The sequence below is a fragment of the Crinia signifera genome, chromosome 4 (assembly GCF_055691185.1).
Source record: "Crinia signifera chromosome 4, ASM5569118v1, whole genome shotgun sequence".
NCBI classification, from domain to species: Eukaryota; Metazoa; Chordata; class Amphibia; order Anura; family Myobatrachidae; genus Crinia; species Crinia signifera.
Window position 1 is genome coordinate 338207028 of NC_139220.1, and position 65087 is coordinate 338272114.

A 65087-nucleotide genomic window follows, 5' to 3' on the forward strand; every position below is an offset into this window, starting at 1 on the left:
TACAGGAATAGCAGAGTGACACAGGACAGAGTGCAGGGGTTGTGTGGTGTACAGGAATATGAGAGTGACACAGGACAGAGTGCAGGGGTTGTGTGGTGTACAGGAATAGCAGAGTGACACAGGACAGAGTGCAGGGGTTGTGTGGTGTACAGGAATAGGAGAGTGACACAGGACAGAGTGCAGGGGTTGTGTGGTGTACAGGAATAGCAGCGTGACACAGGACAGAGTGCAGGGGTTGTGTGGTGTACAGGAATAGCAGAGTGACACAGGACACAGTGCAAGGGTTGTGTGGTGTACAGGAATAGCAGAGTGACACAGGACAGAGTGCAGGGGTTGTGTGGTGTACAGGAATAGCAGGGTGACACAGGACACAGTGCAGGGGTTGTGTGGTGTACAGGAATAGCAGCGTGACACAGGACAGAGTGCAGGGGTTGTGTGGTGTACAGGAGTGACACAGGACAGAGTGCAGGGGTTGTGTGGTGTCTGTACAGGAATAGCAGAGTGACACAGGACAGAGTGCAGGGGTTGTGTGGTGTACAGGAATAGCAGAGTGACACAGGACAGAGTGCAGGGGTTGTGTAGTGTACAGGAATAGCAGAGTGACACAGGACAGAGTGCAGGGGTTGTGTGGTGTCCATAAAGGAATAGAAGTGTGACACAGGACACAGTGCAGGGGTTGTGTGGTGTACAGGAATAGCAGAGTGACACAGGACAGAGTGCAGGGGTTGTGTGGTGTACAGGAATAGCAAAGTGACACAGGACACAGTGCAGGGGTTGTGTGGTGTACAGGAATAGCAGAGTGACACATGACAGAGTGCAGGGGTTGTGTGGTGTACAGGAATAGCAGAGTGACACATGACAGAGTACAGGGGTTGTGTGGTGTCCGTACAGGAATAGCAGAGTAACACAGGACACCGTGCAGGGGTTGTGTGGTGTACAGGAATAGCAGAGTGACACATGACAGATTGCAGGGGTTGTGTGGTGTCCATACAGGAATAGCAGAGTAACACAGGACACCGTGCAGGGGTTGTGTGGTGTACAGGAATAGCAGAGTGACACAGGACACAGTGCAGGGGTTGTGTGGTGTACAGGAATAGCAGCGTGACACAGGACACAGTGCAGGGGTTGTGTGGTGTACAGGAATAGCAGCGTGACACAGGACAGAGTGCAGGGGTTGTGTGGTGTAAGGAATAGCAGAGTGACACAGGACAGAGTGCAGGGGTGGTGTGGTGTACAGGAATAGCAGAGTAACACAGGACAGAGTGCAGGGGTTGTGTGGTGTCCGTACAGGAATAGCAGAGTGACACAGGACACAGTGCAGTTGTTGTGTGGTGTACAGGAGTGACACAGGACAGAGTGCAGGGGTTGTGTGGTGTCTGTACAGGAATAGCAGAGTGACACAGGACACAGTGCAGGGGTTGTGTGGTGTACAGGAATAGCATAGTGACACAGGACAGAGTGCAGGGGTTGTGTGGTGTACAGGAATAGCAGGGTGACACAGGACACAGTGCAGGGGTTGTGTGGTGTACAGGAATAGCAGCGTGACACAGGACAGAGTGCAGGGGTTGTGTGGTGTACAGGAGTGACACAGGACAGAGTGCAGGGGTTGTGTGGTGTCCGTACAGGAATAGCAGTGTGACACAGGACACAGTGCAGGGGTTGTGTGGTGTACAGGAATAGCATAGTGACACAGGACAGAGTGCAGGGGTTGTGTGGTGTCTGTACAGGAATAGCAGAGTGACACAGGACAGAGTGCAGGGGTTGTGTGGTGTACAGGAATAGCAGAGTGACACAGGACAGAGTGCAGGGGTTGTGTGGTGTACAGGAATAGCAGAGTGACACAGGACAGAGTGCAGGGGTTGTGTGGTGTACAGGAATATGAGAGTGACACAGGACAGAGTGCAGGGGTTGTGTGGTGTACAGGAATAGCAGAGTGACACAGGACAGAGTGCAGGGGTTGTGTGGTGTACAGGAATAGGAGAGTGACACAGGACAGAGTGCAGGGGTTGTGTGGTGTACAGGAATAGCAGCGTGACACAGGACAGAGTGCAGGGGTTGTGTGGTGTACAGGAATAGCAGAGTGACACAGGACACAGTGCAAGGGTTGTGTGGTGTACAGGAATAGCAGAGTGACACAGGACAGAGTGCAGGGGTTGTGTGGTGTACAGGAATAGCAGGGTGACACAGGACACAGTGCAGGGGTTGTGTGGTGTACAGGAGTGACACAGGACAGAGTGCAGGGGTTGTGTGGTGTCTGTACAGGAATAGCAGAGTGACACAGGACAGAGTGCAGGGGTTGTGTGGTGTACAGGAATAGCAGAGTGACACAGGACAGAGTGCAGGGGTTGTGTAGTGTACAGGAATAGCAGAGTGACACAGGACAGAGTGCAGGGGTTGTGTGGTGTCCATAAAGGAATAGAAGTGTGACACAGGACACAGTGCAGGGGTTGTGTGGTGTACAGGAATAGCAGAGTGACACAGGACAGAGTGCAGGGGTTGTGTGGTGTACAGGAATAGCAAAGTGACACAGGACACAGTGCAGGGGTTGTGTGGTGTACAGGAATAGCAGAGTGACACATGACAGAGTGCAGGGGTTGTGTGGTGTACAGGAATAGCAGAGTGACACATGACAGAGTACAGGGGTTGTGTGGTGTCCGTACAGGAATAGCAGAGTAACACAGGACACCGTGCAGGGGTTGTGTGGTGTACAGGAATAGCAGAGTGACACATGACAGATTGCAGGGGTTGTGTGGTGTCCATACAGGAATAGCAGAGTAACACAGGACACCGTGCAGGGGTTGTGTGGTGTACAGGAATAGCAGAGTGACACAGGACACAGTGCAGGGGTTGTGTGGTGTACAGGAATAGCAGCGTGACACAGGACACAGTGCAGGGGTTGTGTGGTGTACAGGAATAGCAGCGTGACACAGGACAGAGTGCAGGGGTTGTGTGGTGTAAGGAATAGCAGAGTGACACAAGACAGAGTGCAGGGGTGGTGTGGTGTACAGGAATAGCAGAGTAACACAGGACAGAGTGCAGGGGTTGTGTGGTGTCCGTACAGGAATAGCAGAGTGACACAGGACACAGTGCAGTTGTTGTGTGGTGTACAGGAGTGACACAGGACAGAATGCAGGGGTTGTATGGTGTACAGGAATAGCAGAGTGACACAGGACAGAGTGAAGGGGTTGTGTGGTGTACAGGAATAGCAGAGTAACACAGGACAGAGTGCAGGGGTTGTGTGGTGTACAGAAATAGCAGAGTGACACAGGACAGAATGCAGGGGTTGTGTGGTGTACAGGAATTGCAGAGTGACACAGGACAGAGTGCAGGGGTTGTGAGGTGTACAGGAATAGCAGAGTGACACAGGACAGAGTGCAGGGGTTGTGAGGTGTACAGGAATAGCAGAGTGACACAGGACAGAGTGCAGGGGTTGTGTGGTGTACAGAAATAGCAGAGAAACACAGGACAGAACGCAGGGGTTGTGTGGTGTCCGTACAGGAATAGTAGTGTAACACAGGACAGAGAGCAGGGGTTGTGTGGTGTACAGAAATAGCAGAGTGACACAGGACAGAATGCAGGGGTTGTGTGGTGTACAGGAATAGCAGAGTGACACAGGACAGAATGCAGGGGTTGTGTGGTGTCCGTACAGGAATAGCAGAGTGACACAGGACAGAACACATGGGTTGTGTGGTGTACAGAAATAGCAGAGTGACACAGGACAGAATGCAGGGGTTGTGTGGTGTCCGTACAGGAATAGCAGGACAGTGCTCAGGAGCCGGGTGTCGAGTATCTGGGTGTATGGGCACACGTGTGACTGGCGCAGAGCTGGGTGTCGGTGTATCTGGGTGTAAGGACGACTGATATAACCCTGGCACATGTGTGACCGGTGCAGAGCTGGGTGTCGGTGTATCTGGATGTAAGGATGCCTGATGTAACCCTGGGACAGGTGTGACTGGCGCAGAGCCGGGTGTCGGTGTATCTGGGTGTAAGGACGACTGATATAACCCTGGCACAGGTGTGACTGGCACAGAGCTGGGTGTCGGTGTATCTGGGTGTAAGGACGACTGATATAACCCTGGCACACGTGTGACTGGCGCAGAGCTGTGTGTCGGTGTATCTGGGTGTAAGGACACCTGATGTAACCCTGGCACACGTGTGACTGGCGCAGAGCCGGGTGTCGGTGTATCTGGGTGTAAGGACGACTGATATAACCCTGGCACAGGTGTGACTGGCACAGAGCTGGGTGTCGGTGTATCTGGGTGTAAGGACGACTGATATAACCCTGGCACACGTGTGACTGGCGCAGAGCCGGGTGTCTGTGTATCTTGGTGTAAGGACGACTGATATAACCCTGGCACACGTGTGACTGGCGCAGAGCTGTGTGTCGGTGTATCTGGGTGTAAGGACGACTGATGTAACCCTGGCACACGTGTGACTGGCACAGAGCCGGGTGTCGGTGTATCTGGGTGTAAGGATGACTGATGTAACCCTGGGACACGTGTGACTGGCGCAGAGCTGGGTGCCGGTGTATCTGGGTGTAAAGACGACTGGTGTAACCCTGGGACAGGTGTGACTGGCACAGAGCCGGGTGTCGGTGTATCTGGGTGTAAGGATGACTGATGTAACCCTGGGACACGTGTGACTGGCGCAGAGCTGGGTGCCGGTGTATCTGGGTGTAAGGACGCCTGATGTAACCCTGGCACACGTGTGACTGGCGCAGAGCTGGGTGCCGGTGTATCTGGGTGTAAGGACGCCTGATGTTACCCTGGCACACGTGTGACTGGCACAGAGCTGGGTGTCGGTGTATCTGGGTGTAAGGACACCTGATGTAACCCTGGGACAGGTGTGACTGGCGCAGAGCCGGGTGTCGGTGTATCTGGGTGTAAGGACGCCTGATGTAACCCTGGCACACGTGTGACTGGCGCAGAGCCGGGTGTCTGTGTATCTGGGTGTAAGGACACCTGATGTAACCCTGGCACATGTGTGACCGGTGCAGAGCTGGGTGTCGGTGTATCTGGATGTAAGGACGACTGATATAACCCTGGCACAGGTGTGAATGGCGCAGAGCTGGGTGTCGGTGTATCTGGGTGTAAGGACGACTGATATAACCCTGGCACATGTGTGACTGGCGCAGAGCCGGGTGTCTGTGTATCTTGGTGTAAGGACGACTGATATAACCCTGGCACACGTGTGACTGGCGCAGAGCTGGGTGTCGGTGTATCTGGGTGTAAGGATGCCTGATGTAACCCTGGCACACGTGTGACTGGCGCAGAGCCGGGTGTCGGTGTATCTGGGTGTAAGGACGACTGATATAACCCTGGCACAGGTGTGAATGGCACAGAGCCGGGTGTCGGTGTATCTGGGTGTAAGGACGCCTGATGTAACCCTGGCACACGTGTGACTGGCGCAGAGCCGGGTGTCTGTGTATCTGGGTGTAAGGACACCTGATGTAACCCTGGCACATGTGTGACCGGTGCAGAGCTGGGTGTCGGTGTATCTGGATGTAAGGACGACTGATATAACCCTGGCACAGGTGTGAATGGCGCAGAGCTGGGTGTCGGTGTATCTGGGTGTAAGGACGACTGATATAACCCTGGCACATGTGTGACTGGCGCAGAGCCGGGTGTCTGTGTATCTTGGTGTAAGGACGACTGATATAACCCTGGCACACGTGTGACTGGCGCAGAGCCGGGTGTCGGTGTATCTGGGTGTAAGGACGACTGATGTAACCCTGGCACACGTGTGACTGGCGCAGAGCCGGGTGTCGGTGTATCTGGGTGTAAGGACACCTGATGTAACCCTGGGACAGGTGTGACTGGCGCAGAGCCGGGTGTCGGTGTATCTGGGTGTAAGGACGACTGATATAACCCTGGCACAGGTGTGACTGGCGCAGAGCTGGGTGTCGGTGTATCTGGGTGTAAGGACGACTGATATAACCCTGGCACACGTGTGACTGGCGCAGAGCTGGGTGTCGGTGTATCTGGGTGTAAGGATGCCTGATGTAACCCTGGCACACGTGTGACTGGCGCAGAGCTGGGTGTCGGTGTATCTGGGGGTAAGGACGACTGATATAACCCTGGCACACGTGTGACTGGCGCAGAGCTGGGTGTCGGTGTATCTGGGTGTAAGGACGACTGATGTAACCCTGGCACACGTGTGACTGGCGCAGAGCTGGGTGCCGGTGTATCTGGGTGTAAGGACGCCTGATGTAACCCTGGCACACATGTGACTGGCGCAGAGCTGGGTGTCGGTGTATCTGGGTGTAAGGACGACTGATGTAACCCTGGGACAGGTGTGACTGGCGCAGAGCCGGGTGTCGGTGTATCTGGGTGTAAAGACGACTGGTGTAACCCTGGGACAGGTGTGACTGGCGCAGAGCTGGGTGTCGGTGTATCTGGGTGTAAGGACGCCTGATGTAACCCTGGCACACGTGTGACTGGCGCAGAGTCGGGTGTCTGTGTATCTGGGGGTAAGGACATCTGATGTAACCCTGGCACACGTGTGTGACTGGCGCAGAGCCGGGTGTCGGTGTATCTGGGGGTAAGGACGACTGATGTCACCCTGGCACAGATGTGACTGGCGCAGAGCCAGGTGTCGGTGTATCTGGGTGTAAGGACACCTGATGTAACCCTGGGACAGGTGTGACTGGCGCAGAGCTGGGTGTCGGTGTATCTGGGTGTAAGGACACCTGATGTAACCCTGGCACACGTGTGACTGGCGCAGAGCCGGGTGTTGGTGTATCTGGGTGTAAGGACACCTGATGTAACCCTGGCACACGTGTGACTGGCGCAGAGCTGGGTGTCGGTGTATCTGGGTGTAAGGACGACTGATATAACCCTGGCACACGTGTGACTGGCACAGAGCCGGGTGTCGGTGTATCTGGGTGTAAGGACGACTGATGTAACCCTGGCACACGTGTGACTGGCGCAGAGCTGGGTGTCGGTGTATCTGGGTGTAAGGACGACTGATATAACCCTGGGACAGGTGTGACTGGCGCAGAGCTGGGTGTCGGTGTATCTGGGTGTAAGGACACCTGATGTAACCCTGGGACAGGTGTGACTGGCGCAGAGCCGGGTGTCGGTGTATCTGGGTGTAAGGACGCCTGATGTAACCCTGGCACACGTGTGACTGGCGCAGAGCTGGGTGTCAGTGTATCTGGGTGTAAGGACGACTGATATAACCCTGGCACAAGTGTGACTGGCACAGAGCCGGGTGTCGGTGTATCTGGGGGTAAGGACATCTGATGTAACCCTGGCACAGGTGTGACTGGCGCAGAGCCGGGTGTCGGTGTATCTGGGTATATGGACATCTGATGTAACCCTGGCACAGGTGTGACTGGCGCAGAGCTGGGTGTCTGTGTATCTGGGTGTAAGGACGCCTGATGTAACCCTGGCACACGTGTGACTGGCACAGAGCTGGGTGTCGGTGTATCTGGGTGTAAGGACACCTGATGTAACCCTGGCACACGTGTGACTGGCGCAGATCTGGGTGTCGGTGTATCTGGGTGTAAGGACGACTGATATAACCCTGGGACAGGTGTGACTGGCACAGAGCTGGTTGTCGGTGTATCTGGGTGTAAGGACACCTGATGTAACCCTGGCACACGTGTGACTGGCACAGAGCTGGGTGTCGTTGTATCTGGGTGTAAGGACGCCTGATGTAACCCTGGCACACGTGTGACTGGCGCAGAGCCGGGTGTCTGTATCTGGGTGTAAGGACGCCTGATGTAACCCTGGCACACGTGTGACTGGCGCAGAGCCGGGTGTCGGTGTATCTGGGTGTAAGGACGACTGATACAACCCTGGCACACGTGTGACTGGCACAGAGCTGGGTGTCGGTGTATCTGGGGGTAAGGACATCTGATGTAACCCTGGCACACGTGTGACTGGCACAGAGCTGGGTGTCGGTGTATCTGGGTGTAAGGACGACTGATATAACCCTGGCACACGTGTGACTGGCACAGAGCTGGGTGTCGGTGTATCTGGGTGTAAGGACGACTGATATAACCCTGGCACACGTGTGACTGGCGCAGAGCCGGGTGCTGGTGTATCTGGGTGTAAGGACGTCTGATGTAACCCTGGCACACGTGTGACTGGCACAGAGCCGGGTGTCGGTGTATCTGGGTGTAAGGACGACTGATATAACCCTGGCACACGTGTGACTGGCGCAGAGCCGGGTGTCTGTGTATCTTGGTGTAAGGACGACTGATATAACCCTGGCACACGTGTGACTGGCGCAGAGCTGTGTGTCGGTGTATCTGGGTGTAAGGACGACTGATGTAACCCTGGCACACGTGTGACTGGCGCAGAGCTGGGTGTCGGTGTATCTGGGTGTAAGGACGCCTGATGTAACCCTGGCACACATGTGACTGGCCCAGAGCTGGGTGTCGGTGTATCTGGGTGTAAGGACGACTGATGTAACCCTGGGACAGGTGTGACTGGCGCAGAGCCGGGTGTCGGTGTATCTGGGTGTAAGGACGACTGATATAACCCTGGGACATGTGTGACTGGCGCCGAGCCGGGTGTCGGTGTATCTGGGTGTAAGGACGTCTGATGTAACCCTGGCACACGTGTGACTGGCGCAGAGCCGGGTGTTGGTGTATCTGGGTGTAATGACGACTGATGTAACCCTGGGACAGGTGTGACTGGCGCAGAGCCGGGTGTCGGTGTATCTGGGTGCAAGGACGACTGATGTAACCCTGGCACACGTGTGACTGGCACAGAGCCGGGTGTCGGTGTATCTGGGTGTAAGGACACCTGATGTAACCCTGGCACACGTGTGACTGGCGCAGAGCCGGGTGTCGGTGTCTCTGGGTGTAAGGACACCTGATGTAACCCTGGCACACGTGTGACTGGCACAGAGCCGGGTGTCGGTGTATCTGGGTGTAAGGACACCTGATGTAACCCTGGCACACGTGTGACCGGCGCAGAGCCGGGTGTCGGTGTATCTGGGTGTAAGGACGTCTGATGTAACCCTGGCACACCTGTGACTGGCGCAGAGCTGGGTGTCGGTGTATCTGGGTGTAAGGACGTCTGATGTAACCCTGGCACAGGTGTGACTGGCACAGAGCTGGGTGTCAGTGTATCTGGGTGTAAGGACACCTGATATAACCCTGGCACAGGTGTGACTGGCGCAGAGCCGGGTGTCGGTGTATCTGGGTGTAAGGACGTCTGATGTAACCCTGGCACACGTGTGACTGGCACAGAGCTGGGTGTCGGTGTATCTGGGTGTAAGGACGACTGATGTAACCCTGGCACAGGTGTGACTGGCGCAGAGCCGGGTGTTGGTGTATCTGGGTGTATGGACACCTGATGTAACCCTGGCACAGGTGTGACTGGCACAGAGCTGGGTGTCGGTGTATCTGGGTGTAAGGATGACTGATATAACCCTGGCACACGTGTGACTGGCGCAGAGCCGGGTGTCTGTGTATCTGGGTGTAAGGATGCCTGATGTAACCCTGGCACACGTGTGACTGGCACAGAGCTGGGTGTCGGTGTATCTGGGTGTAAGGACGCCTGATGTAACCCTGGCACAGGTGTGACTGGCACAGAGCTGGGTGTTGGTGTATCTGGGTGTAAGGACACCTGACGTAACCCTGGCACGGGTGTGACTGGCGCAGAGCTGGGTGTCGGTGTATCTGGGTGTAAGGACGCCTGATGTAAACCTGGCACACGTGTGACTGGCACAGAGCCGGGTGTCGGTGTATCTGGGTGTAAGGACGCCTGATGTAACCCTGGCACACGTGTGTGACTGGCGCAGACTTGGCATCATGTACCTCTGCATATAACTGTATTTTTACATGCAGCTTCTAAAACTTATTCTGTGGACGGCCAGGCGGCTTCCTCACCTATATCACCGAGGCGGCATGGGGCCAGGAGGAACCCTCAGACCGGTCCACAACAGCTAGAAATACACAGCCTGTGCCATCCTGGGAGAGAGGGACGGAGGGAGAGAGGGAGGGGCACCGGCAAGGAGAAAGAAGGAGACAAGATGCACCGAGAGCTGGGAGAGATGTCATGCTGAGAGACTGTGGGGAGAGACAGACAGATGGACAGAGAGTGACCGCAGGGGACAAGGACAGGCTGAGCATTGGAGAGACGACGGACAAAGAGTGACTGCTGTGTGATGGGGTAACAGAGAGTTAGACAGCAGGTGGACAGATATACATGGGGCTAGGGTACACGTAGAGGAGGGTAGTGGGCACATTTGAGGGGGGCACTCAGGGGGCTCGGAGGGGGAGATGGCAGCACTCGCCAGTTCCCTAATTCGCCAAAGGCGTGAAGTGCGAGAACAGGTTGGGACCCGCCCGGCACCCCCACAGAGGAAAGTCTGTCCCCGGGGGACCAAGTCCCTGTGTCAGAAGCAGCTGCTGTTCCTGGTGTCCAAAGTCCGACTGTGCGGGAGTCAGCGGAGAGCACTACACAAGGACCCCGGTAAGACATCTCTCTACTATTCCTGCGCATACAGCACTGTCACTACACCTCCATCCTGTCCTGTATCTCACTGCTATTCCTGCGGATACAGCACTGTCACTACACCTCCATCCTGTCCTGTATCTCTCTGCTATTCCTGCGGATACAGACCTGTCACTACACCTCCATCCTGTCCTGTATCTCTCTGCTATTCCTGCGGATACAGACCTGTCACTACACCTCCATCCTGTCCTGTATCTCACTGCTATTCCTGCGCATACAGCACTGTCACTACACCTCCATCCTGTCCTGTATCTCTCTGCTATTCCTGAGCATACAGCACTGTCACTACACCTCCATCCTGTCCTGTATCTCTCTACTATTCCTGCGCATACAGCACTGTCGATACACCTCCATCCTGTCCTGTATCTCTCTGCTATTCCTGCGGATACAGCACTGTCACTACACCTCCATCCTGTCCTGTATCTCTCTGCTATTCCTGCGGATACAGCACTGTCACTACACCTCCATCCTGTCCTGTATCTCCCTACTATTCCTGCGGATACAGCACTGTCACTTCACCTCCATCCTGTCCTGTATCTCTCTACTATTCCTGAGCATACAGCACTGTCACTACACCTCCATCCTGTCCTGTATCTCTCTGCTATTCCTGCGCATACAGCACTGTCACTACACCTCCATCCTGTCCTGTATCTCTCTACTATTCCTGTACTGTCCCCTACATACACAGCTCTGTCACTACACCTCCATCCTGTCCTGTATCTCTCTACTATTCCTGTACTGACCACACACACAGCTCTGTCACTACACCTCCATCCTGTCCTGTATCTCTCTACTATTCCTGTACTGTCCCCACACACAGCTCTGTCACTACACCTGCATCCTGTCCTGTATCTCTACTATTCCTGTACTGTCCCCACACACACACAGCTCTGTCCCTACACCTCTATCCTGTCCTGTATCTCTCTACTATTCCTGTACTGTCCCCACACACAGCTCTGTCACTACACCTGCATCCTGTCCTTTATCTCTACTATTCCTGTACTGTCCCCACACACACACAGCTCTGTCACTACACCTCCATCCTGCCCTGTATCTCTACTATTCCTGTACTGTCCCCACACACACAGCTCTGTCACTACACCTCCATCCTGTCCTGTATCTGTCCTATTCCTGGACCGACCCCACACACACACACAGCTCTGTCACTGAACCTCCATCCTGTCCTGTATCTCTCTACTATTCCTGTACTGACCACACACACACACACACACAGCTCTGTCACTACACCTCCATCCTGTCCTGTATCTCACTACTATTCCTGTACTGACCCCACACACACAGCTCTGTCACTACACCTGCATCCTGTCCTGTATCTCTACTATTCCTGTACTGTCCCCACACACACACACAGCTCTGTCACTGCACCTCCATCCTGTCCTGTATCTCTACTATTCCTGTACTGTCCCCACACACACAGCTCTGTCACTACACCTCCTCCCTGTTCTGTATCTCTACTATTCCTGTACTGACCACACATACACAGCTCTGTCACTATACCTCCATCCTGTCCTGTATCTCTCTGCTATTCCTGTACTGACCACAAACAGCTCTGTCACTACACCTCCATCCTGTCCTGTATCTTTCTGCTATTCCTGTACTGTCCCCACACCTCCATCCTGTCCTGTATCTCACTACTATTCCTGTACTGTCCCCTACACACACAGCGCTCTGTCACTACACCTCCATCCTGTCCTGTATCTCTCTACTATTCCTGTACTGACCCCACACACAATTCTGTCACTACACCTCCATCCTGTCCTGTATCTCTCTGCTATTCCTGTACTGACCACACACACACACAGCTCTGTCACTACACCTCCATCCTGTCCTGTATCTCACCGCTATTCCTGTACTGACCACACACACACACAGCTCTGTCACTACACCTCCATCCTGTCCTGTATCTCTCTACTAATACTGTACTGACCACACACACACACAGCTCTGTCACTACACCTCCATCCTGTCCTGTATCTGAACTATTCTTGGACCGACCCCACACACACAGCTCTGTCACTACACCTCCATTCTGTATACCTCCCAACTTTCGTGCCGAAGAAATAGGGACACTCGCGCGGCGAAGCTCTGTCACACAGCTGTCACTACACCTCCATCCTGTCCTGTATCTCTCTACTATTCCTTTACTGGCCCCACACACAGATCTGTCACTACGCCTCCATCCTGTCCTCTATCTCACTACTATTCCTGTACTGACCACACACACACAGCTCTGTCACTACACCTCCATCCTGTCCTGTATCTCTCTACTATTCCTGTACTGTACACACACAGCTCTGTCACTACACCTCCATCCTGTCCTGTATCTCTCTACTATTCCTGTACTGTCCACACACAGCTCTGTCACTACACCTCCATCCTGTCCTGTATCTCACTACTATTCCTGTACTGTCCCCACACACACAGCTCTGTCACTACACCTCCATCCTGTCCTGTATCTCTCTACTATTCCTGTACTGTACACACACAGCTCTGTCACTACACCTCCATCCTGTCCTGTATCTCTCTGCTATTCCTGTACCAACCCCACACACACAGCTCTGTCACTACACCTCCATCCTGTCCTGTATCTCACTGCTATTCCTGTACTGACCCCACACACAGCTCTGTCACTACACCTCCATCCTGTCCTGTATCTCACTGCTATTCCTGTACTGTCCCCCCACACACACACACAGCTCTGTCACTACACCTCCATCCTGTCCTGTATCTCACTGCTATTCCTGTACTGTCCCCCCACACACACACACAGCTCTGTCACTACACCTCCTCCCTGTTCTGTATCTCTACTATTCCTGTACTGACCACACATACACAGCTCTGTCACTATACCTCCATCCTGTCCTGTATCTCTCTGCTATTCCTGTACTGACCACAAACAGCTCTGTCACTACACCTCCATCCTGTCCTGTATCTTTCTGCTATTCCTGTACTGTCCCCACACCTCCATCCTGTCCTGTATCTCACTACTATTCCTGTACTGTCCCCTACACACACAGCGCTCTGTCACTACACCTCCATCCTGTCCTGTATCTCTCTACTATTCCTGTACTGACCCCACACACAATTCTGTCACTACACCTCCATCCTGTCCTGTATCTCTCTGCTATTCCTGTACTGACCACACACACACACAGCTCTGTCACTACACCTCCATCCTGTCCTGTATCTCACCGCTATTCCTGTACTGACCACACACACACACAGCTCTGTCACTACACCTCCATCCTGTCCTGTATCTCTCTACTAATACTGTACTGACCACACACACACACAGCTCTGTCACTACACCTCCATCCTGTCCTGTATCTGAACTATTCTTGGACCGACCCCACACACACAGCTCTGTCACTACACCTCCATTCTGTATACCTCCCAACTTTCGTGCCGAAGAAATAGGGACACTCGCGCGGCGAAGCTCTGTCACACAGCTGTCACTACACCTCCATCCTGTCCTGTATCTCTCTACTATTCCTTTACTGGCCCCACACACAGATCTGTCACTACGCCTCCATCCTGTCCTGTATCTCACTACTATTCCTGTACTGACCACACACACACAGCTCTGTCACTACACCTCCATCCTGTCCTGTATCTCTCTACTATTCCTGTACTGTACACACACAGCTCTGTCACTACACCTCCATCCTGTCCTGTATCTCTCTACTATTCCTGTACTGTCCACACACAGCTCTGTCACTACACCTCCATCCTGTCCTGTATCTCACTACTATTCCTGTACTGTCCCCACACACACAGCTCTGTCACTACACCTCCATCCTGTCCTGTATCTCTCTACTATTCCTGTACTGTACACACACAGCTCTGTCACTACACCTCCATCCTGTCCTGTATCTCTCTGCTATTCCTGTACCAACCCCACACACACAGCTCTGTCACTACACCTCCATCCTGTCCTGTATCTCACTGCTATTCCTGTACTGACCCCACACACAGCTCTGTCACTACACCTCCATCCTGTCCTGTATCTCACTGCTATTCCTGTACTGTCCCCCCACACACACACACAGCTCTGTCACTACACCTCCATCCTGTCCTGTATCTCACTGCTATTCCTGTACTGTCCCCCCACACACACACACAGCTCTGTCACTACACCTGCATCCTGTCCTGTATCTCACTGCTATTCCTGTACTGTCCCCCCTCACACACACGCACACACACACACACACACACACACACACAGCTCTGTCATTGAGAACTCTGTGTATCTGGGGTGCCTGCCTGAGCTGTCAGTGTAATAGATTGAATGCATTGTCCTGGGGGACAATGGAATGATAGAAGGAGGTCAGGGGCACTGAGGAGACAGGAGTGGAGTGATTAGCTGGAGGGACACAATGCTGGATACTATTCTGACTTGTCTTCCAGAGCCGCAGCTGAAGGGGATTGTCACCCGCCTGTACAGTGGCATGGGTCATTACCTGCAGTATCTTCCTGATGGGACCATATCAGGCACCAAGGAGGAGTGTAGTCCCTACAGTGAGTATCTGCTTCGGCCCCAGAAACAGAAATCCTGATAGCATACAAGAACCACTCGGCCTCTTTAGTAACCATATTGTGACCTCGTTATGCAGTGGCGTACCTATATTGGGTGGAACGTTCGCAGTGGAGGACCCCTGCAACCGCTTTTTAATTTTCATTCCTCCGGAGTGAAACTCCGCAATGAATGCAGCCGCAATTCCAGAAAACAATGTCCGTGGCCCCATTCTTCAGTGAACATGCGAAATTGAAAAGTTTCCCTCCTGTTACTACAACTCTCTGTTTCTATGCTGAAGATCTTGTCTATACAACCCTCAGTATCTATCCCAGGGTTTACAGTTTATTGAGCAGTCTGCAATGTGGGACTTAAGCTGGGTACACATATATACAATCCCTATTTCTTGCAACCGTTCGGCCGACCGTAGTCCCGTCGGACCGTCCACAAACAACAGCCGGCACGCGCGTACACACCTGTACAATTTTACTTGCGACGTCCGATGTACTCCCGTCCAAACAGTTGCAAGAAAAAGATTGTACCACCGTACACACTGTCTCGATTTGGGCTAGTGACATGTCACATGTGACCAAAATGATCATAATGGGCTGGGTTAGGGCATAATTATAACAGTCACCCTCCTATTAAAAAAAAAACGGTGTGGGGTCCCCCCCACAGCCGTAACCAGCACCAGGCTGAAAGAGCCGGGGCGGGTATTAAAAAATCAGGAAACCCGACAAATAGGGCTTCACTGATTTTTTAAAACTGGGCTGACCAGTCAGAGGGCTGAATGCTTTGGCCGCGGGACCTTATATAATAAGTGTCCCCCGGCTGTGGCATTACCCTGCTGGCTGGTTTGGCCTGGGGCTGGTTCTTAAAATACGGGGGACCCCTAGTCATTTTGTCCCCCGTATTTTGGGAACCAGCCCCGGACCTGGAGCCTGGGGCTGGTTTTAAAAAATCAGCGAAGCCCTATTTGTCGGGTTTCCTGATTTTTTTAATACCAGCCCCGGCTCTTTCAGCCTGGTGCTGGTTACGGCTGTGGGGGGGACCCCACGCCGTTTTTTTTTTTTTAGTCAAAGCTGGAACGCCCACATGGGCGTTCCAGCTTTGGCAGTATAGTCGCAAGGACGGCAGCATATCGGTCGGACGTGCGTACACACTGCACTTTTGTACCGATATGGGGCCGTCCTGTCGGATGAAAATTAAACAGCAAAGAACCTACGACCGACCGAGTATGGACGGTCAAGACAGTTTTTTGCCGTTTATCGCTCGTACGGGACAGCGTACACACATATACAATTGAACGGCTGTCCGACCCAGAAGGGAAGAACAGCCCGACAATTGTGTATATGTGTACCCAGCTTTACTGTAAACCTTACTAATGTCTCAATTTGTTCTATCTATAGCCCCTACTTTATCTATTACTTTAGTCACCCAGTCAAAAGAATCAATAGGATCTGTTTGACATACTGTAATCTCCCACAAGTAAATCCATACTGTTTGGGATCCTGTTAATTGCTGCATGTGTGATAAAACGCTCTCTTTTAAGCAATTTCCCTACTACTGAAGTAAAGCTCACTGGTCAGTAGTAGTTAGCACCTTCCATGCTGCCACTTTTGTGCAGTGGTACAACTCTTTTCCAGTCTTTTGGAATTGCTCCTGTACTTGGTGACTGGTTGAGTAATTGTGTTAGTGTATATATATATTGTATATATATATATATATATATATATATATATATATATATATCAATATATATATATATATATATATATATATATATATATATATATATACTTACACGGCAGAACGGCTAGGCACTCTCCAGACAACTTTCCATAGAAGATAAATACGTTTTTATTCAGCAGCAACATTTCAATACAGCAGTTTTTTCCTCAGACTCAACATTAATTGCAGCAAGCACACATGTATACTGTAAATACCACCCAGGTGTGACTTACGTCAGTTGACCGGCCCAAGGACCGCCCTCTGAATGTAACAGCGGGCATACCGAGCTAACTAATCACGTCTCTGGCCCACCGGCCTTTTTCTCTTGCTGACACCTGCGAGAACCAGGTTTATAATTCACCTACATAATAATATCAGAGTCATAACCACCAACAATCATTAGTGGTTAACAAAATTCTATCTTTGGCTATACAAAATAGACCTCTTTTCGAGACAGACATCTGTGTAATTTTAACACACTTGTATTTCTCTCTCTTTATCACACTATATATGTATTTGTGTATTTGTTGTATGCGATTTTACCTTCTATTTTTTCGCTGTTCATACGAATTCCCAAACCCCGATACAGTGAATATTTAAACCAATACTAATAAAAGTTATGTCACGGACCCACCGGTCGCCTGCTCCGATACGTCAATCTGAGCAGCGCCGGCCGTGACTGGGGTTCACTCAGGACACTCGGGTCCTTTCCTTGAGGTACACTGCCACCAGCCAAAACCTGATTTTAGCGCCTGAAACTGCGCAAGGGGCGGCTTGGCTCGCCCCTGACCACACAATACAAGATAACAATGGTAACGTTTTTCAGCCGTTCTCCTCCGAGGCTAATGAGTCTTAGGAACACAGAACCAGAACTGGGAATATGTATTATTTATTCCTAGAAATACTACAGAGCTTTAGAAAATAATTACAAGATTTTACAGTGATTTTAAAAGTACACACAAGTTTTAAATGCAATTTCAAAAATAAAAAGGGAAAAAGACAGAACCGTATCTTACAATCCTGAAGTGGGGGGGTCCTCCACAAGAAATCTCTCGTCGCCTACAGCCTGATTTGCTAGACCCCCAGGTAGTGACACTGACTATCCCAAGGTACAGAGGTTTTATCTGCAGCCTCCCTCATCCCTCCCACCCTTGGGATTTTTAACCATTCCCTTGCTGAGCCTAGTGAAGGTCCCTAGATCTTTCCCATAAAGAATTTGTCCCTGCTTTGAAGTAGATCTTATACATTCCTCAAGTGATAAGAGGTCATTTAGTGCAGGGCCAGAGCCACTTTGGCCGGTTGGCTGGACACTATTGCTCTCCCCCCCAATCTGGTTTATGAGGGGTCTCAGATCTTATCTTACATCCTAACTCCAGAGGAGTCCACAGATGGCTACACTCCCTGGGTCACCAATAGTCCACACACATAATACATGACATGTTCTGATCTCCCACATAATAATCACAGGCGGCATGATTTTACCAAACATACCAGACATACATTGATTGCACAGATAATCATAACAGGAGGCATACGTTAATTTGATCGATCACCTGATCTGATCGTTACACCTCCCCCTTTTTAAAATGGCGCACAGAGGCGGTGACCCACGTCACCGTCTCATCAGTGCGCTATTAACTACATCACCTGGACAGGTAGCAGTGGTCTCTGTGCTGAGACAGACTGCCACTGATTCTGCGGGATCTGTACTAACACTTCACTATACTTGACGTCTGTCCTGGCACCACCTGACGCCATAGCCGTGGCTAGGGTGGGCAATGGGCATAGTCCCTGTCCCTCTCGCAGGAGATGGCAAACTAAAAGCACACAGGTGTCCTCGAACCCATAGTCTGTGAGCACACTGATATAGTGGGAGCTGTGTCCATCCCGGCTGATATTGACACAGCCCACCACAGCTGTGCGTCGGACTCCTGGGCACGGATTCTCCCCTGCAGCTGGCAGTTTGGCCTTACTCACTGAGATCAGTACCAGACCATTCCGCCACACCCCAAACGGCCATCCCCCTGGGACTCGTAACTCGGCACGTTTAACTATACCACAGGTGTGGGGCATTCTCCCAGCACTATATACAGACTTAAACATGTCTTCCCAGCACCTCTCCTGAGCTGACTGACCCCCCCTCCCCTTCACTGGGGGGAAGGTCCACTCACTCAACACCTCACACCTCATCCTTTTGTGAGGAGATTCGCTCTCTGTGTCTGTGTGTGTGAATTGTGAAGGGGGGCACGTTTCTGCAAGGGGGAATACCAGCGGGTCCTTGTCCCCTGTCTTGGGAACATCCCAGCTCAGCTTTCCTGAGGTTAATATAGCTGAGTTTACCTGTGCTTCACGGGCCCTCCCACCCTTCTGGTTACACACAGCAGCTTCCCTACTAGCCACTGGCTCTATTCCTAAAACAACCCTTTCACTGTACCCAGGGGTATCTTTCCCTATTCCCAGGTATGGGGCAGCCTGTGCAGGGTTGATTCTCAGTTCTGCGTGGAAAGCCGAGCTTTCCATGGCAGTCCAGGACACCTTCCTGAGCCTGACCTTCCCTCCCAGACCCGCAGGTTCTGTGCCTGGGGTGGTGCCACTGAGGTTCTCAGGAGAGGCATCCGTTATCCAGTGATGCTGGAAAAATGCACTCTCTGGAGGGTTCTCAGTGTCTGGAGGTAACCCCTGCTGTGTTCCTGTATCTGTTCTTGTGTGGCTACAGTAAGGAGGGGGGTTTGGGGGGAAAGCTGCAGTAAGGGACACTCTCTCCCTATCTGACAGGTCTACAGTGCACACAGGACCCACCGGGTCACTTATTATACCTGGTACCACATTTCCCACAGTAGCGCAAGACATCACATTATCAACAGTAACATCAATATCATAACCTGGGGAGACATCCTGCAATACCTGCAAATTAGCCTGTGCATCTTCCACAACACATGGGGCCCATCCTGCTGGCTTACAATTGCACCATGGCAAACCCGCTATATCTGGATCCCATTGTCTCTGAGCAGGAATGGGGTTATCTGAGCATGTTGTCACCAGTAACTTATTGGCAGGTACATGCGCTGCCTGCAACCAACTCAGATCTGTCCCATTTGTGCAGTTAGCGTCCCCGGGCACCATGTCACAACCAGACATCACTGGAAGAACAGGGTTAACTTCTAGCACAGCAACCTTAATGACATCACCAGCAGCACTCCTACCACTGGTGAGTGAGGGTGTCTCATCCCCAACTAGATTAGGGCATTCATTTAACCCCACAAACTGGCAAGGATTACCCACTATACCTGTCTCTAACTCACCCTCCACCTCCACCGAAGGTACGGCACTATCACAGATCATCCCAGGGGCTTCACACAAAATAACAACATTGCAATGTTCAGCATGGTTACATACTACCTGAGATGCATCATATGGTTCAGAAGGGTTAGCGACAGATATGTGTGGAGTTAATAAAAGTCCCACATCAGTAGTCCCACACATACTTGTGTGCATACAGTCAGAAAGTCCCATTCCTATTTCCGACATAGTCTCTCCCCTGCATACTTTCACTATGCAGTCAGCCCGTTCCGGCAACAAATCTGGAGCAACGGGTGGGAACATGCTGCTCACATCTTCCAGCAGTTTAAACTGGGCCTTGTGATGTGAGGTCTCCTGAGCAGGCTCCATGACGACTGTAGTAGGCAGAGTTACCTTGTCCTGGTGGGGCATTCCTGGTGAGAGCAAGCTGCTGACATCCTCAGCTTCTGCTTCTCCCAACCGTTTAAACTGGAACTTTGCTTCCAGAGCTGGTAACAGCAGCTGTTCTAGGCGACGCCACTCCACACCTATCCGGCGGCACTGATCTCCCCAAAATGGGGTATCCAGCTTTCTCCAAGCATCGACCTCCTGCTGCGCAAATTTGTAACATTGTCCCAGTTCTCTCAGAAGCACCCAAGGAGACGCGGATGGACCCCAGAAACGAAATGCTGCACGATACTGGCTGAAGGCATTGCACCCATCGTAACTGGCCTGGGTGAGCTGCGTGATCATCTCCCCACGAGTATGGTTGTGGCAGGAGATACCTTGCAGCTGGCATTCTTCCGTTAGTTCCTCTGTGCTCAGTAGGGTAAACATATCATCATCCTCCACTGGGTCAATATACCCACTGGGCTCTTCTGGTGCTGTAGGGGATTGGTACTCTGCAGTCTCCCTGACTGCCACACATCCTACAGTCTCCCTGGTGCTAGCAGAGATGTCACCTCTCTGAGCATCGGTTGTAGTGTCCAGGGCCAGCTCATTACTCACAACCAAGCTGACACTCACTTGGCTTCCTCTGTCTGTTTCCAAGACAGGGAACTGTGCATGACGCGGTCCGGTGAAATTCGCGTCAGCGGTCATTTGGGACCTCTGTCCCTTGTTAGGCTCCCCATGATTGATAACAGAGTCCACATCATGATCCAACACATTATTTACTTCTGCAGACCGTAAAAGTTCAGTACGAAGCCCATCTCCTGCTAACTCAGTAGCCACGGCAGATAAAGTCTCACGTAAAGGTTCGCCATCATGATGCCCTGTATCATCCTCCACTGGTTCACCAACAGCGATCAGCCCCCTGAGCCTCACCAGTTCCAACTGGTACTCACGCTCGGCATGACGCTCTGCAGCCTCTCGTACGGCTTTGCGCTCCGCAGCCTCTCTGTCCACAGTGGCTTTGCGCTCCGCAGCCTCTCTGTCGACAATGCCTTGGCAGAACTGCACCAGCTGCAAAGCGAATACGGGGTTCACATTCTTCAATTGCCTGCTAGCAGCTAGAAGGTCGCTCTGCAGTGTAGACTTGCTGGGTCCAGCAGAAGTGTCTGACCCTGGCACGACATCGTTTGTACTGTCCAGTGCTGACTGAGCCCCTGGGGTAGGATTGTCCATGGACTGGTTTCCTCCAGCAGCTAGAGTCCGATCGGCATCCACTAGTGCCTGAATCATACGTTTTCTACTCTGGCCAGACCAAGGGATATTCCTCTGCACACACACGACCGCCAGGTCATCTCTCCTCATCTGCTGGTAATCAGCCATCCTGAGTCTCACACTTGTCAAATAAAATGATAGGAAAGAAAAACAAGAGAAGGGAGGGGAACAGAAATTGCACTTACTGTGTGACTTTTAAAACTATAGTAAAGCTCTGAGTTCTGATTCTGGTGATGTGGGTATTTCTCACAAAATTCTACCCACACTCACTTAAGTTCTTAAAGAGAAAAATGAATTCTCCACCCCACCGCTTGCCGCCAAATGTCACGGACCCACCGGTCGCCTGCTCCGATACGTCAATCTGAGCAGCGCCGGCCGTGACTGGGGTTCACTCAGGACACTCGGGTCCTTTCCTTGAGGTACACTGCCACCAGCCAAAACCTGATTTTAGCGCCTGAAACTGCGCAAGGGGCGGCTTGGCTCGCCCCTGACCACACAATACAAGATAACAATGGTAACGTTTTTCAGCCGTTCTCCTCCGAGGCTAATGAGTCTTAGGAACACAGAACCAGAACTGGGAATATGTATTATTTATTCCTAGAAATACTACAGAGCTTTAGAAAATAATTACAAGATTTTACAGTGATTTTAAAAGTACACACAAGTTTTAAATGCAATTTCAAAAATAAAAAGGGAAAAAGACAGAACCGTATCTTACAATCCTGAAGTGGGGGGGTCCTCCACAAGAAATCTCTCGTCGCCTACAGCCTGATTTGCTAGACCCCCAGGTAGTGACACTGACTATCCCAAGGTACAGAGGTTTTATCTGCAGCCTCCCTCATCCCTCCCACCCTTGGGATTTTTAACCATTCCCTTGCTGAGCCTAGTGAAGGTCCCTAGATCTTTCCCATAAAGAATTTGTCCCTGCTTTGAAGTAGATCTTATACATTCCTCAAGTGATAAGAGGTCATTTAGTGCAGGGCCAGAGCCACTTTGGCCGGTTGGCTGGACACTATTGCTCTCCCCCCCAATCTGGTTTATGAGGGGTCTCAGATCTTATCTTACATCCTAACTCCAGAGGAGTCCACAGATGGCTACACTCCCTGGGTCACCAATAGTCCACACACATAATACATGACATGTTCTGATCTCCCACATAATAATCACAGGCGGCATGATTTTACCAAACATACCAGACATACATTGATTGCACAGATAATCATAACAGGAGGCATACGTTAATTTGATCGATCACCTGATCTGATCGTTACAAGTTATATTTTAACGTAACTAGTGCCTTCCCCCAAACAGCTCTTTTTTATATTTCAAAGAAGAAAGATTATGTTTAGCCTTTAATAAGTGGCGAGCGACAGGCTGGTCACACGAGCGACTTAATAGGGCGTTACGTATAGATGACCGATGTGCGGCCATTCTTTCCTTGAATGGGCGTTCTGTTTTCTCTATATATGAAAGCCCACAGGGGCCAATTATTTGATACACGGTATAGGGAGTATTACACATACAACAAATGCCTAATAGGGATAGGTTACCTGTATGTGGATGACTAAAAGACGACCCAGGAATTAAAAATCTGCCATTGGTACAGGTACATCGCACCACTTAAAGGCTTAACATAAATATATAGAATGATTGACCACATTCCTTCCTCTTCACGTGGTCTTCAACTACTTAAACGTGAAGCTCCCTGGTTCGCCAAATTGGGAACAGTCCCCTCAATGTATGTTCCGGCATTAATGTGTTGCTATGAGTTACTGTCTGTGCCGATATGTTTTTGATAACTCAGTATGTACTATTAGAGCAGCTCTACTCATTGCTGTTGTAATTTTTTGTATTTGTTTCAATTTTTTTATTTTTTATTCTTGTATATATTTTGTTGTCATTATTATATGTTTTTCGCATAACTGCTCATTTAATTTTCTAAATATGTGATGTACTAAATGGTGGTGAAGGATATGGAGATTCCTGCAGTGTCATTGGCCAGTAGGCCAGAGACGTAATTAGTTAGCTCGGTATGCCCATTGTTAAGTTCAGAGAGCGGTCCTTGGGCCGGGTGGTATTTACAGTATACATGAGTGTTTGCAGTGGCGTAAGTTCGTCCCCATTGGCCGGAGGCAAGATAAATATTGGTGCCCCTCCCCCCAATACACACACCTTATATAAATACACAGAAGCGATATTGACAGCTTTCAATGAACTGATTCAAACTTGCAGGGAGGAGAGGTGCCCCCTTGGGAGCAGGAGCCCGGCGGCAGATGACTCCATTGTCTCCTCAGAGTTACACCTCTGTGTGTCTGCTGCAATTAATGTTGAGCCTGAGGAAAATACTACTGTATTGAGTGCCGCGCCGTTCTGCCGTCTATACCACCTCTTGGTGAAGGCACCTGACAAGGACATTTATTTGGAGGTTGTGCCAGACACCTCACCAAGTCTGTCTGTCTGTCTGTGTGTCTGTCTATCTATCTCAGCAAAGACGTAACCAGTCATCCTGCATATATTGTTCTGTGGCATATATATTGATATTGACTTATATTGCGCCAGGGCACTATGGGGTGGCTCACTAAGCAGCGGTCTGTCGCTGCCATGCCAGGGGATGTGTTTTCTGACCATCATATGATTTCTCCTGCCTTCAGAAACTGCAGGTGCTGACACGATAGCCGGGCCTCTGATGTCATGTGACCCCAGCGTCCAACCCCGGCAGGCATCAGCCCGTCTGCGTACCCATGGGAAAACCCAGCATTTCATGGGGACGTCCTTAAAATGCTGGGTGCTCTCATGGTCACCACCCCATCCCTCCCCGCTGCGAGGGGTTCGGTCAGGGAGTTACTGTGTCAGGTCTGTGTGTGGTGCTGTGTCCAATCTCAGGGCTGCCACGTGTCTGGTCTGTGTATGGTGCGGTGTCCAATCTCTGGGCTGCCATGTGTCTGGTCTGTGTGTGGTGCTGTGTCCAATCTCTGGGCTGCCACGTGTCTAGTCTGTGTGTGGTGCTGTGTCCAAACTCAGAGGTTCCACATGACTGGTCTGTGTTTGATGTGCTGTGTCCAATCTCTGGGCTGCCACGTGTCTAGTCTGTGTGTGGTGCTGTGTCCAAACTCAGAGGTTCCACATGACTGGTCTGTGTTTGATGTGCTGTGTCCAATCTCAGGGCTGCCACGTGTCTAGTCTGTGGTTGGTGCTGTGTGTCGTGCTGTGTCCAATCTCAGGGCTGCCACGTGTCTAGTCTGTGTGTGTGGTGCTGTGTCCAATCTCAGGGCTGCCATGTGTCTGGTCTGTGTATGGTGTGGTGTCCAATCTCTGGGCTGCCACGTGTCTAGTCTGTGTGTGGTGCTGTGTCCAAACTCAGGGCTGCCACGTATCTGGTCTGTGTGTGTGTGTGTGTGTGTGCTGCTGTGTCTCAGGGTTGCCACTTGTCTGCTCTGTGTGTTGCTTTGTCCAATCTCAGAGGTTCCACATGACTGGTCTGTGTGTGTGGTGCTGTGTCTAATCTCAGGGCTGCCATGTGTCTAGTCTGTGTGTGGTGCTGTGTCTAATCTCAGGGCTGCCACGTGTCTAGTCTGTGTGTGTGGTGCTGTGTCCAATCTCAGGGCTGCCACGTGTCTGGTCTGTGTATGGTGCTGTGTCCAATCTCAGAGCGCCACGTGTATAGTCTGTGTGTGGTGCTGTGTCCAATCTCAGGCCTGCCACGTGTCTAGTATGTGTGTGTGGTGCTGTGTCCAATCTCAGGGCTGCCACGTGTCTGGTCTGTGTATGGTGCGGTGTCCAATCTCTGGGCTGCCACGTGTCTAGTCTGTGTGTGGTGCTGTGTCCAAACTCAGGGACGCCACATATCTGGTCTGTGTGTGTGTGCTGCTGTGTCCAATCTCAGAGTTGCCACTTGTCTTCTCTGTGTGTTGCTTTGTCCAATCTCAGAGGTTCCACATGACCGGTCTGTGTTTGATGTGCTGTGTCCAATCTCAGGGCTGCCACGTGTCTAGTCTGTGTGTGGAGCTGTGTGTCGTGCTGTGTCCAATCTCAGGGCTGCCACGTGTCTAGTCTGTGTGTGGTGCTGTGTCCAATCTCAGGGCTGAAGCATTTCTAGTCTGTGTGTGTGGTGCTGTGTCTAATCTCAGGGCTGCCACGTGTCTAGTCTGTGTGTGGTGCTGTGTCTAATCTCAGGGCTACCACGTGTCTAGTCTGTCTGTGTGTGGTGCTGTGTCCAATCTCAGGGCTGCCACGTGTCTGGTCTGTGTATGGTGCTGTGTCCAATCTCAGGGCTGCCACAAGTCTAGTCTGTGTATGGTGCGGTGTCCAATCTCAGGGCTGCCACGTGTCTAGTCTGTGTGTGGTGCTGTGTCCAAATTCAGGGCTGCCACGTATCTGGTCTGTGTGTGTGTGTGCTGCTGTGTCCAATCTCAGGGTTGCCACTTGTCTGGTCTGTGTGTTGCTTTGTCCAATCTCAGAGGTTTCACATTACCGGTCTGTGTTTGATGTGCTGTGTCCAATCTCAGGGCTGCCACATGTCTAGTCTGTGTGTGGTGCTGTGTGTCGTGCTGTGTCCAATCTCAGGGCTGCCACATGTCTAGTCTGTGTGTGGTGCTGTGTCCAATCTCAGGGCTGAAACATTTCTAGTCTGTGTGTGTGGTGCTGTGTCTAATCTCAGGGCTGCCACGTGTCTAGTCTGTGTGTGTGGTGCTGTATCCAATCTCAGGGCTGCCACAAGTCTAGTCTGTGTATGGTGCGGTGTCCAATCTCAGGGCGCCACGTGTCTATTCTGTGTGTGGTGCTGTGTCCAATCTCAGGCCTGCCACGTGTCTAGTATGTGTGTGGTGCTGTGTGTGGTGCTGTGTCCAATCTCAGGGCTGCCACATGTCTAGTCTGTGTGGAGCGCTGTGTCCAATCTCAGGGCTGCCACGTGTCTGGTCTGTGCATGGTGCGGTGTCCAATCTCAGGGCTGCCACGTGTCTGGTCTGTGTATGGTGCGGTGTCCAATCTCAGGGCTGCCACGTGTCTAATCTGTGTGTGGTGCTGTGTCCAAACTCAGGGCTGCCACGTATCTGGTCTGTGTGTGTGTGCTGCTGTGTCCAATCTCAGGATTGCCACTTGTCTGGTCTGTGTGTTGCTTTGTCCAATCTCAGAGGTTCCACATGACCGGTCTGTGTTTGATGTGCTGTGTCCAATCTCAGGGCTGCCATGTGTCTAGTCTGTGTGTGGTGCTGTGTGTGGTGCTGTGTCCAATCTCAGGGGTGCCACGTGTCTAGTCTGTGTGTGGTGCTGTGTCCAATCTCAGGGCTGAAACATTTCTAGTCTGTGTGTGTGGTGCTGTGTCTAATCTCAGGGCTGCCACGTGTCTGGTCTGTGTATGGTGCTGTGTCCAATCTCAGGGCAAACAGAAGTGGGGTTAGAGATCCGCACAGACTGGAAATCTGTATATACTTAGAGAACCAACTTGAGAAACTACACTTATTGATGAATTCTGGTAGTTGAGGGGGTTGGTGGTGCGCCCAGCGTTTAAATATCAATGATTGGACACTGGGTTTTTATTTGTCAGGAAAAGAAATCCGACAAAAAAAAGAAAGAAAAACGCTTTTTGGGCGCACTCTTTTATAATGATTAAATTAGATAATTAATACTTAACTTTTATTTTAGACTTGATTTAAAATAGGGTGGCACAAGGGTTTAACTAGGATTGAAAATGTTAAAAAAATGTAGTGTGATCCTTGTACTGGTTTAGTTCAAGGAAAATTCGCAGATTGGTCACACCTTTAATATGTCATTGAAGCACTGTTTTTATCAGAGGTACAATTACCAATGATAGTAGGCAGTGAAATGATTGAGTTCTCCTCTCATATGCAATAATTGGTGCTTAATAGCATTGGATAATATACCTGAATGGTAATATGGGGGGAGAAAAAGTTACACAGCCTCAGAAATTGTAAGTATATTGTTAATAATAAACACTCACTCCGGCAGTCATTGTTGCAGGTATTTTATTTGATATCAGATACGGCGGCCATGGCACTGCAGGAAGAAGCCCGTTAGGCGAAACACGTGTCCAACTGTCAGTTCCAGTCTCCCACTCCTCCGGCCACCACGCAAGCATATCAGCGGTAGCCTCCGGATCCCACGCGCTGCCGCCCCCTCACCAGCGAGGTCAGGCGCAGCAAAACAACCAGTCTGACGGCATCAGCATATCATCTCCGGCTCTGTCATCCAGCGGTCAGCGGGTCACATCCTAGTGCGCGACTACCAGCACGGGACTTCCACCCCTCCAACACCAGCCGCTAACTTAGGCAGCGGCAACAGGTTAGAGAGACGCTCCCCCACCGCTCACAGCAGCGGGGTGCACGTCTCACCCTTTGACCAAACTTCAGACTACATGCTGTGCTCGTCACTTTAAATATAACAATATATCTAAGGCTTTCCCCACAATACCGCAACAAAGTATTTGATTACCGTTGGCAACTTTACTGTTCAATTCTCTATTGTATAATGTTTTCATCTCTAACAGTGCAATTATTTTTACAAAAATCGTATGGTGTGTGGCATTGATGCAGCTATTACATGGGACTTCCTTTATTCAAGGATAAAATTCTTAATTGGTGCAATTACCGCATATGAATGTATATCTGTAAACCCTGCATCAAAGAAAACTCTAAATATCTGCTACTAGCAGACAGTTAATAACCACTAAGGTTTTCTGGCCATCAATTTTTTGTGCCCCCCTCCCCCCTTCTTTTTCTCCACCCAATTAATATATCCAGGAGAATCGCAGTATCCCTTTTTGGCTAAAAAAAAATCCCATCTTCAAGGGATCTTTAATCCCCATATCTACATATTTTGCCAAATCACTTGTTGTGCATGGTGAAGTGATCCCCTCTTGCAGCCCCACAGGCTACATTTGATTGGATACTGAACCCTAAAGATTTGCCACCATACCCCACTGGTCTGCCCAAACCCCCTCCGAACTTGGAAGCCAAGCAGTGGAGGGCCAGGTCAGTACCCAGGTGGGAGACTCCCGGAGAAGCCCCGGTGTGGCAACATCGCGATTAGGGGTAAGGGCCGCCGTATCTGATATCAAATAAAATACCTGCAACAATGACTGCCGGAGTGAGTGTTTATTATTAACAATATACTTACAATTTCTGAGGCTGTGTAACTTTTTCTCCCCCCATATTACCATTCAGGTATATTATCCAATGCTATTAAGCACCAATTATTGCATATGAGAGGAGAACTCAATCATTTCACTGCCTACTATCATTGGTAATTGTACCTCTGATAAAAACAGTGCTTCAATGACATATTAAAGGTGTGACCAATCTGCGAATTTTCCTTGAACTAAACCAGTACAAGGATCACACTACATTTTTTTAACATTTTCAATCCTAGTTAACCCCTTGTGCCACCCTATTTTAAATCAAGTCTAAAATAAAAGTTAAGTATTAATTATCTAATTTAATCATTATAAAAGAGTGCGCCCAAAAAGCGTTTTTCTTTCTTTTTTTTGTCGGATTTCTTTTCCTGACAAATAAAAACCCAGTGTCCATCCAATCTCAGGGCGCCAAGTGTCTATTCTGTGTGTGGTGCTGTGTCCAATCTCAGGCCTGCCACGTGTCTAGTATGTGTGTGGTGCTGTGTGTCGTGCTGTGTCCAATCTCAGGGCTGCCACATGTCTAGTCTGTGTGGAGCGCTGTGTCCAATCTCAGGGCTGCCACGTCTGTGTATGGTGTGGTGTCCAATCTCAGGGCTGCCACGTGTCTAGTCTGTGTATGGTGCGGTGTCCAATCTCAGGGCTGCCACGTGTCTAGTCTGTGTGTGGTGCTGTGTCCAAACTCAGGGCTGCCACGTATCTGGTGTGTGTGTGCTGCTGTGTCCAATCTCAGGGTTGCCACTTGTCTGGTCTGTGTGTTGCTTTGTCCAATCTCAGAGGTTCCACATGACCGGTCTGTGTTTGATGTGCTGTGTCCAATCTCAGGGCTGCCACGTGTCTAGTCTGTGTGTGGTGCTGTGTGTCGTGCTGTGTCCAATCTCAGGGCTGCCATGTGTCTGGTCTGTGTATGGTGCGGTGTCCAATCTCAGGGCTGCCACGTGTCTAGTCTGTGTGTGGTGCTGTTCAATATCAGGGTGCCACGTGTCCAGTCTGTGTGTGGTGCTGTGTCTAATCTCAGGGCTGCCACGTGTCTAGTCTTTGTGTGGTGCTGTGTCCAATCTCAGGGCTGTCACGTGTCCGGTATGTGTGTGGTGCTGTGCCCAATCTCAGGGCTGCCACATGTCTGGTCTATGTATGGTGCTGTGTTCAATCTCGGGTCGCCACGTGTCTAGTCTTTGTGTGGTGCTGTGTCCAATCTCAGGGCTGTCACGTGTCTGGTCTGTATGTGGTGCTGTGTCCAATCTCAGGGCTGCCACATGTCCGGTCTGTGTTGCTGTGTCCAATCTCAGGGCTGCCACGTGTCCGGTCTGTGTGTGGTGCTGTGTCCAATCTCAGGGCTGCCAGGTGTCCAGCCTGTGTGTGGTGCTGTGTCCAATGTCAGGGCTGCCACGTGTCTGGTCGGTATGTGGTGCTGTGTCCATCTCAGGACTGTCACGTGTCTGGTCTATGTGTGGTGCTGTGTCCAATCTCAGGGCTGCCACATGCCTGGTCTGTGTATGGTGCTCTGTCCAATATCAGGGCTGCCACGTGCCTGGTCTGTGTGTGGTGCTTTGTCCAATCTCAGCACTGCCACATATCTGGTCTGTGTGTGGTGCTGTGTCCAATCTCAGGGCTGCCACGTATCTGGTCTGTGTGTGTGTGGTGCTGTGTCCAATCTCAGAGGTTCCACATGTCCGGTCTGTGTTTGATGTGCTGTTTCCAATTTCAGGGCTGCCACGTGCCTGGTCTGTGTGTGGGGCTGTGTCCAATCTCAGGGCTGCCACGTGTCCGGTCTGTGTGTGGTGCTGTGTGCAATCTCAGGGCTGCCACGTGTCCGTCTCTATGTGGTGCTGTGTCCAATCTTAACGCTGCCACATGTCTCGTCTGTGTATGGGTCTGTGTGCAATCTTAGGGCTGCCACGTGTCCGTTCAGTGTATAATCTTAGCACTGCCATGTGTCTGGTCTGTGGACATAGTATACCTCGGCCGCTGTTGGGCACACTTGCTCCCCTTGCCATCTTAGCTGCACAATCCACCCTGACCTACTTCTATGTCACTGACCAGCTGTATGTCCTGTTCTTCCTTCTCTCTTCTCTCCACAACAAGCTCTCTTCAATGTCATCCCTGTGGGTCTGAGAGTTGTGGCCATCCAGAGTTCTGCTTGTTGTCAGTACGTGGCCATGAATTCGGAAGGAAGGCTCTACAACTCAGTATGTATCTTCTGTCCTCAGCTTTGGGATCCAACACCGGAGTGTCTGCAGATAGAGAACCAAGGAGACAGATAACGTACCTCTCAATCAGCACCGAAGGCCCTCCAGCTAAACTACACATCCCAGCATGCCCTGCAACAGTTTTAGTATGACCAAAGAGCAAAACTGTTGTATGGCATGCTGGGATGTGTAGTTCAACAACAGCTGGAGGGCCGAAGGTTTCCCATCCCTGTCCAAAGGGTTCATTTTAAAAAAGTGCCTATAACATGACAGTAAGGAGCTGGTTGGATGCTACTTTGTCTCTCTCTCCAAGACTTAGTACAGGGGGTGGTCAAATCAGTCTCTGAGATCTACCAACAGTCCATGTTTTCCATCCCACCTGTGGATCTGTAGAATGTTTTGGTTAGGAATGGCTACACCTGTGCCCCAGCTAGATGATCTGGGACATGTGACAGTTAGTAATGACTGCACCTGTGCCCCAGCTAGGTGGTCTAGGACATGTGACAGTTAGTAATGACTACACCTGTGCCCCAGCTAGGGGGTCTGGGAAACATGACCGTTAGTAATGACTGCACCTGTGCCCCAGCTAGGGGGTCTGGGAAACATGACAGTTAGTAAAGACTACACCTGTGCACCAGCTAGGTGATCTCGGAAATGTGATCATAAAAACTGCACCAGTGCCCCAGCTAGGGGGTCTGGGAAACATGACAGTTAGAAATGACCACACCTGTGTACCAGCTAGGTGATCTGGGAAATGTTACAGTTAGTGATGACTGCACCTGTGTACCAGCTAGGTGATCTGGGAAACGTTACAGTTACTAATGACTGCACCTGTGCACCAGCTAGGTGGTCTCGGAAATGTTACAGGTAGTAATGACTGCACCTGTGCTCCAGCTAGGTGGTCTGGGAAATGTTACAGTTAGTAATGACTGCACCTGTGCACCAGCTAGGGGGTCTGGGAAACATGACAGTTAGAAATGACCACACCTGTGTACCAGCTAGGTGATCTGGGAAATGTTACAGTTAGTGATGACTACAGCTATGCACCAGCTAGGTGATCTGGGAAATGTTACAGTTACTAATGACTGCACCTGTGCACCAGCTAGGTGATCTGGGAAATGTTACAGTTAGTGATGACTGCACCTGTGTACCAGCTAGGTAATCTGGGAAATGTTACAGTTAGTGATGACTGCACCTGTGTACCAGCTAGGTGATCTGGGAAATGTTACAGTTACTAATGACTGCACCTGTGCACCAGCTAGGTGGTCTGGGAAATGTTACAGGTAGTAATGACTGCACCTGTGCTCCAGCTAGGTGGTCTGGGAAATGTTACAGTTAGTAATGACTGCAACTGTGCACCAGCTAGATGATCTAGGAAATGTTAGTTAGTAATGACTGCACCTGTGCACCAGCTAGGTGATCTGGGAAATGTTACAGTTAGTAATGACTGCGCTAGGTGATCTGGGAAATGTGACAGTTAGTAATGACTGCACCTGCGCACCAGCTAGGTGATCTGGGAAATGTTACAGTTAGTAATGACTGCACCTGTGCACCAGCTAGGTGATTTGGGAAATGTGACAGTTAGTAATAACTACACCTGGTCTGGGAAACGTGACAGTTAGTAATGACTACACCTGTGCACCAGCTAGGTGATCTGGGAAATGTTAGTTAGTAATGACTGCACCTGTGTGCCAGCTAGGTGATCTGGGAAATGCTAGTTAGTAATGACTACACCTGGTCTGGGAAATGTTACAGTTAGTAATGACTGCACCTGTGCACCAGCTAGGTGATCTGGGGAATGTGACAGTTAGTAATGACTGCACCTGTGCCCCAGCTAGGTGATCTGGGGAATGTGACAGTTAGTAATGACTACAGCTGTGCACCAGCTAGGTGACCTGGGGAATGTGACAGTTAGTAATAACTACAGCTGTGCACCAGCTAGGTGGTCTGGGGAATGTGACAGTTAGAAATGACTACACCTGTGCTTCAGCTAGGAGGTCTGGGAAACTTGAACATTAGTAATGACTACACCTGTGCACCAGCTAGGTGGTCTGGGAAACGTGACAGTTAGTAATGACTACACCTGTGCACCAGCTAGGTGGTCTGGGAAACGTGACAGTTAGTAATGACTACACCTGTGCACCAGCTAGGTGGTCTGGGAAATGTGGCAGTTAGTAATGACTACACCTGTGCACCAGCTAGGTGGTCTGGGAAATGTGGTCTGTTGGTAAATTTTGAGGACCAGTTTGGCCACCCTGGCTTAGTACATATGTGCCTTTCTTACCCATACAAAATACAGCCTCGCTGAGCGCATTGTGACTGAAGGCCGATTTGGGACGATTTGACCCGATTGTTATGCCCCAAATCATAAATGTTTGACATCCCATTGGGTCAGATGCATGTTCCCGGAGACGGAGATCTGACTAAGACCGCCTCCATGTGGCGGGGAATGGGACTGCATGTGATTCTGCAGCCTGGGAAGGTCCCGGGCGGCTCCCGAAGTGCATAGGCCACGGCATGCCCTGGGCCAGTTAGGTAAGGCGGCCATCTTAGGAGGGTGAGAGGTGCTACCTTGCTGACATTTATAGTGCACCAGGGACTCTATGCTCTCATTACTGCTGACATATGTTCCGTTTATATTTAATTATGTCAGCATACATTTGGTAATGTCACTTCTATCACGCAGGTCCTCATGCCTGGGGTGCAGGGCACCCCCAAACTAGTCCAGAAAACCCACCCCAGGGCGTCACATAAATAAGTTACAATGGCATACCTCCCAACTTTGAGGAGGGAGGACTGTCGCAGGTGTGCGACTGGCGCGTCCTGAAATTTTGGGGGCATGGCCTAGTGGGAAGGGGTGTTTCGCCAATGTGAGGGCATGAATAGATGGGTGACTGGGGGGACCCCCAATTGCCCTCCCCCCAACGCGGGACCCTGCCAGCCCCGGGCGGGACGTGCGAATGTCTCCTAAATTGTGACTTTGCGGAAAGCGGGACAGTTGGGAGGTAATAGAGTGTAGGGTATGTGATAAAGGGACTGTGACTGCACAATTGTGACCAAGGCCTCAGTTCCAGTATGTCCTACTTCTTTATAAATGGCAGTTTTCTTGGGGTAAGTTTCTGGCTGCGGGCCCCCTGGGCTTGTCCGGCTGGACCACCTCAGGGCATCGCTACTTTAAATACATAGGGCCGTATTTATCAAACCATATCTGCGGCTAAATCGGGTGTTTTCGGGGGTTAGCCGTAAATATTAAGTATCCCCCGAATGTACCAAACGGGGACCACAGCAGGAATATCGGATCCCTGCTGCCAATCCCCCTTCCCCGCTGCCGACCACATATCAACATCGGGCAGCAGCGCATCCCTGGGCTATCGCCATTCTGGCCGCATCGATGCCGGAACAGTGTGGTCAGCGGGGTCGTGGGGGAGTCATCGCTAACCGCGCACACAGCCGACTTCCCGCTCAGTGCATTGCAGGGACGGGCTCTTTTCGGAGCCTGCGCCTCAGGTATGATACAGGTGGAGCCCCTCTCATTCAATCCCGGCACCAGCCAGAACGTCCCCTCTGGCGAGCGCCGATGGAGAGGGACTCCATTAAACTGCGGCGCACGTCCCAGTCTCTCGCAGCTTCGGGGAGACATTCAGGGGGTTGAGGGGGGGGGGGGGGGGGCGCAGGGCAGCAATGGGGATCGACGGTGTCGGCAGGGAGCTCCGTTGCCGAGAACTGGCAATAGTTTTGCCAGCCCCTGCAATGATGGAGCCGGCACCGTCTGTACATGCCAGCGTGTAAATATGATCATTGATAATGTTTTTTTTTTACATATTTATGTGATGCCCTGGGGTGGTTTTGCTGGACTGGTTTGGGGGTGCATCCCAGGCATAACCCCATAGTGCTAGGGACCTGCTTGAAAGATGTGACCTTAATGTGGTGGGCAGGGCCATATGTATGCTAACAACCTCATACATGAGATATAAATAGGAATATATGTTGGCAGTAATGAGAGCACCTGTATACCCCTCTGCTTTCCAGGTGTCCGAGGTATCTGCCGCTAGGATCCTAATATTTGTGGCTAACCCCCGATGCCTGCGCAGTAAGGGGGACACACCGCGGCCAAGGGTGGATCGCAGCCGCATTGTAACCAGGGAAAGGGGGCACCTAGATTTCTGGCTTACCACGACCCCTGTGTAGTAATAGTTCTCATGCTGGCTGCGCTACGACCACGGCGTAACCAATGACAGATGAGCGCACCTTCTGGATGACCACCTGAATAATGACATCCCCCCGCCCTATGTCTTTCAGCTTCATTTTACAGCGGAGTGTCGCTTCAAAGAGAGCGTCTTCGACAACTATTTCGTAACGTACTCATCCACCCTCTACCGTCAGCGCGGGTCTGGTCGGGCATGGTACCTGGGCATTAATAAAGACGGACAAGCTATGGAGGGTAACAGGGTAAAAAGACACAGGCCTGCTGGTCACTTTCTGCCCAAGCTCAGCGAGGGTGAGGAACGGAGAGTGGGGTCAGAATTGGGGTCGCTGGAGAGTATTTGTTATGAACATATAATGGCCTGTGTATGTTTTTCTCTTGCAGTTGCTCTGTACAAAGAACCATCGCTCCATGATTTCATCAAAATGTCACCGAAGAGAAGACTGACAGCAAAACCCAGTACACGAGTCCGAGGGGCCCGGTGAGAGAAGGGCCAGGAGGGGGCAGCACTGGGGAGGTGGGGTGAGTGCAGTACTCTAGGAGAACCAATCCTGGGCGCCTGCATTATACAGGGACTCTCCAGGACTGTATATACGGTACATCTAGGACTGCTAGAGAGGCCAGATACCTGGTACCTCTAGGGCTGGACACCTGCATTATACAGTGGACTCTCAGACCGCACCTCGTGTCATCATTGATAGCAATAATACCCTCCAGGAATGTATATACGGTACCTCTAGGACTAGATTCCGTGCACCTCTAGGACTGGACTTTCTGCACCTCCAGGGCTAGAAACCTGACTCCTCTAGGACTGTACATTCTGCACCTCTAAGGCTGGATACCTGGCTCCTCTAGGACTGTACATTCTGCACCTCTAGGGCCAGATACCTGGCTCCTCTAGGACTGTACATTCGGCCCCTCTAGGGCTGGATACCTGGCTCCTCTAGGACTGTACATTCTGCACCTCTAGGGCTGGATACCTGGCTCCTCTAGGGCTGGATACCTGGCTCCTCTAGGACTGTACGTTCTGCACCTATAGGGCTGGATAACTGGCTCCTCTAGGACTGTACGTTCTGCACCTCTAGGGCTGGATACCTGGTTCCTCTAGGACTGTACATTCTGCACCTCTAGGGCTGGATACCTGGCTCCTCTAGGACTGTACATTTGGCACCTCTAGGGCTGGATACCTGGCTGCTCTAGGACTGTACATTTTGCACCTCTAGGGCTGGATACCTGGCTCCTCTAGGACTGTACATTCTGCACCTCTAGGGCTGGATACCTGGCTCCTCTAGGACTGTACATTCTGCACCTCTAGGGCCGGATACCTGGCTCCTCTAGGACTGTACATTCTGCACCTCTAGGGCCGGATAACTGGCTCCTCTAGGACTGTACATTCTGCACCTCTAGGGCTGGATACCTGGCTCCTCTAGGACTGTACATTCTGCACCTCTAGGGCCGGATACCTGGCTCCTCTAGGACTGTACATTCTGCACCTCTAGGATTGGATACCTGGCTCCTCTATGGCTGTACATTCTGCACCTCTAGGGCCGGATACCTGGTTCCTCTAGGACTGTACATTCTGCACCTCTAGGGCTGTATACCTGGCTCCTCTATGGCTGTACATTCTGCACCTCTAGGGCTGGATACCTGGCTCCTCTAGGACTGTATACTTGGATCCTATATGGCTGTACATTCTGCACCTCTAGGACTGGATACCTGGCTCCTCTAGGACTGTACACTTGACACCTCTAGGGCTGGATACCTGGCTCCTCTAGGACTGGATACCTGGCTCCTCTTGGACTGTACATTCTGCACTCTAGGGCTGGATACCTGGTTCCTCTAGGACTGTAGATTTGTCACCTCTAGGGCTGGATACCTGGCTCCTCTAGGAATGGGTACCTGGCTCCTCTAGAACTACATAATGATGCCACCGTCTCCTGTAGACATTTCCTGCACATATACATATACCTGTATACAGTAGTACATGCTTATATATGCTACACACAATGCTATATACTCTTATATACTCTGCCTGTGTATATACATATACCTGTATACAGTAGTACATGCTTATATATGCTACACGCAATGCTATATACTCTTATATACTCTGCCTGCGTATATACATATACCTGTATACAGTAGTACATGCTTATATATGCTACACACAATGCTATATACTCTTATATACTCTGCCTGCGTATATACATATACCTGTATACAGTAGTACATGCTTATATATGCTACACACAATGCTATATACTCTTATATACTCTGCCTGCGTATAGAAATGAGGAATGTAGGACATTTATAGTATACATAGAAATAAATGTCTATTACCGCTGCCTATTCCCCACATTCCATAGACTTACTGCACTGCTATCCTGTATATAACTGTGATACCCACTGACTCTCCCTGATTGTAGGGGAGACTCCCTGACATAGTAGCGATCTCCCTTACTACCTGACAAGTCCAGCAATCTCCCTTACTCCCTGACATTGTAGTGATCTCCCTTACTCCATGACAAGTCCAGGAATCGCCCTTACTCCCTGACAAGTCCAGCAATCTCCCTTACTCCCTGACAAGTCCAGCAATCTTTCTTACTCCCTGACATAGTAGAGATCTCCCTTACTCCCTGACAAGTCCAGCAATCTCCCTTACTCCCTGACATAGTAGCGATCTCCCTTACTCCCTGACATATTAGTGATCTCCCTTACTCCCTAAAAAGTCCAGCAATCTCCCTTACTCCCTGACATTGTAGCGATCTCCCTTACTCCCTGACAAGTCCAGCAATCTCCCTTACTCCCTGACATTGTCGTGATCTCCCTTACTCCCTGACAAGTCCAGCAATCTCCCTTACTCCCTGACATTGTAGCGATCTCCCTTACTCCCTGACAAGTCCAGCAATCTCCCTTACTCCCTGACAAGTCCAGCAATCTCCCTTACTCCCTGACAAGTCCAGCAATCTCCCTTACTCCCTGACAAGTCCAGCAATCTTCCTTACTCCCTGACATAGTAGAGATCTCCCTTACTCCCTGACAAGTCCAGCAATCTCCCTTACTCCCTGACATTGTCGTGATCTCCCTTACTCCCTGACAAGTCCAGCAATCTTCCTTACTCCCTGACATAGTAGAGATCTCCCTTACTCCCTGACAAGTCCAGCAATCTACCTTACCCCCTGACATAGTAGCTATGTCCCTTACTCCCTGACAAGTCCAGCAATCTCCCTTACTCCCTGACATTGTAGTGATCTCCCTTACTCCCTGACAAATCCAGCAATCTCCCTTACTCCCTGACAAGTCCAACAATCTCCCTTACTCCCTGACATAGTAGCGATCTCCCTTACACCCTGACATAGTAGCTATGTCCCTTACTCCCTGACAAGTCCAGCAATCTCCCTTACTCCCTAACATTGTAGTGATCTCCCTTACTCCCTGACAAGTCCAGCAATCTCACTTCCTCCCTGACAAGTCCAGCAATCTCCCTTACTCCCTGACATAGCAGCGATCTCCCTTACTCCATGACAAGTCCAGCAATCTCCCTTACTCCCTGAGATAGTAGCGATCTCCCAAACTCCCTGACAAGTCCAGCAATCTCCCTTACTCCCTGACCAGTCCAGCAGTCTCTCTTACTCCCTGACATAGTAGCTATTTCCCTTACTCCCTGACCAGTCCAGCAGTCTCCCTTACTCCTTGACATAGTAGCGATCTCCCTTACTCCCTGACAAGTCCAGCAATCTCCCTTACTTCTTGACATAGTAGCTATGTCCTTTACTCTCTGACCAGTCCAGCAATCTCCCTTACTCCCTAACATTGTAGTGATCTCCCTTACTCCCTGACAAGTCCAGCAATCTCACTTCCTCCCTGACAAGTCCAGCAATCTCCCTTACTCCCTGACATAGCAGCGATCTCCCTTACTCCATGACAAGTCCAGCAATCTCCCTTACTCCCTGAGATAGTAGCGATCTCCCAAACTCCCTGACAAGTCCAGCAATCTCCCATACTCCCTGACCAGTCCAGCAGTCTCTCTTACTCCCTGACATAGTAGCTATTTCCCTTACTCCCTGACCAGTCCAGCAGTCTCCCTTACTCCTTGACATAGTAGCGATCTCCCTTACTCCCTGACAAGTCCAGCAATCTCCCTTACTTCTTGACATAGTAGCTATGTCCTTTACTCTCTGACCAGTCCAGCAGTCTCCCTTACTCCCTGACATAGTAGCGATCTCCCTTACTCCCTGACAAGTCCAGCAATCTCCATTACTCCCTGACATTGTAGCGATCTCCCTTACTCCCTGACAAGTCCAGCAATCTCCCTTCCTCCCTGACAAATCCAGCAATCTCCCTTACTCACCTGACATAGTAGCGATCTCCCTTACTCCCTGACAAGTCCAGCAATCTACATTACTCCCTGACATTGTAGCGATCTCCCTTACTCCCTGACAAGTCCAGCAATCTCCCTTACTCCCTGACAAGTGCAGCAATCTCCCTGATATTGTAGCAATCTCCCTTACTCCCTGACAAGTCCAGCAATCTCCCTTACTCCCTGACATAGTAGCGATCCCCCTTGCTCCCTGACAAGTCCAGCAATCTCCCTTACTCCCTGACATTGTAGCGATCTCCCTTACTCCCTGACAAGTCCACCAATCTCCCTTACTCCCTGACAAGTCCAGCAATCTCCCTTATTCCCTGACAAGTGCATCTTACTGCCTGACATTGTAGCAATCTCCCTTACTCCCTGACATAGTAGAGATCTCCCTTACTCCCTGACAAGTCCAGTAATCTCCCTTACTCCCTGACATAGTAGCGATCTCCCTTACTCCCTGACATATTAGTGATCTCCCTTACTCCCTAAAAAGTCCAGCAATCTCCCTTACTCCCTGACATTGTAGCGATCTCCCTTACTCCCTGACAAGTCCAGCAATCTCCCTTACTCCCTGACATTGTCGTGATCTCCCTTACTCCCTGACAAGTCCAGCAATCTCCCTTACTCCCTGACATTGTAGCGATCTCCCTTACTCCCTGACAAGTCCAGCAATCTCCCTTACTCCCTGACAAGTCCAGCAATCTCCCTTACTCCCTGACAAGTCCAGCAATCTCCCTTACTCCCTGACAAGTCCAGCAATCTTCCTTACTCCCTGACATAGTAGAGATCTCCTTTACTCCCTGACAAGTCCAGCAATCTCCCTTACTCCCTGACAAGTCCAACAATCTCCCTTACTCCCTGACATAGTAGCGATCTCCCTTACTCCCTGACATAGTAGCTATGTCCCTTACTCCCTGACAAGTCCAGCAATCTCCCTTACTCCCTAACATTGTAGTGATCTCCCTTACTCCCTGACAAGTCCAGCAATCTCACTTCCTCCCTGACAAGTCCAGCAATCTCCCTTACTCCCTGACATAGCAGCGATCTCCCTTACTCCATGACAAGTCCAGCAATCTCCCTTACTCCCTGAGATAGTAGCGATCTCCCAAACTCCCTGACAAGTCCAGCAATCTCCCTTACTCCCTGACCAGTCCAGCAGTCTCTCTTACTCCCTGACATAGTAGCTATTTCCCTTACTCCCTGACCAGTCCAGCAGTCTCCCTTACTCCTTGACATAGTAGCGATCTCCCTTACTCCCTGACAAGTCCAGCAATCTCCCTTACTTCTTGACATAGTAGCTATGTCCTTTACTCTCTGACCAGTCCAGCAATCTCCCTTACTCCCTAACATTGTAGTGATCTCCCTTACTCCCTGACAAGTCCAGCAATCTCACTTCCTCCCTGACAAGTCCAGCAATCTCCCTTACTCCCTGACATAGCAGCGATCTCCCTTACTCCATGACAAGTCCAGCAATCTCCCTTACTCCCTGAGATAGTAGCGATCTCCCAAACTCCCTGACAAGTCCAGCAATCTCCCATACTCCCTGACCAGTCCAGCAGTCTCTCTTACTCCCTGACATAGTAGCTATTTCCCTTACTCCCTGACCAGTCCAGCAGTCTCCCTTACTCCTTGACATAGTAGCGATCTCCCTTACTCCCTGACAAGTCCAGCAATCTCCCTTACTTCTTGACATAGTAGCTATGTCCTTTACTCTCTGACCAGTCCAGCAGTCTCCCTTACTCCCTGACATAGTAGCGATCTCCCTTACTCCCTGACAAGTCCAGCAATCTCCATTACTCCCTGACATTGTAGCGATCTCCCTTACTCCCTGACAAGTCCAGCAATCTCCCTTCCTCCCTGACAAATCCAGCAATCTCCCTTACTCACCTGACATAGTAGCGATCTCCCTTACTCCCTGACAAGTCCAGCAATCTACATTACTCCCTGACATTGTAGCGATCTCCCTTACTCCCTGACAAGTCCAGCAATCTCCCTTACTCCCTGACAAGTGCAGCAATCTCCCTGATATTGTAGCAATCTCCCTTACTCCCTGACAAGTCCAGCAATCTCCCTTACTCCCTGACATAGTAGCGATCCCCCTTGCTCCCTGACAAGTCCAGCAATCTCCCTTACTCCCTGACATTGTAGCGATCTCCCTTACTCCCTGACAAGTCCACCAATCTCCCTTACTCCCTGACAAGTCCAGCAATCTCCCTTATTCCCTGACAAGTGCATCTTACTGCCTGACATTGTAGCAATCTCCCTTACTCCCTGACATAGTAGAGATCTCCCTTACTCCCTGACAAGTCCAGCAATCTCCCTTACTCCCTGACATAGTAGCGATCTCCCTTACTCCCTGACATATTAGTGATCTCCCTTACTCCCTAAAAAGTCCAGCAATCTCCCTTACTCCCTGACATTGTAGCGATCTCCCTTACTCCCTGACAAGTCCAGCAATCTCCCTTACTCCCTGACATTGTCGTGATCTCCCTTACTCCCTGACAAGTCCAGCAATCTCCCTTACTCCCTGACATTGTAGCGATCTCCCTTACTCCCTGACAAGTCCAGCAATCTCCCTTACTCCCTGACAAGTCCAGCAATCTCCCTTACTCCCTGACAAGTCCAGCAATCTCCCTTACTCCCTGACAAGTCCAGCAATCTTCCTTACTCCCTGACATAGTAGAGATCTCCTTTACTCCCTGACAAGTCCAGCAATCTCCCTTACTCCCTGACAAGTCCAACAATCTCCCTTACTCCCTGACATAGTAGCGATCTCCCTTACTCCCTGACATAGTAGCTATGTCCCTTACTCCCTGACAAGTCCAGCAATCTCCCTTACTCCCTAACATTGTAGTGATCTCCCTTACTCCCTGACAAGTCCAGCAATCTCACTTCCTCCCTGACAAGTCCAGCAATCTCCCTTACTCCCTGAGATAGTAGCGATCTCCCAAACTCCCTGACAAGTCCAGCAATCTCCCTTACTCCCTGACCAGTCCAGCAGTCTCTCTTACTCCCTGACATAGTAGCTATTTCCCTTACTCCCTGACCAGTCCAGCAGTCTCCCTTACTCCTTGACATAGTAGCGATCTCCCTTACTCCCTGACAAGTCCAGCAATCTCCCTTACTTCTTGACATAGTAGCTATGTCCTTTACTCTCTGACCAGTCCAGCAGTCTCCCTTACTCCCTGACATAGTAGCGATCTCCCTTACTCCCTGACAAGTCCAGCAATCTCCATTACTCCCTGACATTGTAGCGATCTCCCTTACTCCCTGACAAGTCCAGCAATCTCCCTTCCTCCCTGACAAATCCAGCAATCTCCCTTACTCACCTGACATAGTAGCGATCTCCCTTACTCCCTGACAAGTCCAGCAATCTACATTACTCCCTGACATTGTAGCGATCTCCCTTACTCCCTGACAAGTCCAGCAATCTCCCTTACTCCCTGACAAGTGCAGCAATCTCCCTGATATTGTAGCAATCTCCCTTACTCCCTGACAAATCAAGCAATCTCCCTTACTCCCTGACATAGTAGCGATCCCCCTTGCTCCCTGACAAGTCCAGCAATCTCCCTTACTCCCTGACATTGTAGCGATCTCCCTTACTCCCTGACAAGTCCACCAATGTCCCTTACTCCCTGACAAGTCCAGCAATCTCCCTTATTCCCTGACAAGTGCATTTTACTGCCTGACATTGTAGCAATCTCCCTTACTCCCTGACATAGTAGAGATCTCCCTTACTCCCTGACAAGTCCAGCAATCTCCCTTACTCCCTGACATAGTAGCGATCTCCCTTACTCCCTGACATATTAGTGATCTCCCTTACTCCCTAAAAAGTCCAGCAATCTCCCTTACTCCCTGACATTGTAGCGATCTCCCTTACTCCCTGACAAGTCCAGCAATCTCCCTTACTCCCTGACATTGTCGTGATCTCCCTTACTCCCTGACAAGTCCAGCAATCTCCCTTACTCCCTGACATTGTAGCGATCTCCCTTACTCCCTGACAAGTCCAGCAATCTCCCTTACTCCCTGACAAGTCCAGCAATCTCCCTTACTCCCTGACAAGTCCAGCAATCTCCCTTACTCCCTGACAAGTCCAGCAATCTTCCTTACTCCCTGACATAGTAGAGATCTCCTTTACTCCCTGACAAGTCCAGCAATCTCCCTTACTCCCTGACATTGTCGTGATCTCCCTTACTCCCTGACAAGTCCAGCAATCTTCCTTACTCCCTGACATAGTAGAGATCTCCCTTACTCCCTGACAAGTCCAGCAATCTCCCTTACCCCCTGACATAGTAGCTATGTCCCTTACTCCCTGACAAGTCCAGCAATCTCCCTTACTCCCTGACATTGTAGTGATCTCCCTTACTCCCTGACAAATCCAGCAATCTCCCTTACTCCCTGACAAGTCCAACAATCTTCCTTACTCCCTGACATAGTAGCGATCTCCCTTACTCCCTGACATAGTAGCTATGTCCCTTACTCCCTGACAAGTCCAGCAATCTCCCTTACTCCCTAACATTGTAGTGATCTCCCTTACTCCCTGACAAGTCCAGCAATCTCACTTCCTCCCTGACAAGTCCAGCAATCTCCCTTACTCCCTGACATAGCAGCGATCTCCCTTACTCCATGACAAGTCCAGCAATCTCCCTTACTCCCTGAGATAGTAGCGATCTCCCAAACTCCCTGACAAGTCCAGCAATCTCCCTTACTCCCTGACCAGTCCAGCAGTCTCTCTTACTCCCTGACATAGTAGCTATTTCCCTTACTCCCTGACCAGTCCAGCAGTCTCCCTTACTCCTTGACATAGTAGCGATCTCCCTTACTCCCTGACAAGTCCAGCAATCTCCATTACTCCCTGACATTGTAGCGATCTCCCTTACTCCCTGACAAGTCCAGCAATCTCCCTTACTCCCTGACAAGTCCAGCAATCTCCCTGCCATAGTTGAGATCTCCCTTACTCCCTGACAAGTCCAGCAATCTCCCTTACTCCCTGACATTGTACCGATCTCCCTTACTCCGTGACAAGTCCAGCAATCTCCCTTACTCCCTGACATTGTAGTGATCTCCCTTACTCCCTGACAAGTCCAGCAATCTCCCTTACTCCCTGACATTTTAGTGATCTCCCTTACTCCCTGACAAGTCCAGCAATCTCCCTTACTTCTTGACATAGTAGCTATGTCCTTTACTCTCTGACCAGTCCAACAGTCTCCCTTACTCCCTGACATAGTAGCGATCTCCCTTACTCCCTGACAAGTCCAGCAATCTCCATTACTCCCTGACATTGTAGCGATCTCCCTTACTCCCTGACAAGTCCAGCAATCTCCCTTCCTCCCTGACAAGTCCAGCAATCTCCCTTACTCACCTGACATAGTAGCGATCTCCCTTACTCCCTGACAAGTCCAGCAATCTACATTACTCCCTGACATTGTAGCGATCTCCCTTACTCCCTGACAAGTCCAGCAATCTCCCTTACTCCCTGACAAGTGCAGCAATCTCCCTGATATTGTAGCAATCTCCCTTACTCCCTGACAAGTCCAGCAATCTCCCTTACTCCCTGACATAGTAGCTATGCCCCTTACTCCCTGACAAGTCCAGCAATCTCCCTTACTCCCTGACATAGTAGCGATCCCCCTTGCTCCCTGACAAGTCCAGCAATCTCCCTTACTCCCTGACATTGTAGCGATCTCCCTTACTCCCTGACAAGTCCACCAATCTCCCTTACTCCCTGACAAGTCCAGCAATCTAACTTATTCCCTGACAAGTGCATCTTACTGCCTGACATTGTAGCAATCTCCCTTACTCCCTGACATAGTAGCTATTTCCCCTACTCCCTGACATAGTAGTGATCTCCCTTACAAGTGAAGTAATCTCCCTTAGTCCCTGACATTTTAACAATCTCCCTTACTCTGACAAGTCCAGCAATCTCCCTTACTCCCTGACATAGTAGCGATCTCCCTTACTCCCTGACAAGTCCAGCAATCTCCCTTACTCCCTGACAAGTCCAGCAATATCCATTACTCCCTGACATTGTAGCGATCTCCCTTACTCCCTGACAAGTCCAGCAATCTCGCTTACTCCCTGACATAGTAGCTATGTCCCTTACTCCCTGAGCAGTCCAGCAATCTCCCTTATTCCCTGACAAGTGCATTTTACTGCCTGACATTGTAGCAATCTCCCTTACTCCCTGACATAGTAGCTATTTCCCCTACTCCCTGACATAGTAGTGATCTCCCTTACTCCCTTACAAGTGAAGTAATCTCCCTTACTCCCTGACATTTTAACAATCTCCCTTACTCTGACAAGTCCAGCAATCTCCCTTACTCCCTGACAAGTCCAGCGATCTCCCTTACTCCCTGACAAGTCCAGCGATCTCCCTTACTCCCTGACAAATCCAGCAATCTCCCTTACTCCCTGACATTTTAACGATCTCCCTTATCCCTGACAAGTCCAGCAATCTCCCTTACTCCCTGACATTTTAACAATCTCACTTACTCCCTGACATTGTAGTGATCTCCCTTACTCCTTGACAAGTCCAGCAATCTCCCTTACTCCCTGACATTTTAACAATCTCCCTTACTCCCTGACAAGTCCAGCAATCTCCCTTACTCCCTGACATTGTAGCGATCTCCCTTACTCTCTGACAAGTCCAGCAATCTCCCTTACTCCCTGACATTTTAACGATCTCCCTTACTCCTTGACAAGTCCAGCAATCTCCATTACTCCCTGACATTGTAGCGATCTCCCTTACTCCCTGACAAGTCCAGCAATCTCCATTACTCCCTGACATTGTAGCGATCTCCCTTACTCCCTGACAAGTCCAGCAATCTCGCTTACTCCCTGACATAGTAGCTATGTCCCTTACGCCCTGACCAGTCCACCAGTCTCTCTTACTCCCTGACATAGTAGCTATGTCCCTTTCTCCCTGACCAGTCCAGCAATCTCCCTTACTCCCTGTCATTGTAGCGATCTCCCTTACTCCCTTACAAGTCCAGCAATCTCCCTTACTCCCTGACATTTTAACGATCTCCCTTACTCCCTGACTAGTCCAGCAGTCTCCCTTACTCCCTGACATAGTAGCGATCTCCCTTACTCCCTGACAAGTCCAGCAATCTCCCTTACTCCCTGACATTGTAGCGATCTCCCTTACTCCCTGACAAGTCCAGCAATCTCCCTTACTCCCTGACATTGTAGCGATCTCCCTTACTCCCTGACAAGTCCAGCAATCTCCCTTACTCCCTGACATTGTAGCGATCTCCCTTACTCCCTGACAAGTCCAGCAATCTCCCTTACTCCCTGACAAGTCCAGCAATCTCCATTACTCCCTGACATTGTAGCGATCTCCCTTACTCCCTGACAAGTCCAGCAATCTCCCTTACTCCCTGACATTGTAGCGATCTCCCTTACTCCCTGACAAGTCCAGCAATCTCCCTTATTCCCTGACATTGTAGTGATCTCCCTTATTCCCTGACAAGTCCAGCAATCTCCCTTACTCCCTGACATTGTAGCGATCTCCCTTACTCCCTGACAAGTCCAGCAATCTCCCTTACTCCCTGACATTGTAGCGATCTCCCTTACTCCCTGACAAGTCCAGCAATCTCCCTTACTCCCTGACATTGTAGCGATCTCCAATACTCCCTGACAAGTCCAGCAATCTCCCTTACTCTGTAGCGATCTCCCTTACTCCCTGACAAGTCCAGCAATCTCCCTTACTCCCTGACAAGTCCAGCAATCTCCCTTATTCCCTGACATTGTAGTGATCTCCCTTACTCCCTGACCAGTCCAGCAATCTCCCTTATTCCCTGACATTGTAGCGATCTCCCTTACTCCCTGACAAGTCCAGCAATCTCCCTTACTCCCTGACATTGTAGCGATCTCCCTTACTCCCTGACAAGTCCAGCAATCTCCCTTACTCCCTGACAAGTCCAGCAATCTTCATTACTCCCTGACATTGTAGCGATCTCCCTTACTCCCTGACAAGTCCAGCAATCTCCCTTACTCCCTGACATTGTAGCGATCTCCCTTACTCCCTGACAAGTCCAGCAATCTCCCTTATTCCCTGACATTGTAGTGATCTCCCTTACTCCCTGACAAGTCCAGCAATCTCCCTTACTCCCTGACATTGTAGCGATCTCCCTTACTCCCTGACAAGTCCAGCAATCTCCCTTACTCCCTGACATTGTAGCGATCTCCAATACTCCCTGACAAGTCCAGCAATCTCCCTTACTCTGTAGCGATCTCCCTTACTCCCTGACAAGTCCAGCAATCTCCCTTACTCCCTGACAAGTCCAGCAATCTCCCTTATTCCCTGACATTGTAGTGATCTCCCTTACTCCCTGACCAGTCCAGCAATCTCCCTTATTCCCTGACATTGTAGTGATCTCCCTTACTCCCTGACAAGTCCAGCAATCTCGCTTACTCCCTGACATAGTAGCTATGTCCCTTACTCCCTGACCAGTCCAGCAATCTCCCTTACTCCCTGACATAGTAGCGACCTCCCTTACAAGTCCAGCAATCTACCTTACTCCCTGACATTGTAGCGATCTCCCTTACTCCCTGACAAGTCCAGCAATCTCCCTTACTCCCTGACATTGTAGCGATCTCCCTTACTCCCTGACAAGTTCAGCAATCTCCCTTATTCCCTGATATTGTAGTGATCTCCCTTACTCCCTGACAAGTCCAGCAATCTCCCTTACTCCCTGACTCTGTAGCGATCTCCCTTACTCCCTGACAAGTCCAGCAATCTCCCTTATTCCTTGACATTGTAGTGATCTCCCTTACTCCATGACAAGTCCAGCAATCTCCCTGACTTTGCCCTTTATGTAGCCTGTATATTACTGGGGAATAAAATAAATCCGAGATGAACTGATATGTAGTGTCCTTATGGGGGGAAGTGGTATTCATGCACAATACCTGCGCTGATACCGCTGCTCCCCTGTGTACGATTGAGCCGATATCCGATAAATGACGGAGACTACAAGATAGTAGCATGCTGGTAATGCAGGGCAATGTAGTAACGGCCTGCAGCTATCAATGTCGGCAGCTGCAGGTGGCGATGCCCTATTCCCACAGCGCTGAGCTCTGGGCTGTGCAGGAGATCTGGCATGAGTTGTAAGATTTTGCACATGCCATGTACACCATGTACAGCCGGCCGGGTGGTCACGGATCAAACACACAAGTATTTGGAAAGCGTCTGTCTCCTCCATTCTTGTCACAGCTGATTGGCTCAGTAGTGGTGGAATGTATGCTGAGGGGACGGACCACACAGTGTTGGTGCACATGTGGGCTGCAGGGGATGATGGAGGACATCTCTTCATAATAAGTCTGTATGCTGCCCACACATAGCTTTCATTTAATATTGCTTATGTTACATCTGCCCCCGTGCTGTGCAGTATGGCATTACCCATATCTCTCTTTGCATGTTACATCTGCCCCCCTGCAGTGCAGTATGGCATTACCCATATCTCTCTTTGCATGTTACATCTGCCCCTTCTGCAGTGCAAGGTGTCTCTACTCATGTTACTTTTTCTTTCCATCGAAGCCCGAGGAGCGTGCTCAATCACCCAGGGATTGGTGGGTCGTCCTTGCTGAAGCTCTCATCCCCCGAAAGGGTCAGGGCGGGTGGGTCCTACTGGCCGAAGCTTGGACAGACCCTCGGTGGACTTCCCTATGCCTTACAGCTCAGGGTTGTCCTAACTTCCCCAGGGTTAGCTGTAGCATCCCCTGGAGACTGAGGACCTTCGCTCTCCCCCGAGGAGATAGCCTTGGTGTGTGGGGAGTATGGCAGCCCATAAGGGTCATACCTCAAGCCATCAAATAAGGAAAAAATTTGAAAATGAAAAACGTGAAGAGAAATAATTAATAAAGGACCAGTGGGGGGTGTGCTCAGCCCCCGTACTAGGCTGGGTTATTCGCTGTCTCCCCATCAGAGGCTGCGAACCTCCGGAATGGGCGCAGTCTGCTCGGCCCCCATACTAGGCTGGGTTATTCTCTGTCTCCCCATCAGAGGCTGCGAACCTCCGGAATGGGCGCAGTCTGCTTGGCGCCCGTACTAGGCTGGGTTATTCTCTGTCTCCCCATCAGAGGCTGCGAACCTCCGGAATGGGCGCAGTCTGCTTGGCGCCCGTACTAGGCTGGGTTATTCGCTGTCTCCCCATCAGAAGCTGCGAACCTCCGGAATGGGCGCAGTCTGCTCGGCCCCCGTACTAGGCTGGGTTATTCGCTGTCTCCCCATCAGAAGCTGCGAACCTCCGGAATGGGCGCAGTCTGCTTGGCCCCCATACTAAGCTGGGTTATTCGCTGTCTCTCCATCAGAGGCTGCGAACCTCCGGAATGGGCGCAGTCTGCTCGGCCCCCATACTAGGCTGGGTTATTCGCTGTCTCTCCATCAGAGGCTGCGAACCTCCGGAATGGGCGCAGTCTGCTCGGTCCCCGTACTAGGCTGGGTTATTCGCTGTCTCCCCATCAGAGGCTGCGAACCTCCAGAATGGGCGCGGTCTGCTCGGCCCCCGTACTAGGCTGGGTTATTCGCTGTCTCTCCATCAGAGGCTGCGAACCTCCGGAATGGGCGCGGTCTGCTTGGCCCCCGTACTAGGCTGGGTTATTCGCTGTCTCCCCATCAGAGGCTGCGAACCTCCGGAATGGGCGCAGTCTGCTCGGCCCCTGTACTAGGCTGGGTTATTCGCTGTCTCCCCATCAGAGGCTGCGAAGCTCCGGAATGGGCGCAGTCTTCTCGGTCCCGATACTAGGCTGGGTTATTCGCTGTCTCTCCATCAGAGGCTGCAAACCTCCGGAATGGGCGCAGTCTGCTCGGTCCCCGTACTAGGCTGGGTTATTCGCTGTCTCCCCATCAGAGGCTGCGAACCTCCGGAATGGGCGCAGTCTGCTCGGTCCCCGTACTAGGCTGGGTTATTCGCTGTCTCCCCATCAGAGGCTGCGAACCTTCGGAATGGGCGCAGTCTGCTCGGTCCCCGTACTAGGCTGGGTTATTCGCTGTCTCTCCATCAGAGGCTGCGAACCTCCGGAATGGGCGCAGTCTGCTCGGCCCCCGTACTAGGCTGGGTTATTCGCTGTCTCCCCATCAGAGGCTGCAAACCTCCGGAATGGGCGCAGTCTGCTCGGCCCCCATACTTGGCTGGGTTATTCGCTGTCTCCCCATCAGAGGCTGCGAACCTCCAGAATGGGCGGTCTGCTCGGCCCCCATCCTAGGCTGGGTTATTCTCTGTCTCTCCATCAGAGGCTGCGAACCTCCGGAATGGGCGCAGTCTGCTCGGCCCCCATACTGGGCTGGGTTATTCGCTGTCTCTCCATCAGAGGCTGCGAACCTCCAGAATGGGCGCAGTCTGCTCGGCCCCCATCCTAGGCTGGGTTATTCTCTGTCTCTCCATCAGAGGCTGCGAACCTCCAGAATGGGCGAGGTCTGCTTGGTCCCCGTACTAGGCTGGGTTATTCGCTGTCTCTCCATCAGAGGCTGCGAACCTCCGGAATGGGCGCAGTCTGCTTGGCCCCCATACTAGGCTGGGTTATTAGCTGTCTCCCCGTCAGAGGCTGCGAACCTCCGGAATGGGCGCAGTCTGCTCGGCCCCCGTACTAGGCTGGGTTATTCGCTGTCTCCCCATCAGAAGCTGCGAACCTCCGGAATGGGCGCAGTCTGCTCGGCCCCCATACTAGGCTGGGTTATTCTCTGTCTCCCCATCAGAGGCTGCGAACCTCCGGAATGGGCGCAGTCTGCTCGGCCCCCATACTAGGCTGGGATATTCGCTGTCTCCCCATCAGAAGCTGCGAACCTCCAGAATGGGCGCAGTCTGCTCGGTCCCCGTACTAGGCTGGATTATTCGCTGTCTCCCCATCAGAGGCTGCGAACCTCCGGAATGGGCGCAGTCTGCTCGGCCCCCATACTAGGCTGGGATATTCGCTGTCTCTCCATCAGAAGCTGCGAACCTCCGGAATGGGCGCAGTCTGCTCGGCCCCCATACTAGGCTGGGTTATTCTCTGTCTCCCCATCAGAGGCTGCGAACCTCCGGAATGGGCGCAGTCTGCTCGGCCCCCATACTAGGCTGGGTTATTCGCTGTCTCTCCATCAGAGGCTGCGAACCTCCGGAATGGGCGCAGTCTGCTCGGCCCCCGTACTAGGCTGGGTTATTCGCTGTCTCCCCATCAGAGGCTGCGAACCTCCGGAATGGGCGCAGTCTGCTCGGACCCCGTACTAGGCTGGGTTATTCGCTGTCTCCCCATCAGAGGCTGCGAACCTCCGGAATGGGCGCAGTCTGCTCGGCCCCCATACTAGGCTGGGTTATTCGCTGTCTCTCCATCAGAGGCTGCGAACCTCCAGAATGGGCGCAGTCTGCTCGGTCCCCGTACTAGGCTGGGTTATTAGCTGTCTCCCGGTCAGAGGCTGCGAAGCTCCGGAATGGGCGCAGTCTGCTCGGCCCCCGTACTAGGCTGGGTTATTCGCTGTCTCCCCATCAGAGGCTGCGAACCTCCGGAATGGGCGCAGTCTGCTCGGCCCCCATCCTAGGCTGGGTTATTCGCTGTCTCTCCATCAGAGGCTGCGAACCTCCGGAATGGGCGCGGTCTGCTCGGCCCCCATACTAGGCTGGGTTATTCGCTGTCTCCCCATCAGAGGCTGCGAACCTCCGGAATGGGCGCGGTCTGCTCGGCCCCCGTACTAGGCTGGGTTATTCGCTGTCTCCCCATCAGAAGCTGCGAACCTCCGGAATGGGCGCAGTCTGCTCGGTCCCCGTACTAGGCTGGGTTATTAGCTGTCTCCCCATCAGAGGCTGCGAACCTCCGGAATGGGCGCGGTCTGCTCGGCCCCCGTACTAGGCTGGGTTATTCGCTGTCTCCCCATCAGAGGCTGCGAACCTCCGGAATGGGCGCGGTCTGCTCGGCCCCCGTACTAGGCTGGGTTATTCGCTGTCTCCCCATCAGAAGCTGCAAACCTCCGGAATGGGCGCGGTCTGCTCGGTCCCCGTACTAGGCTGGGTTATTCGCTGTCTCCCCATCAGAAGCTGCGAACCTCCGGAATGGGCGCGGTCTGCTCGGCCCCCGTACTAGGCTGGGTTATTCGCTGTCTCCCCATCAGAGGCTGCGAACCTCCGGAATGGGCGCGGTCTGCTCGGCCCCCGTACTAGGCTGGGTTATTCGCTGTCTCCCCATCAGAAGCTGCGAACCTCCGGAATGGGCGCAGTCTGCTCGGTCCCCGTACTAGGCTGGGTTATTCGCTGTCTCCCCATCAGAAGCTGCGAACCTCCGGAATGGGCGCGGTCTGCTCGGCCCCCGTACTAGGCTGGGTTATTCGCTGTCTCCCCATCAGAAGCTGCGAACCTCCGGAATGGGCGCAGTCTGCTCGGTCCCCGTACTAGGCTGGGTTATTAGCTGTCTCCCGGTCAGAGGCTGCGAACCTCCGGAATGGGCGCAGTCTGCTCGGCCCCCATACTTGGCTGGGTTATTCGCTGTCTCCCCATCAGAGGCTGCGAACCTCCAGAATGGGCGGTCTGCTCGGCCCCCATCCTAGGCTGGGTTATTCTCTGTCTCTCCATCAGAGGCTGCGAACCTCCGGAATGGGCGCAGTCTGCTCGGCCCCCATACTGGGCTGGGTTATTCGCTGTCTCTCCATCAGAGGCTGCGAACCTCCGGAATGGGCGCGGTCTGCTCGGCCCCCGTACTAGGCTGGGTTATTCGCTGTCTCCCCATCAGAAGCTGCGAACCTCCGGAATGGGCGCGGTCTGCTCGGTCCCCGTACTAGGCTGGGTTATTCGCTGTCTCCCCATCAGAAGCTGCGAACCTCCGGAATGGGCGCGGTCTGCTCGGCCCCCGTACTAGGCTGGGTTATTCGCTGTCTCCCCATCAGAGGCTGCGAACCTCCGGAATGGGCGCGGTCTGCTCGGCCCCCGTACTAGGCTGGGTTATTCGCTGTCTCCCCATCAGAAGCTGCGAACCTCCGGAATGGGCGCAGTCTGCTCGGTCCCCGTACTAGGCTGGATTATTCGCTGTCTCTCCATCAGAGATACAAACCCCATTCAGAGAGCCATCTACTAGGCCTGATTGGGGGAAGCCATGTTATCTCCCCCGGTAGGGTGAAGGTTCTCAGCTAGACTTCCCAGCTCCACGCATGAGGGATCCCACCCCCTCCAGTCTAGCCTTTCATTATTCTCTATTTTAGGGCTAGTCCAAACCCACTGATATGAACAGATACTACACTTACATCTGCCCCACCTGCACTGCAATATGTTATCCAGGTCTCTCTGCCCATGTTATGTCTGCCCCATCTGCAGTGCAGCATTCTATCCAGGTCTCTCTGCCCATGTTACTTTTGCCCCATCTGCAGTGCAGCATGTTATTCAGGTCTCTCTGCCCATGTTACTTCTGCCCCATCTGCAGCACAGCATGGTGTCTAAATCGGAGTGAGTCCCTATAATTACTGCAGGAAACTCCTTACTGCTCCCTGTAATACAGCGCCTGCTTTATCTTGTTATTATATTCAGTAGCAATAATTTATACTAGCACCTCTAGGACTAGATACCTCGCCCCTCTAGGGCTGATTACCTGGTACCTCGTGGACAAGATAATGATCCACATCTCAGGAACCCTAAGATCCATATTCCAGTACAGACATTACGTGGCACATATATATATATATATATATATAGAGAGAGAGAGAGAGAGAGAGAGAGAGAGAGAGAGAGAGAGTCTGCGGCCCGGCACTCCTCTGTCTGGTCAGCTGCCCCGGTGCCCTTCCACAGGGGGATGGGTACAGTAGGAATAAAGGATGGCACTCAGGAGACTTTAAAATACGTGCTGTATTAGACGTGCAAAAAGAGACCAACGTTTCGGGGTATGTACCCCTTTGTCAAGGTGCTAGCACCTTGACAAAGGGGTACATACCCCGAAACGTTGGTCTCTTTTTGCACATCTAATACAGCACGTATTTTAAAGTCTCCTGAGTGCCATCCTTTATTCCTACTATATATATATATATATATATATATATATATATATATATATATGAGGGGCTATCCCTGTGTGTGTGTATATATATATATATATATACCCCTTCAGAATGGTCCCGGCACTACGTTCCAATAACTGTGTTTTGTTTGGCAGTGCCTTCCCCAAGACAGGGCGTCCCAACATACACAGATAGGCGGGCAGCACTCACAGTGAGTGCTGCCCGCCTATCTGTGTATATATGTAAATATATATATATATATATATATACTGTATGTCTACACTGTAAAATATCCTCTTATATACGTTTGCTATGCCTGTGTATTAACCATGAGCCATGTAAGAATTCCTGTGCACTTATGTACAGATGACGGAGAGAATACCTAGTACAAAATAAAAGATTAACCAATGTACCGCGTGGTTTATTAAATGCACCTTCCTACTGCGTCTGATATCATCATTTATTTGTATGGCGCCAAAAGGGTTCCACTGCACCCAACACAAAACAACATCACACAAACCAGCATTAATGTTTGTGCATGATGTCACTACAAGGGGGAGGGGCAAGGTGCATGGCAATGTCCAGTTGGTAGGAACGCATGATGATACTATTGGGGTATGGCCATGTCCAGTTGGTAGGAGCACATGACAACACTGTTGGGGTAAGGGGTATGACCATGTTCAGTTGGTAGGAGCACATGATACTATTGGGGTAAGGGGTATGGCTATGTTCAGTTAGTAGGAGCACATGAGGACACTGTTGGGGTAAGGGGTATGGCCATGTTCAGTTGGTAGGAGCACATGAAGACACTATTGGTGTAAGGGGTATGACCATGTTCAGTTGGTAGGAGCACATGATACTATTGGGGCAAGGGGTATGGCCATGTTCAGTTTGTAGTAGCACATGATACTATTGGGGTAAGGGGTATGGCCATGTTCAGTTGATAGGAGCACATGATGACACCGTTGAGGTAAGGGGTATGGCCATGTCCAGTTGGTAGGAGCACATGACGACACTATTGGGGTAAGGGGTATGGCCATGTTCAGTTGGTAGGAGCACATAACGACACTATTGGGGTAAGGGGAATGGCCATGTTCAGTTAGTAGGAGCACATGAGAACACCATTGGGGTAAGGGGTATGGCCATGTTCAGTTGGTAGGAGCACATGACGACACTATTGGGGTAAGGGGTATGGCCATGTCCAGTTGGTAGGAGCACATGACAACACTATTGGGGTAAGGGGTATGGCCATGTTCAGTTGGTAGGAGCACATGACGACACTATTGGGGTAAGGGGTATGGCCATGTTCAGTTGGTAGGAGCACATGATACTATTGGGGTAAGGGGTATGGCCATGTTCAGTTGGTAGGAGCACATGACGACACTGTTGGGGTAAGGGGTATGGCCATGTTCAGTTGGTAGGAGCACATGACGACACTGTTGGGGTAAGGGGTATGGCCATGTCCAGTTGGTAGGAACACATGATGATACTGTTCTCTGACTCCTCTCGAAAGGCCGACACCACGATAGGTTGGTTAATGTAGAATGCCGAGACCACCTTTGGGAGAAAAACACTCGAAGTGCGCAGCTCCGCTCTATCCTCGTGAAAACGCAAGAAGGGTGCCTTACAAGAGAGAGCACTCAGCTCTGACACCCTTCTGGCCGAGGCCAATGCCAGTAGCAAGACTGTCTTCCAAGTGACATCCTTCAGGTCCACGTCCTCCATGGGTTCAAACAGGGAGGACTGAAGAAAGGTCAAGACCAAGTCCCACGGTGCTGTGGGGGGCTTGAAAGGAGGTTGCAGCCGCAACACCCCTTGGAAAAATGTCTGAACCTGAGGAAGAAGCGCTAGCTTTTTCTGGAAAAAAAATAGAAAGAGCGGATACCTGCACCTTTAAGACCCCAGCCGGAGTCCTGAGGAAAGACTTTTCTGCAAAAACAAAAGCAACCGGGCCAGTTTGAAATTTACAGGAGAGACCTTCCTGGTCTCGCACCAGGCCCTCCATATGCGATGGTAGTGCACCGAGGTAACCTGTTTCCTGGCTCCAATCATGGTGGGGATCACTGCCTGTGGAATCCCTGCCTTTCTCAGTATGGACTTCTCAACAGCCATGCCGTCAAATGTAGATGCTGTAAGTTTGGACAGGTGAACGGACCCTGTGTTAGCAGGTTGTCTAATGTAGGGTACACACCAGGACGACCCCCTCACGATGCACATCGTGAGCGGGTCGTCAGTGTCTCGTCCGACCCGCTCACGGTGACGCGCGGGGGGGGGGGGGGGGGGCACGACCCGCTCACGATGTGCACCGTGAACAGGTCCGATCCAATGGCGACCCGCACCCGGCTGTATGGTCGTCATTGAGATCCTACCTGCAGCAGGTAGGATCTCAATAACGACCGACCATCGGATCGGTATCAGTCCACACCAGGACAGAAAAGGGTCCAATCACCACACAATCTACATCTAATTGGTCGGAATTGGATCTAGATTGAGGGGATCGGGCCCTAGTCATCCTGGTGTGTACCCAGCATAAGAGTGCCAGAGGCCACGGCTCGTCTACTAACAGGCCTGTGAGAACCGTGTACCACAACCGGCGCGGCCAGTCTGGGGCAATGAACAGTACTGTTACCGATTCCCTGCGGATTCTGTGTAGAACCCGAGGAATGAGAGGCAACGGAGGAAAGCAATAGAGGTACTGATCCGTCCAAGGGGCGGTGAGAGTGTCCACTGCCACCGCGCACCGCCTGAGGGTCTCTTGTCCAAGCACAGTACCGATGTGGAGGGTGGAGAAGGGGGGTTGGGGAAAAAAACTAGAATCAGTAAGAAATCAATAGAGAAACGAGATCCCAACGTAGCCTCAACGGTAGCATCTAATAATAAACACAAACTCAAATGCATACTGGCTAATGCAAGAAGCTTAGCAGGAAAAATTGGGGAACTAGAGGCCGTGGCCATTAGGGACGATTATGACATTATTGGTATAACAGAAACCTGGTGTAATGAGTCACACGATTGGGCGTTAAGCATGGAGGGATATACACTCTACAGGAAAGACAGGGAAAATAGAAGGGGCGGGGGGGTGTGCCTTTATGTAAAAAAGGACTTAATATCTTGTGGGCAAATTATGATCTCAGATACAGAAGAAGATAACTCGGAGGCCGTGTGGGCAGAGATAACTGATAAAAATAAAAAACCCAATAATAAAATTTTATTAGGGGTATGCTACAGACCACCAAACGTGAACGATAGGGATGAGTCTCTACTCCTAAACCAAATTAAAAAATCATCAGATCAGGGGCAGGTAATAATAATGGGGGATTTTAATTTACCAGATATTGACTGGAAAAATGAGACATGTAAATCATCTAAAAGCAGTGGGTTCCTAAGCTTGCTCAAGGATCAGTTTATCACTCAAACGGTAGATGCTCCAACCCGTAATGGGGCACTATTGGACTTAGTATTAACAAATAACATTGATTTAGTTTCAAACACCAGAGTAATTGAACACCTAGGGAACAGTGACCACAACATGGTCTCACTGGAAATCAACTTCCGAAAACCTAAATATAATACAGGACCGGGTAAAGTACTAAACTTCAGAAAAGCTAATTTCATTTTATTCCAGGAAGCTCTAAAAGAAATTAATTGGGGAGAGTTATTCGAAGGAAAGAATACAGAGGAAATGTGGGATACATTTAAAAATGTACTAGAATCACTAACTACTAAATACATTCCTAAAGTCAACAAGGGTAAATTTAACAAAAAAAAGCCAACATGGTTGGACAAAAAAGTAAGGACAGCGATCAACAATAAAACAAAAGAGTTTAAGTTCTATAAAAATAACGTAAATGAGGAGACATTCATCAAGTATAAAGAAACAAACAAAACTTGTAAAGAAGTAATCAAAGTAGCTAAAAGGGAAAACGAAGAGCGTATAGCCACAGAAAGCAAAACTAACCCCAAGAAGTTTTTCAAGTACATAAACAGCAAGCGAATAATTAAAGAGAACATAGGCCCACTAACAGATATCAACGGTAAAAAATTTGCAGAAGATAATGAAAAAGCGGAAGTGTTAAATAAGTTCTTCTCATCAGTATTTACTAGGGGAGAGCAGTTAGTGGAAAGCACAGATACCTCAACTGGGACAAACAAACCGGACCTCAATATGGATCTCTCGACCGAAGATATAATTTTGAGGCTCAGCAAAATAAAAACTAACAAATCACCAGGGCCAGATGGTATACATCCTAGGGTACTAATGGAGTTAAGGGAGGAACTTGCGACCCCTCTATATTGCATTTTTGAAAATTCACTATCAACAGGTATGGTACCAAAAGACTGGAGAATAGCAGAGGTAGTGCCAATATATAAAAAAGGTAAAAGGGATGACCCTGCAAATTACAGGCCTGTGAGTTTGACATCAATAGTGGGTAAAATATTTGAAGGCATTTTAAGGGATGGTATCCTGGAATACTTAGACCTTCATAGTTTACTTAGTATTAACCAACATGGGTTTGTGAAAAATCGTTCCTGCCAGACAAATTTACTGGGCTTCTATGAGGATGTCAGCAAAAACCTTGATAATGGAAGCGCAGTAGATGTGGTCTTCCTTGATTTTGCAAAAGCTTTTGATACAGTACCACACAAGAGGTTGATAAATAAAATGGTGGACCTGGGACTAGGTGCAAATATCTGTAGATGGGTAGGGAACTGGCTGTGTAATAGAGAACAAAGAGTGGTTGTGAACAGTGCAGTATCAACTATGATACCAGTACTAAGTGGAGTGCCACAGGGTTCGGTACTGGGGCCCATCTTGTTTAACATTTATATTAACGATATAGGGATGGGGATTCTCAGCGATGTATCCATCTTTGCTGATGACACTAAACTGAGTAGAATTATTGAATCAACAGAGGATGTGAACATACTTCAAAATGATCTTAACAAACTAGATGAGTGGGCTAAAAAGTGGAAGATGAGGTTCAATGTGGATAAATGCAAGGTTATGCATCTCGGGAGACGTAACCAGTGTGTAAGTTACAACCTAAGCGGGGAGGCATTAGGTACTTCAGCACTTGAAAAGGATCTAGGAGTCCATATAGATAATAAGCTGGGGTGCAGTGTTCAATGTCACATTGCAACAAAAAAGGCCAACAGAATTCTAGCATGTATTAAAAGGGGCATGGAAACTAGGGACTCAAAAGTAATTATGCCACTGTACAAGGCATTGGTTAGACCGCATCTTGAATATGGAGTACAGTTCTGGGCCCCACACTATAAAAAGGACATCATGGAATTGGAAAAAACCCAAAGAAGAGCAACAAAGCTTATCAGGGGAATGGAGAATTTAAGCTATGAGGAGAGATTAAGCAAGCTAGGACTATTTACACTTGAGAAGAGACGTTTAAGGGGGGACATGCTCAACATGTACAAATATATCAGGGGCCAATATAAGGAACTCTCAAGCACTCTTTTTACTGCAAGAAAGGAAACTAGGACACGAGGGCACGAATTTAGATTAGAGGAAAGAAAATTTCGTTCCCTCAAAAGAAAAAATTTCTTTACGGTCAGAGCAGTCAAACTTTGGAACTCTCTTCCTGGAGAGGTGGTGTTGGCAGATACAATAAATACGTTCAAAATAAGGTTGGACAAGCATTTATTGGATAAAAATATCCAGGGGTACTAATAAGAACCATATTCTGTCTTTTACAAGGGATAAGCTATTAAAACGTAGGTTGAACTAGATGGACGCAAGTCTTTATTCAGCCTTATCTACTATGTAACTATGTAACTATGTAACTATGGTTGCAACTGATGGTTGTGCCTGGAGGCCATCATGTCTATCTGAGGCAGTGGTGCAAGTAGGAAAACCGACTTAGTGGTACTGTGCTGCGCGCCGTAGGCGTGCGTCGGAAAATGGGCGTGGTCAGGGGTGTGGTCATATGACACTAGGGGGAGTGGCTAGAATATTGCACGCTGAAGGCACACGGCCAAAATTTACACAGTAATGCCTGTTACGTGTCACACACCCAATACATATGACCCATGCCATAATGCCCATTACACATTATGCCCCACACCATAATGCTCATTACACCGCACAACTGATTACTAATATACCCCCACAGTGCCAGATATGCCCCCAGTGCCAGATATCATATGCGCCACACTTATGCCCCCACAGTGCCAGATATCATATGCCCCCACAGTGCAACACATATGCCCCCAGTGCCAGATATCATATTCCCCCAGTGCTATACATATGCCCCCAGTGCCAGATATCATATGCCCCACAGTGCAACACATATGCCCCCCAGTGCCAGATATCATATGCCCCACAGTGCAACACATATGCCCCCAGTGCCAGATATCATATTCCCCACAGTGCCACACATATGCCCCCACAGTGCCAGATATCATATGCCCCCACAGTGCCAGATATCATATGCCCCCACAGTGCCAGATGTCATATGCCCCACAGTGCCAGATGTCATATGCCCCACAGTGCCAGATGTCATATGCCCCACAGTGCCAGATATCATTACTTACATAGCCAAGCCTGGGAAATGTAAAATACATGTATATTTCTGGGCTTGCTTACTGCTGGCAAAGTAACAGTCTGTTACTTTGCCAGCAGTAAGCCCAGAAATATACATGTAACTAACAGTGATAGAAACATAAGCTAGCAGCAGCGCAGCCATACTGACAATATAGTAATACACACTCCGGAGGCCGCTCCACTACATCTCAGGCGGCCTCCCGTTTGCTGCGTCACAGTCACACACAGAGACTACAGAGTCCCGCCGGCACCAAGTGGTCTGGCCGCGGCGTCCTCTGAAGATTTTAAGCGCTGCTGCGGCACGCAGGACGCGCCGGCGCAATTACGTCATTGTGAATTCCGGCGCATGCGCAGTCAGCGATGCCTGTAGTTTTCTTATGGCGGTACGGGGTACCGGCGGTTTATGATATAGCGGTACGCCGTACCGCCTCAATTGCACCCCTGATCTGAGGACATCCCCACCGACGAGTCAAGGTCTGGAAGACCTGGGGGTTCAGACACCACTCTCCATGATGGACGTCTCGTCGGCTGAAATCCCTGTCCTCACCTCCTGGTCATCCTATAATTTCTGGTGTCGGATCGTTAACCACTAATTTATCATCTTTTGTAGATTCACTTCTTTAGAAATTTGTTTTAGCACTTAAATCACATAGTAAAGACACCACACACTTTTTACAGTTAATTAGAAATATATATTGGAAACTGGAATAGCTATTCCTCACACGTGATATGAAGAATCACTATACACGAATACCCCATGCTAAAGGTGTCAAGGTACTAGTCTCTTCTTGACATGGATCCCAATTTGGGTGACGTTCAACGTCAATTTATTTTGGATTCTGTTTAATTTATACTGTCTCACAACCAGCGTGTTACTGACGATGGGTACCGCAATGGGCACTAGGTTCGCACCCAGTTTGCCAAACTGTACATGGGCAGGTTGGAGGGAGAACTGATATGGGGAGGCCCATTTGGAGGGAACCTGGTGCTTTATGGAACATTTTTCTTTATATGCGATGGTGTCAATACTTTATATGCGATGGTGTCAATACAGTTTTCTTTCTTTTTTGAACACTAATCACTTTGGACTCAACTTCACGAGAACTATACGCCCCACAAATATTGATTTCCTTGACAATAAAATAATTACTTCACCCTACAAAAAAAGTAGATATGAACATCTGGCTGAACTACCATAGTTTCCACCATCACCCATGGCTTAACAATATACCTAGGAGTCCATTCTATAGTTTCAAGAGGAAATGCTCAGCAATGAGTCTCTAGAAAGCCGAAGAGAGGTCACAAGCGCTGTCTAGTCAAGGCTATCCCACCTCTATCCTGAATCATGGATTTGAAATGGCTAGAAATAAAGATTCATTACATTAACCAGAAGTTAAGGTGAACTGGATAGTGAGTTCAATCTGGCCTTCATTTCTAAACACAATTCACACTCCAGAGAAATTCGAGAAGTATTGAATAAGAACTATAAGATACTCAGACAGATAGGATCTTAACTACCTCTTTGGGGGATAGACCCAAAATAGTATTTAAAAAGAACACTCATTTTAGAAACTATCTAGCCCCCAGTCTTTTTTTTCTACAGAAAGAACTCAACAAATTACATCCAATAAAGGAACACAGAGACCAGGTATACTATTAAAAGGGAGCTTCATGGGAGGCAGGACTGGCTGCAAAACCTGTAGGTTTCCAGAAAAAAACACCAACTTTAGATCGAACACCTTTAACTCTACATTCGAGATTTGCAGCTTCATAAATTGCTCCTCCACTTATATAATCCTCCTCATAACCTGTCTCCATGGGGCTCAGTGTGTGTAAACGTATTCATTGGAATGGTATTTATTGAATATAATTTCCTCCAAGTGCCGCTGTCTGTTTTCTTTACTATATATATATATATATATATATATATATATATATATATATATATATATATATATATATATACTGTATATACCCCTACTCCCTTGTATGTAGGTAGGATTCCTTCCTGCTAATATCTGACACTAAAGAAGGGGACAGATACCAGCCCTCTATAAACTTTGGATGCTAAGGGTGACATTTAATGGGAAGCAATTTTTGGGATCTTTCTGAAATCGCACCATGTCACACTTCTTAAATTCACATTTTTTCCCCTGAATCCGCATATTTAATGAGATGTGAATTTGCCGCAAAAAAGTGCCATATGGTGAGATTTTTAGTCATGAAAATGCAAGTTTTTAGTACTAAAAATGTGCAATTTTGAGGACGTGAGATTCTCTGTAAAAATTGGCGTGGGGTTCCCCCTTCTGAGCATAACCAGCCCCGGGCTCAAAGAGCTGATCCTAGTTCCAGAAAATCACGGACCAGAACAAATAGGGATTCCCTTAATTTTAGAAAACCAGCACCAGGCACAAGGGCCGGTCCTGGTTACCAAAATACGGGGGACAAAATGAGATGGGGTCCCCTGTATTTCAAGAACCAGTACCAGGCCCAACCAGCCAAAAGGGTAATGCCACAGCCGGGGGAGACTTTTTATACAAGTCCCCCCGGCCAAAGTATTCACACCCTGACTGGTCAGCAAGGGCACGGGTCCTGGGGTAGTGGGGACCCCCCAATGAAGGAAATGACCAGCCCATGCTGAAGCCTGGGGCTGTGGGCATCGGGCTAATAAATGTGTAAATTAAGATAAAACGATTGTGTATTGTTGTGGAATTACAAGTCCCAGCAAGCCTGCACCGCATGCAGGGACTTGGAGAACCACAAGTCCCAGCATGTGGGGCACTAAATGGCCCGCTGGGACTTGTAGTCACACAGCAGTACAAATAGTTAAATACACACACACAACAGAAAGAAAAAGAAAAACTTTATTACATACGGAGCCCATTCATCCAGATACATACCTATGTTGATAGTAGTTCGGTCCCCATGCCCAGAAGAATCCATTTGGGGTACCAGTTGAAAGAAAACATACTCACCAACCACGTTCTGTACTTCTCCGGGACCCCGGCAATGCTGTAGCCACAGCCGGTCTACTGTTTACATCAGAGGCTCTGCCCACAGAACCGGAAGTCAGGCAGCCCACCAGCCAATCAGGACCGGTGAAATGGATGCTGGGTGGGCCTACCTCCCGGTTTGTGGGTGGAGCCCCAGATGTAAACAGAAGACTGGCTTACGGCTACAGCATTGCAGGGGTCCTGGAGAAGTACCGGGGACATTTGCCATGTGTGTTTGTGTGTGTGTGTGTGGGGGGGGGGGGGAGGGTCGTAAATTCTTGCGGGCAGCAGGCATTTGGTTGGCTCACAAAGCTGGGAAACTCGCAGCGAGTCAACCAGAATGACCTCCTTAGTCCATTGTATAACCCAGGGCTGGGCAACACCGGCCCTCCAGATGTTAATGAACTACACATCCAAGGATGCTTTGCATTAGTTTTGCTAAGTGGCCGTGCTGAAACTGATGCAAGGCATGCTGGGATATGGAGATATAAATCATAGTGGCTGATCAGCTGTTAGGAGAGTGGGTTCGGTGGCACAGTCAGACATCTGGCATAATCACACATAATGGTGATAAAACACCATAACTGCGGCAGAACCCCCACCCCCTTCCAATGCAGGAATAACACAATAATGGTGATAAAACACCATTACCGCAGCAGAACCCCCACCCCCTTCCAATGCAGGAATAACACAATAATGGTGATAAAACACCATTACCGCAGCAGAACCCCCACCCCCTTCCAATGCAGGAATAACAAAATAATGGTGATAAAACACCATAACTGCGGCAGAACCCCCACCTCCTTCCAATGCAGGAATAACACAATAATGGTGATAAAACACCATTACCGCAGCAGAATACCCACCCCCTTCCAATGCAGGAATAACACAATAATGGTGATAAAACACCATTACCGCAGCAGAACCCCCACCCCCTTCCAATGCAGGAATAACAAAATAATGGTGATAAAACACCATAACTGCGGCAGAACCCCCACCTC

General features: G+C 50.3%; 1 protein-coding gene across 1 annotated transcript; it reads left to right on the forward strand.

The window, feature by feature from the left end:
* The first annotated feature begins 9660 nt into the window (after nucleotides 1-9660).
* On the forward strand, nucleotides 9661-46791 carry FGF11 (fibroblast growth factor 11). The gene is made up of 5 exons (XM_083185866.1): nucleotides 9661-10433; nucleotides 14904-15014; nucleotides 30917-31020; nucleotides 35320-35518; nucleotides 35609-46791. Exons 1-5 carry the CDS (start codon nucleotides 10241-10243, stop codon nucleotides 35707-35709), a joined length of 708 nt encoding a protein of 235 aa, XP_083041992.1. The 5' UTR covers nucleotides 9661-10240; the 3' UTR covers nucleotides 35710-46791.
* Nucleotides 46792-65087: the final 18296 nt, after the last annotated feature.

Bases quoted from the DNA above. Each gene is read 5' to 3' on its own strand.
- FGF11 (XM_083185866.1), top strand. From the start codon at position 10,241: ATGGCAGCACTCGCCAGTTCCCTAATTCGCCAAAGGCGTGAAGTGCGA. The intron at 31,021-35,319 runs GTATGTATCTTC...TATGTCTTTCAG, and splicing joins AAGGAAGGCTCTACAACTCA to CTTCATTTTACAGCGGAGTG. The intron at 35,519-35,608 runs GTGAGGAACGGA...TTTCTCTTGCAG, and splicing joins TCTGCCCAAGCTCAGCGAGG to TTGCTCTGTACAAAGAACCA.